The sequence below is a fragment of the Notechis scutatus genome, chromosome 5 (genome assembly GCF_049901735.1).
Source record: "Notechis scutatus isolate UNSWTSFEM ecotype Mainland chromosome 5, rNotScu1.2, whole genome shotgun sequence".
Taxonomy (NCBI): domain Eukaryota; kingdom Metazoa; phylum Chordata; class Lepidosauria; order Squamata; family Elapidae; genus Notechis; species Notechis scutatus.
This window is the reverse complement of record NC_142013.1, coordinates 109,538,616-109,610,704: the sequence shown is the minus strand read 5'-3', so window position 1 is coordinate 109,610,704 and position 72,089 is coordinate 109,538,616.

Genomic DNA, 72,089 nt, shown 5'->3' with positions numbered 1-72,089 from the left:
TGTCTGCACAGTCTAATTTTTTTTTTATAACAACACCTTCTGGTGTTACTTGCTTCCAGAATTGTGCAAAGGAAATCCTAGCAGCTGTTAATATATGTAGCATAATATATTTATCTTTTTATTATATTTTCTACTTTCATTTTACATGCTTTCAAACTGCTAGTTGACAGAAGCTGGGCCAAGTAACGGGAGCTCACTCCGTTATGCGGTGCTAGGGATTCGAACTGCCGACCTTTCTGATTGGCAAGCTCAGCGTCTTGGCCACTGAACCACCCTTTATTTGAGGTAGGAAAGGGTAATGCTTTATTATTTAGCATATGGCATACAATGTCAGAGATATTTACAAATATTAGACACAATGCAGTCCTGACAGCCTAAATTGTTAGTTCATTCTCTTCGGAACTAACTCTTCATTAGTTCATTCTCTTCGGATCCTTGGTGCACCAGAGCAGGTGAGTTAACTTACACAACTGACCAGCAGCACTTGGGCTGCTAGCTCTTCCAGAGTCCTCCGTTGGTGTCGCCTTGCTTCACCCCATGTTGTGTTACCTCGCATCCAGCCATGTCCAGCACCAACTTCCACTCTGCACATATATGATCACAACTAGGAGTAGTGCTTATCTATATGTTTATAAATTACTGGCAAATGTGTCAAGTAACATAAAGCTTCCGAAAGCTACACTTAGGCCAAAGAGAAGCAGAAGAGAGAAAACCTGAGTAAGATTTACTCTACAGAGAAGATTTCCCTTTGAGTACAACTGTGAAGCGATATTGGAAAAGCAACGTTGCTCTTAAATTAACCTGATACACAACAGTCTAAAGGGAGCGTTCAGCAGGTATGAAATAAAGCTTTAGAAGAGGCATGTATCACCTTGCCAAGAGCTGTTTCCCCCCCCTCCCAATTCACATGGCAGAGGCATGCACGAAGAACTAATCAATAGCTTATTAACAAGAGAGAGAAAACATTGCTGTAGTTAGGGGTTCTGAGTTTTGCATTTTAATGGGAGATGCTAACTAGAATAAACAAAAATAAGCAGAGTTCACAATACGTAAGTGAGATTGAAATTCACCCAACTGCTTTCTGCTTTATGTTTTAAAAGGATTCAAATAAGTTGAAACAGGTTCAGAAAAGGGCAACAAACATGGTACCAGGATTTAAAAGCTACAGGTAACAGAATAACAGAGTTGGAAGAGGTTTTGGAGGTCTTCTAGTTTAACAACACAAGAGCAAACAATAGATACAAACTCAAGGTTAATCGCACCAAACTTGATTGCAGGAAATACGACTTCAGCAACAGAGTGGTCAATGTCTGGAATACTCTACCTGACTCTGTGGTTTTTTCCCCAAACCCCAAAAACTTTAACCTTAGACTGTCTACTATTGAGCTCACCCCTTTCCTAAAAGGTCTGTAGGGGGCGTGCATAAGCGCACCAATGTGCCTACCGTCCCTGTCCTATTGTTTCTTTTATTTTTCTTATATGTATCCGTGTATTCATAAATATGTTTTTACTTATGCCTATTATCTTGTAAGCAATTGACAAATAAAAATAAATAAATAAATAAATAAAATAAACCCCCTGCTCAACCAAGAAACCCTATAACCATGATGGCGATGTGTGCTAGAGGTGGCATGCATAGCCCTCTCTTTCGGCATGTGAGCCATTGTCCCAGCTCAGCTGTGTCACACATGCGTGCATGCCTCCCGCCAGCCAGCTGGTCTTCAGGTCTCTACTGTGCATGGGCGGGGGGCTGGGCACATGTGCATGGAATGTGTGTGCATGCACATGGCACATGCACGGGGCATGCAAGCACATGCATGGGGTGCGGGTGCATGTCCAGGAGGCAGGGCGCATGCACAGGAAACATATGTGTAATGCGTCTTGGGGATAGACCTGCACACACTTGCTTTGGGCACTCGGTACCAAAAAGGTTAGCCATCACTGCCCTATACCATTTCAGATAAATGGTTGTCCAATCTCTTCCTAAAAACCTCCAGTAGTAGAGCAACTACAACTTCTGGGGGCAAGTCATTCCACTGATTAATTGTTCTCACTGTCAGAAATTTACTCCTTGGTCCTTGATTAATTTCCATCCATTAGGTGCTTTGGAGAATAGCTTGACTCCCCACCTAAGGAATGGAAGGCCTTATGGGCGTGCAAAGACCTCCATGAAACCAACGAGGGTTCCTTCTATCTGACCAATAGGAAAGCACAAAAAACTCTTTATAATTTGTCCCCTACCCAGAGCAGAATTGAACTTGTCCTTTTGAACTCTATGATCTTGTGATGTTCAAAGAAAACCTCTTGATGGGAGTCTAGCCACCATTGGTGTCACTGTTTTTTGGCTATTATAGAACACTAGAGAAGAGTCAACATACCTAATACACTAATGTCTATGGAGATTCTCAGTCATCCATGGTTGTCCCAAAGATGCTTTTTTCAAGAGGCAACTGGACTTTTTGATTTTTCTTTGAAGACGTTTCACTTTTCATCTGAGAATCTTCTTCAGTTTTGAAGAAGCTTTTTGGATAGAAGCAAAACGTCTTCAAAGAAAAACTAGAAAGTCCAGTTGCTTCTTGAAAAAAATCACCTTTGGAACTAACTGCTGTTCACCTCCTTTATTGGTTCCTTGGTTCTCCCAGCTTTTTGAATTTTTGTTAAACAATTGTTTGACTTCCTTAAAAAAAAACCCAACTATTGGGTATCATTTTTATTTACTTTGTTTTTATTTACTTTAATGACACAGAGTTTCCAAATATATGTCTTAGAAAATAAAAAGGTTGGCTGGTTAAATTAGATTCTTGAAATGATCTTGGAGCTGGACTTGTTGCTTAACTAATGCCTTCCACCTATAAAGTTTCATAATTTAGCCTTTTAAACCAAAGTTCTACCATTTGTAGCTTTGGTGCTCCAAAGCAGAAAGCTTAGCGCATTGTTGAACGCATATTGTGGACATATATCAGGGAAACCCTACGGACTTTCTGTATGCAACTCCATCATGTATTGACTATATAAACACTCTACCTTTGAATTTGTAACTAAAGTAATTGTTTCGTATTTGTTCATTGAGAATGTAATTGTGCTGTGCTTTTTAACATTTCTGCCATATGCTAAGTAAAACCAAACGAATCTACCATTTTTAATCCATCTGTCCAGGCCCAACTGGACTATTAACAAACCCACTTCGGTTGGGAAAATAAAACAGTGATGTTATTGTTGTTATAATGTGCATTCCATATTTCACGTTCTCAAGAACAAGGCTCAGCTAAAGCAGTAGAGCTATTTCTACACTGGCTCACAATCTAGTCTTCAGTAGCCACGTGTTATGATACATTTTACATTAAAATGATCAGAGGTGATAATGTGGAGTACCCTTGTGCTTAAATCTTATGCGCAAAGACAATTATTTCCTTCTAAAAATTATTAGGTCTACAACTACAACCTAAATGCTTATAAGGTCAATGGAAAAATAAATATCTTCCACTGATCTACTTAGAACAATTTACAGGTGTAGATGACTAAGTCTGTTTTCAGCCATGACATACTTCTAGTTCTTCACACCAACAATCAGACAACTGAAGTTTCTAAATAAGTAGCTGTTCTACGGAGAAGAATATATTATGTTTCTTGCCTCAAACATGTATAAGTGAATTTTAATGGTATGCAGAATGACTGATTAACAAAACAATAGAGTTGGAATGGAGCTTGGAGGTCTTCTAGTTCAAGCAGGAAGTCCTATACTATTTCAGGTAGATGGCTGTCCAATCTCTTCTTAAAACTCTTGGAGTAACCACAACTTCTGGAGGCAAGCCATTCCACTTAATAATTGTTCTTTTTTAAAAAAAAAAATTTATTGGTTTTTAAAAACAAACATAAACAAAGAAAACATAAAAACATCAAGCCATCTTCCATATATGTACATACAGTGTGCCGGTTGGTTTACAAATTGTTTTGTGCTTCCATTTTGTAGTCTTCAATTACAATTACATTGCATATAATCTCATATTGTCAATCAAAAATTAAACACCTTAGTATCATTATTAATCAATCATTTGACTATACTTTTATTCATTCATGTTTTACAAGATAATCATAATTTACTTAGTTTATTTTATAACAGTTCATATTATCATCCCAAATCTATCCTAAAATCATTTTGTAGATATAATAAGAAAGAAGTACATCTTGATATATTTATTATTTTCTAAAAGTCTACATATTTCATTACTGTATTTTATTGTCTAACCATTGATAGAAAAGATCCCAAATTTTATAAAATTGTTTATCCTCTTGTTCTCTAATTTCAAATGTCAATCTACTCATTTCAGCACATTCCAATATTTTCTTAATGATTTCCTCCTGTGATGATATTTTCTCATTTTTCTAGTTTTTAGCAAATACAATCCTAGCCGCTTTTAATACATTTACAATCAGGTATTACAAGTCTTTACTATATATTTCAGGTAAAATTCCCAATAAAAATATCTCTGGTTTCAAATCTATATGTTTTTTTGTCATTTTTTCCAACCACGTGTGGATTTTAGTCCAGTATTTTTTAGCATCCGCACAAGTCCACCACATATGATAATATGAGCCAGGTGTCTGATGACATTTCCAACATTTTTCGGATTTATTCTTGAACATTCTTGCTATTCTTGTCAGGGAAAAATGCCACCTGTAAAACATCTTATACAAATTTTCTTTATATGCTGTTGACATTGTCATTTTATAATTTTGAGACCACAATTTTTGCCATTTCTCTAAATCGATCCCATATCCAAAATTCTTCACCCAAGCAATCATAGTTTCTTTAACTTGTTCTTCTTCTAGTTTAATTTCTAATAAATATCCATACAATTTTTAATCACCTTTTCATCAGTACCTGTCAAAATCTTATCTAAGTCAGTCAGTTTATCATAGAAACCTTCTATTTTAGAATCTTTATCATACCTTGAGTGTATTTGTGCATATGAAAACCAATTCATCTTTATACCTTGTTCCTCTAGTTTTTGCATAGATTTAAGTTCACCCTTCTCATTCAATATTTCACCATATCTAACTGTTTGTTCCTTTTTGTATATTATAGGATAAGAAAATGCTTCAATAGTCGATAACCAGACTGGAATTTTCAAATAACATTGTCTTTTAATCTTCTCCCAGTTTAACCACAGAGACTCCCGTATATAATGTCTTCTAAAACAGTGATCCCCAACCTTTTGACGCCGCGGCCCAGTACCGGCATCAGCTGGGCACCGCGTCCGGCACCGCATCACTGGGCGCCGCCATCTTTTTGACGAAAAAGTGCTTCCGGTGACCTCACCGGAAGCACTTTTCGTCAAAAAGATGGCGGCGCCAGCGCTCCGGTGAGCTTTTTCGGTAGAAATGGCTTTCTACGCGGAAAAGCTCACCGAACTGCTGGCACCACCATCTTTTTTTGATGAAAAAGTGCTTCCGGTGAGCTTTCTACCCGAAAAGCTCACCGAAGCACTTTTACCAAAAGATGGCGGCGCCCAGCAACCAGCGGCCCGGTAAGACTTGTTCCGTGGACCGGTACCAGTCCGCGGACTGGCGGTTGGGGACCCTGTTCTAAAATACCCTGTGTTTTAGTTCCTTTTATACCATAAAAAAGCATGCCACCCCAACAACAAATCATGTCCTTCTAATGTCAACAATCTAGTATTTCTTAGTGTTATCCATTCCTTAACCCACATCAGATTTGTAGCTTTTAATAATTGTTCTAATGTCAGAAAATTTCATGGGAATGTATTTCAGGAAATGCATGGGAATTTTCCCACCCCACCCCCCAAAAAATATATATGTATCTATCTTCATCATATCCCTGACATGATCGAGACAGGGGTATCAAACTCATGCCATCCCAGCTGCATCATGTGACATATTTGTACTTCCCCCCTTCGCTAAACCAGATGTGGGCGTGGCCAGCACATGGCGCATCCATCCCGTGGGCCAGGAGTTTGACAGCCCTGATCTAGACTAAAACTGGATTCATGATTGAAAAGCAATTGGCATGCAGACGCCACATTCAATGTTTATGGATCTATTTCATGCTTTGGGCTACTCAAATGATATTTCTTCATTTGCATAAACTGCCTGCCACTAAGGCCAACCAAAGCTTTCCACGGTGTTCAAAGGCGCATTGATTCATATAGCTTCACTGCGGATTGCGCTGGAAGCACCGTTGCAATTAAAAGATTTACCATTGACTTTCGCACATTGATTGAATTCTACTCTAGGGCCAGGTGTGGTTGAAAACATAAGTGTAGGTATCTGTTAGCCGCGTTCCACATTGTCTCCAACAGCTTGTAAAGATCTTTTAAAGATTGGATGCTATACAGGAGTCCTCAGCAGGAACTGTAATTGAGGACAGAACTATAAATTAAAATTCCCTCTTTGAGCTTGTTTTTAATGATGGAGAAAAAAAGGAGCCAGGGAAATTAATGTGTGACAAAAATTGTAGAACTTCCTGATAAAGGGCTTTTCAAGCATATAGGCATGTGATGAAAAAGGATAAGGTTTGAAAGCAAAATCCTTAATCATATTACACTTAGTCTCCATACCAAACTGTCATCATTTTTGAAATATCTTACTGCCGTATGAAGAATATTGATTTATTTTAATCAGTGTAATTAAGTAGAATAGAACTTACATAAGAAGTTTTTATCAATTGTTTTTATCTATAAGCCTAAGGCACAAACAATCCAACTGCAAATAAACTTTGCAAAGGTGCTGACAACATTTCTGGCTCCCAGAACTGAACTTAAAATTCCAGGTGCCCATTAACAACAAAGTGTTGATTTAATTGCTACTTGTCAGTTGTCTGAAATTTTGGACTAAGTAATCTAGCTCTGGACCTTTTGCCCATGTTACAGAAAAGTCTTCCTCCACACACGTCTTAGGCCATATTCTAGATATTTTCACTCTTTCAGTCCAATGCAAGGAAATTATTTCTCACACAGTGGAAAAACGGAATGTATTCATTATTTAAAATACTTATATGGCCACCCATCTTATAAAAACTTCTGGGTAGCTGCCAATCGAAACTTGCTATCGGAATTTGTTATTAAATGGCCGCATGATGATTTTACAAGGGGCATGGCTGGCTTTCTGGAAGATCAGGGTAGCAGCAAGCTACAAAATTATGTACTCTCCTAAATTGCAAGCAGATGCCTCACATATTGGATGCTGAGATACAACTCTTGACTCCCATTTTTCGGAGTTTCTAAAAAAGTATTTATTATCTACTAGATTTATGTATATGCTAGTTTCCCTTAGGATACAGGGTAGTAGATAAAGATTTTTTTAAAAAGCAAGAGAACACCATAAAATCCAAGAGAATACCATATTTTAAAGCATTTTTTTTTTACCATTCAAATACCCAAAGTGTGAGAGAATATCTGATGAGCTGATAAGTCTGATGAGTCTGATCCAGCTGGGGGCTTCTTATGTTCTCGCCATGTTCCAGATTGTCACTTATCAGTCTTAAGCACATGCATAGCACAGCTTTCTTTTTCCTCCCCTTGACTATGTGTTTTGACAGCTAGTGGCACAATTTTAGTCCCCAAATTCCATTTTGCTATCTGTTATGTTATCCTTTTTTCAATCTGAATTTTTTATTAGATAATCAATCTAATTTCTATTTTGACATTGTTTCTGGATTTTGTACTTGTAATGATTTTTTTTTTGTTAACCACTATGCCCTGAAAATAAGACCCTGTCTTATATTTTTTTCCCACCAAAAAAGGCACCAGGTCTTATTTTGGGGGAATACCATCTACTGACTAACTACACTTGTGCATGTTGACCCCTGGCTCCTTTTTTGCTGTCAGAGGCCTTCAGGAACTTCTTCTTCTGTGGCTGACAAGGCTTTCCGGAAGGCCTCTGTGGCCAATAACAGAGCTCTGGATCGATCCTGAGCTTTGTTCTCAGCTCCAGAGGCCTTCAGGAAAGCCTTGCCAGCCTTGCCGGCTACAGAAGAAATGGGCCGGCAAGGCAGGTGTCGGGGTGTGCGAGGCCTGGCTACAACTGTCCAAAGGTAAGTAGTAGGGCAGCTCCATTCCCTCATCCCCACCCTAGCTTAATTTTTACCCATCCACCCTGGAGTGGGCAGGATCTTAATTAGGGCTTATTTTTGGGAGGTAGGGCTTATATTGGGCACATGTGTAAAAATCAAGCTAGGACTTACTTCCCAGGTAGGTCATATTTTTGGGAAAATGCAGTAGGCTTATTGTTATAGAAAGGGCTTGTTGTGTAAAAGCAAAAAGTTGTGGTTGTATTGTTATCTTCTACTGTGCTAAAGAGTGTCAGAAGTTTTCTCCCTTTACACTATATATTTTTTCTTTTCTCTTCCTAATATTTTTCCACTATTTTTTTTCTTTGTGTTTTATACTTTATTAAACATTGATATTATCCTTTTTCTCTCTTTGCAAGATTCTGTTTCTAGGTATCTAGAACAGAGGGCCCCCAACATTGTGGGCACCAGGGACCGGTTATGTGGAGAGAGGTTTTTCCATGGACTGGATGTGGTTTTGCATACTTCCTGCATCCCATGAATGGGGCTTTCCTTGTTTCCACGGTCTGGTTTCTGGCATGCCACGGCCTCTCCATGGACCAGAAATTGGGGATCTTTGGTCTAAGATGTCTTTTAGGGCAAATCATTTAGCAAGTTCTGAAATATTATTTCCTTTCCTTTCCTCATTTTCCTCAGTGTCACAAGAACCCAATGAATCATTTTGACCAAAGCTAGTTTGATGTCTTTCCTTAGTAGTCAACAAAGAGACACTAGAATCAATACCAGATTCTTCTGCCTCTCAGCTTTACTAAAACATTTAGAAGAATTTACTTCAGTGGATCTGCAGGAATTACGACATACGCAGTCATACTATTTGAACAACGATGAAAAATCATAAACCCATTCAATCAGTCTACTCCCTCCAAAAATACACAGCAGCGGCAACAACAAAAGCAACAATAACAACAGCAGCTTTTATCTGTTCTACACTACACTATTCTATTCTGTTTTATTTTCATCAGCCCGAGCTCTTGAAATCTTTGAAAAACCTCCTCCGAATGTTAAACTCTCCATTTAATATAGTCGATATCACATGTTCCTTTTCTTCTGCTTTCTACTTTTTCTAGCATGCATTTTAATCTTTATTCTATATGAACTAATTAACTACATAGAAGAAATTAATTGCTAACTTCCCCCCAAAGAAACCATTAGAGTTTGTTTGCTTGCTAATCTTCCCCCAAAGAGATAATTCCAACCCTTTAATTTCTGTGTGCTTTTATTCAGATAGCTTAATGAATTTCTTGTTTGTTTTTGAAATGACTCCGGTTATGTCTACGGAGCAAATTCACAGAGATGCACAGCGGTTCAGGTTAAAGTTCCTATGCATCAAAACATAGTCTGAGTTTGAATCACGCTTCTAGTATCTGCTAGAGAGGGATGACTGGATAATAATCTACTAAAATCCAAAGAATTGTTTATGCTTCCTTCTGAAGCTCCTGGGTAACCAAGGAGATATTTTTAAAAATGGGAAGCAATATGCACCTATTTCAAAGAAATAATCCCATTATATTGTTTACTTCTCTACAATACAAAAGAATGCATATATAATCTGTGATAAAATATACAACAGTTCTGGAAACTCCTTGGATTTATCTAATGGGGAAGCTTATGCAGATGATGTTTTAAACCTACCAGTTCCAGCTTGGACTAAAATAGTTTGTTCTCACGTCAAAAGGGACTGGAGTCTCAAGTTTTTAATGGTTGTGGAGGAAGGGAATCACAGCCAATATTATATATTTTGAAACCTTTTGAAATTCCCTTTATTATACCACTATTGTAGGTGCAAAACCCATATCTTGGCCACATTGGCAGCAATATGCACACCTTGATGTATGGACAGATGCCCAAAGTCATTTTGTTATGAGATAGGCAACAAACAAACAAATAAACAGACTTTGGATGGGGAATTCTGAAACAAGGATTTATGTCTTATACAGGTAATCCCCGGGTTACAAGTGTTCCCTTAGCAAATGTTCGAAGTGCAGGTCCATTACATCCATAACTCAAGGACTACCTGTCAAGGTAGTCCTTGACTTACAGCCACAACTGAGCCCAGAATTCATGTTGCTAAGTGAGACATTTGTGAAAGGGAGGTATTCCCCAAGTTACCACCTTTCTTGCCACACCTGTTAAGTGAATCACTGAAGATGTTCAATTAGTAACCTGGTGGTTAAGTGAATTTGGCTTCCTCGTTGCCTTTGCTTGTCAGAAGGTTGCCAAAAGGGGATCATATGACCCCAGGACATTCCAATTGTCATAAGTATGAATCACTTGCCAAGCGTCTGAATTTTCATCATGTGACCATAAGGATGCTAAAATGGTTGTAAGTGTGAAAAGTGGTCATGTCGCTTTTTCAGTGAAATTGTAACTTCAAATGGCCACTATGTGAACTTGTTGTTAAGGATAACCTGTGTTTTCAAGACTAGATTTTTATTTTGCATCTTTTATTGTACATACCAAAACAGTAACAACCACAAAATTGCTTCTAATAAGTATTTACTGTTTACAAGCCTCTAGAGAGAGAGAAAAAAAATCTCAGAGAACTAAGACTTGATTATTAACAAATGAATCTTAATGCAGAACTGTGCCTGTAGTTACTAGAAAAAAAATTCAAGTCCCTGAGAAAAATATCTCCACAGAAATTCTCTATAGTGTTTAGACAGTTCTGTCCAACTCTCTGAAATGAGTTTTAGTTCTGTTCAACTGGCCGTGTTCACTTAAATAATTGTCTATTATAAAAATAAAATAATAGGATGCATAACTTGAGTATTGAAGAATGTTTCTTATAGGAATGTCTGTTATTTCATCCACAACTTTCTTGAGAGCTGTGAAGTGTCGCATAGTGAATTTGATTTTGAGGATATCCTGAAAATTGAATGCCTTTGATATCAAATTAGGTACCTTCACTTCTCTCTGGAATCTTGTGGTTTGTAACCACAAGTTATCATTCACTATTATGATACCCATAACTCCATTAAAAAATGGCAACTGAATGAATAAAATTTGATATTATGATTACACACTAATATCTCTTTGCTAGAATTTGTTGATATAGTAGTCATCATCAGTCAATCAAGGACATATAAATTTCTGTCAGCTCTATGCCTTGATGTTTGTATCCATGGCTTCTCACAGATTTTGTAGACATCAGTTTATTCTTTCAGGAACAGCTGAGTTGTCCAACTGAGTGATGCCCAGGATAAAAATAGTTGTATTCTTCTTTGATTGCTATCAATAAGCAATAATTTTAAAATTGGGTCCCCAAGTATGATTAAATATTCAACCAACAATCAGAATTGAGCAAGCATCTTTAAAAATTGGTGTAAGGGTTAACTTGGCCTGCCATTCTGTTTCTAATGTTTAAAACTAAACCTGGAAAAAAGAGTATCATGTCCCAGCATATAATTTGTATATATACTGTTGTTGTTCTTTGGCCCCACCTAGTGGTTTGGGCAAATACCAATCTGGATTGTTTGGAAGTTGACCCGGCCCTTTAAGGTCACCTGCTCATTAACCCTCATTCCAAAAAAACAAGTGCATCCTGGGAGGCCAGATTCCATTTCCTTTAGTATTTGGAGGAAGCAGAGGTACCAGGAAGAATCCAGCCTAATCCATGGCACAGGTTCATCTGAGGACAAAAACCCACATCTCATACACACAGTATCACTGGTGAGATTTAAATTTATTTGTATTTATTAATTGTTATGCTCATCAACAACTCAACACTGCTTATTTTGCATGTGGGGTTCCTTTTGTATGTATTTCTATTTTTCCCAGTTTCACCTCCTGTTCTTTTAATAAAGCATCCAGATCTACGCACATGGTCTGTTTTATTGGAGGATAGGTGGGTTTAGCTGCATGTCAAGTTACACACAGAGTAACAGGTAGCAAGGACAGAACACAGAGGAAGAAGCTGCAACATATCTAATATTTCTGGACTTTTTGTGCATGATTATCAGCCTCAACATATGGGCTCGACTTTGGAAATAATAATGTATGAGTCATTTTAATAACTCTATCTTTCATGAAGATTTTTGACCCACCCCTAGAACCATCAGAACTAATGGTCATTATGTAACCCATAATAGATGTTTCACACATATTTTATAAGTTGAGTTCTATCCATTATAATTCTATTAATTTGAGGTTATCCTGGCATTGATTGGGACCAGCAGGCTGTCTTCGGGTTTTATGATAAATTCAAGCAATTCTTAATTTTCTTAAACTAAACATTTGCTAATATTACAAATCAGGGAAATGCTTGGCTGTCACTGAAATGAAGAAAATAACTTAAAAGAGATTTCTTTTTATGCCTTGGGTGATACTACTAAATTCGCTTTTAGATGACTTTGAATTTTTGGAGCTTTCTTTTCATTCCATACTATTCTCAATGACAAAAGAAGAAGAAATGAGAAGAGAGAAAAGGAAGGAAAGAGGAGGGAGGGAGGGAGGGAGGAAGGAAGGAAGGAAGGAGGGAGGGAAGGAAGGAAGGAAGGAGGGAGGGAGGGAGGGAGGGAGGGAGAGAAGGAAGGAAGGAAGGAAGGAAGGAAGGAAGGAAGGAAGGAAAGAAAGAAAGAAAGAAAGAAAGAAAGAAAGAAAGAAAGAAAGAAAGAAAGAAAGAAAGAAAGAAAGAAAGAAAGAAAGAAAGAAAGAAAAATACAATAGCACATTTCTTCCACATTTTTCCAGAATATCCATTTTCTTGAATCTATCAATTTTTGGTTCAACTACCATGTCCATTTCCTTTTTAAAAAATTAACTTCAAACTTTAAAATGAGGGAACTGGCCTAAAACCATGTTTACATCAAAAGGTGACTAAAACCAATTTCTCTCCCAGCCTTAGATATGGCTGCCAACATGGTGAAATAGCAATTTTTTATTAGATATAAATCTAAGCATCATCGCTGTAGCTCAGTGACCAAACAGACTGTTAGAAACACTTTTAAATTTATCTTCATAGCTATTAAAGCAAAGCTCTTGCCTTTTAAAAAAAACACCAAGGTGAATATTTGCAGAAAATGTCTTTGTAAGTTGTATGTGTGTTTCTCTCTGGCAGAATCCCAATATTCATATACAGACTGATAGTAATTATGATGATGTCCTGTTATGAAGTAAGAATCGTATTTCTACACTGTAGAAGTTTGCAAGAAGCTTAACCGTTATAAATCAATTGAATGCTCTTGCTTTTATTTTAAATAGATTTGGAATAAATCAATTGTGATTTAAGTTTACAAGCGCTTATCTCAGTCTTGCAATCATTCTGATCTATGTATGTTTTCTTGTTCCAGCTTCACTCTGAATTTCTGGTCCAAATCAATCAAAAAAAAAAAAAAAAAAACTCCAAGCAAAACTCACTCAAAATGACCTTCCTTAAATTGCTTCCACCTGAAACTGTAAATCTGCCAATGTTGCTTCAAAGATAGCCCTGTACTAGTTGACAAATTCACAAATTTCAGCTTATCTTTTGAGAAGCTTCTCCTATTTGCTAAGTCTCAAGGCCTCTAATGTTCTCACCTTACCTTCTCTGACCTCAAGTCCTTTGTGATATGCAGGATGGTGAAAATCCATACTTTCCTAGCCAAATATCAATATTTGAGAGTCTATTGATAATTACATGAAGCTCGAACAGTTTCAGTTATACACCTGTCAATCTCTCAGATTTAGCATCCTGCAAAAAGCTAGAAACTAAACTTGATCATCTCTGTAGTCATTTCTAATTCAATGAACATTAGTAGTTCTAAATATGTCCCTGGATATGACCCAGCCACATTAAACTGAGACAAGAAGGGTAGTTTTGCAGTGGGAACATACAAGTAAATCCATCTGATTTGTGGAGCTGTCACTTAAGAATGCAATATTGCAAACACTGATGCAGAAAATGTCAACCAAAATGGTCAGGATATCTTACTGTTGATCCTTCAAGGTAGACAAGAGCAAGGAACAAATAGAATAAGGACTCTAGGATTGTTGATGAATGTTGTTGGGTGTAATAACAGAGTCATGAAAGCCTATCAGAATTTCTCTCTACTCAATGTTTTCTGAAAGGGGTATCTTTACAGATTTAACAGAGTTGGAAGGGACTTGTAAGTCATCTAGTCCAACACCATGCCCAAGCTGGAAACCCTACACCATTTCTGATAGATGGCAGTCCAGTCTCTCCTTGAAAGCCTCCAGTAATGAAGCTCCCACAACTTCTGAAGACAACTTCTGTTCCACTGGTTGATTGCTTTCACTGTCAGAAAATTCTTCCTTATGTCCAGGTTGAATCTCTCCTTGTTCAGTTTCCATCCATTATTCCTTGCCTGGCCTTCAGGTGCCTTGGAAAAATATCTTCATAATTTACTCATTCCGTTCTCATTCCTTAGTCTAAGTCTACCTTCCATCATACCTATGAGGAAAGAGTAGAATTTTTGGAACTCTTTGCTTAATAAAAAGACGACTGAAAGGAGAATGTGAATTAAGGATATGAAAGAAAGCAAATGAAAGAAATGGACAGCAAAATATTATTCTCCCTCTCTCAAAACGCTAGGTTCACCCAATGACTGTCCACAGAAGTCTTCTCCAACACCAAAGTTCAAAGTTAATACTCCTTCTATGAGGTTTCTTCAAAGTCCAACTTTTCCTTCCATAGGATGTCACAGAAAGTACCACTGCTTTCGGTATTTAGATCTTTGTTGATTTACACACATCTTGGCATCTGAATATCTTTTCCAAGCCTCTTGTGGTTGTTCTATCAAGTGCTAATCTGTAGCATGTTTTTTGACTGCTTCTTCGTTTGCTTGGTTGATCTTCAAAGGCAAACCCTGTCCACCATTTCGGTTTCTTTATTGTCCATTCTAAGGTTGGCTGTCATCAGGGGTGGGATGCAAATATTTTTGCTATCGGTTCTGTGGGAGTGGCTAGGTGGGCATGGCCCTGTGACTGGGTGGGTGTGGCTTCTTTTTTGTGCAGCACCCACCTCTCCATCCCTGTGCTCCATTTTTTTTTATTTTTTTTTTGCCTCCTGGGCCTAACGGAAGCCTCTTGGGCAAAGCATTAAAACAGTGAGGGGAATCCTAGCAGAGCTGATCGTGAGAACAGCTGATTGTTGGGAGGAGGAAAAAAAAAGAAATATTGGTTCTGCTGGTAGATGTTTTTTTACTACCAGTTAGGCCAGTCTGTAGCATTTTTTACTACTGGTTCACGTGAACCGGGACGAACCAGTAGAATACCAACACTGGTTATCATGCTTGTTATCATAAGCTTGGTGTTTTATATATTTAATTTTAGTACCATTTTTTTTCATCATGCTCCTTGAGTTTTATTTTTGGCTATCAGGGTAGTTGTCATCAGCATAGCACCAGTTATTAATGTTTGTTCTTCCAGTTTTAAACCCACTCTCATCTTCTTCCAATCCGGCTTCTTTTAATATATATTCACATGTAAATAGAATAAATAAGAAGACAGTATATAGCCTTTTTGCACCCATTTGTCAACCTGAAGCCATTGTGTTTCACCATGTGCTATTTGTGAAGTTTGTACATCCTCAAGCTAAAATGAATACGGCCTCAGTTTGCCGCAGCAGTAAAACTTGCTACTGCAAGTCTCTTTCAATCATTTCTCTTGCAATGAAGCAAGGTATGATAAAGGAGACAACTCAGTCACGTAGTCCTTGTCTGAGAAAGAACTTATATTCATTGGTTATGTTCAATTATTCATTCAATTTGTACTGTATAACTAACTGCCCGTCTCACATATTTGACTCTGGGAGACTCACAATAATTAATGATATGCTTGCATAAAGACTAGTCTCTGCTTTAGAAGATTAAGCTGGGTGAGGGGCTGAGTTGGAAAAGAGGATTGTGGAAACACCAATTCACCCCTTACACAACTGTACATGGAAATAAAACAAACCTACAGTCATTCTGATTCAATTGTTTTACAGGAATATCCCAAATCTTTCCATCTATACGTCTTTTGTTCTATTGTTATCTCACTAATTTCTCAAGCATGGCACAATCAAGAAAAAAAAATATCTACCAATGAAGAATCCTATATCCCAAGAAGCAACATCTGTGTAATATCATACTGTCTTTATGTCTGGAACAACAGCAACAATAGTGGTGTCCTATCAGATCCTTAAACTTTCCAGCAATTCTGCTGGAAAGAGTGACTAAACCGTAGGGTAGGGTAGTGTAGGGTAGGAAAAGTTAAGGGAAGGAGAAGAAAGGAAGGGAAGGGAAGGGAAGGGAGGAAAAAGTAAGGAGAAGGAAAGGGTATGGAAGGAAAAGGTAAGGAAAGGACAAGAAGGAAAGAGAAATGAAGGAGTAGGGAAGGGAAGGAGAAAGGAAGGGCAGGGGGAAAAGGGAAGGGAAAGATACAAAAAGGGGAGGGAAAGGAAGAGGCAGAGAAGGGAAGGGAAGAGAGGAAAAGGAAAGGAAAAGGGAAGGGTAGGGAGGGGAAAGGACAGGGAAGGGAAGGATAAGAAGGGAAGGGAAGGGAATGGAAAGGAAGGGAAGGAGAAGAGAAGGGAAGGGAAGGAGAAGGAAAAGAGAAGGGAAGGAGAAAGGAAAGGCAGGGAATCAAAAGGGAAGGGAAGGATAAGGGAAGGGAAGGGAAAGGAAGGTGCAGAGAAGGGAAGGGAAAGAGAAGGGAAAGGAGGGAAGGAGAAGGGAAGGGCAGGGAACAAAAAGAGCAGGGCAGGGTGGGAAATTATACTTTTTTAATTTAAAAAAAATCTAGGGTATCAGTTTTTATGGATCCAAAAGTAAAGAGTAAAGACTGATGAACTTACTGGAATCTTAAAAATATTTACATAGAGACAGGTCTCTATATTTCAATGGGATGCATGTTTTAGCTTCAGATAGTTGAATTTACCTATGTAAAGAGATTTAATTATTACATTTCAGCATTGGCTGAAATTATACGAGAGTCTGCTGTGGAGAAAACAAGAAGGAAAAACTGTCTGCCTGGAGGGAACATTTTTTATCTGCGTTACTGGGAACATTAAAAAAAAGATGAATGTGAGAGATGACAAGTCAAAAATCCTTCCAATAATTGTTCTCTCTTCCCTGAACAATATATAATGTTCTGAAATATGACATCTTTGCTTTTTTGGTGATAAGGTCAAGAAATCTGCTATTGATTGTGATTAAGGATGTTTTGGCAGTATAAACCTGGCCCCGGGAATTGGGAAGGGATGAGGAAATCATTAAGAGAGAAGGAGGTTCAGAAAATATTATTCACTCCCAGAAATTGTCTTTTTTTTTCTTTTTCTTACTTCCTTTTTCTTTCTTTCTATCTTTCTTTCTATCTATCTACACACACACACACACACACACACACACACACACACGTATTCCTTCCCCTCCCTTCCTCTCTTCCTCTTTCTTCCTTCCATCCTCCCTCCCTACCTCTCTCCCTCCCTTTTTCTTCCTTCCTTCCTTCTTTCCTCCCTCCCTCCCTCCTTCCTTCCTCTTTCCTTCCTTCCTTCCTCTTCCTTCCTTCCTTCCTTTTCTTTCCTATAGTGTGTAGTAGAATATTGAAAGTCTGCCATTGTAGTTTCTGTCTGTTATTATACCCCACAACAATAAACAGCATTCTTAAAAACCAGTGGTGGACTGTTTTTTATATGTTTAAGAACTGGCTTTGCCATGTCTACTGACATCATCACACTGCTAGCTATAGAACAGCTGATCGGTGTGCTAGAAATTGTGGCTCAGCTCTGCCCTCAACTGGCTCACAAAATCTCCCCCCCAAAATATTAAGTAACAATCATCTCTCAGAAACTCATGCAAGCCAGCTCCAACACACCACATCTCACAATTCATGTGATTCCTGTTTCCTGATCTTACTCACTTCTAAGAGCTGACAGTAGGGAGAGAAATCAAAGGGACATTCAGGGGAAAAAAATTAATCATACCCATCTTATAGCTGCTGAATGAAATGTGTGCCAGTGATAACAAGTAACTTTTTTCCCTAAAATTGCCAAAATCCACTTCTTACAAAATACATTTTATGTAAATACTCTTCTTCTGGTTTGTCTGTTATGAATACCTCAAGACAAACATGGATCCTTGAAAGGAAAACAAACAAGCTCTTTCAGTTCAACTTTTAGAATCACAGTTACTTCTATAATAATTTAATTCAGAAGAGTGGTGTTTGAGTCACCTAAGATGTCCTCACCAAATCGACTTTTCTGTGGGCTTGGATTTTTACAGCAGATTTTATCTAAATAACAGAGAAAATCCTGGTTGACCACTCCACAGAAAGATTGGAATGGCCTTAGACCAAATGAAAAAATAGAAAAGGGAGATAAATAATATGCTTTAGCACTGAGTAGAAAATAACCTTCATAAAACAAGGATAAAATGCCATGCAATCTAATTAACCCTCACATAAAATACAAAATAAGCTTCAGCATGTAATAAAACTTGAGTATTTTTATTGCTGACATAATCCTAACTAATCATCCTTACATTTCTCTAAAGAGTGTCTCAATAAGTCTTCACAAAACCAAGTATGGTCAGCTTCTCTCTGGTTTGTTTTGCTTCCTCTGTTTATTAAAGATTTCAGACTTCTGCATTTAAATGAAACTAAGTAGAATCCAGTCCTAGGGATGGGTGGAGGCTAGGCTAAGGGCAATACTAATAAACCTACTGAGCAGAAGCTGCCATAAGATGTCTTTCAACAGGACACAGGTGAAGAACCCCAACTGTCTTGAATGGCTTTATATTTTCCTGGTCTGTCTGGAAATCTAATAAACAATAGAATACAGATATAACAACAACAACAACAACAACAACAACAACAACAACAACAATAATAATAATAATAATAATAATAATAATAATAATAATAATAATAATAATAATAATAGATATAGAACATAGAATAATAGGGCTTTACAGGTTAGCAGAGATGGAAGGGACTTTGTAGGTCATCTAGTCCAACCCCCCACCGAAGCAGGAGATCCTACACCATTTCTGACAAATAGCAGTCCAATCTCTTCTTGAAAGCTTCCAGTGATGAAGCTCCCACAACTTCTGAAGGCAACTTCTCTTCCACTGGTTGATTGTTCTCACTGTCAGAAAATTTCTCCTTATTTCTAGGTTGAACCTCTCCTTGATCAGTTTCCATCCACTGTTCCTTTTCTAGCCTTCAGGTACCTTGGAACATAGCTTGACCCCTTCCTCTGTGTGGCAGCCCCTCAAATATTGGAAGACTGCTATCATGTCTCCCCTGGTCCTTCTCTTTACTAGACTAGCCATGCCCAGTTCCTGCAATCATTCATCATATGTTTTAGTCTTCAGTCCCCTAATCATCCTGGTTGCTCTTCTCTGCACTTTTTCTAAAGTCTCAACATCTTTTTTATAGTGTGGTGACAAAAACTGGATGCAGTATTCTAGGGTTGGAAGGAATCTTGGAGGTCTTCCATTTCAACTCCCTTTCCATGGCAGGAGATCTTATACCCTTCCAGACAAATGTCCATAGTCTCTCCTTGAATACCTCCAGTGATAGAGCACCCAGAATTTTTGGAGGTAAGCCATTACATTGAGTCATTGTCCTCTCCATCCAGACATTTCTCCTTAGTTCTAGCTTGGATCTCTCTTTAATGATCTTCCACCCATTACTTCTTCTCTTGCCCTCAGGTGCTTTTGATAATATGTTGGCCCCTCAAATCGGTGTTCTTTGCCTGGAGCCACATCTGAAATTGTGTTTCTCACATCTTTTACACTGTCATGGAGGGTACAAACAGTGTCTCCCTATTTCTGCCCTAACAGAATCAAAAGTCCCTTGGCTTGCATGAAAAAGAAAGTTGTGTGATAAGGGCCCTTGCTTTAAGGAGACTTCCTACCACAAGGGTGACAAACTCAATATCATTGAGGGCCGCATCAGGGTTGTATTTGACCTCAGGGGGTGGGCATGGGTGTGGCCAGGGTAGGCATGGCCATCTAGATGTCACTCATGCCAGGGGCACCTGTGGTGGCCCGAGCACTCTGCCAGTGAAAATGGGTTCCTGAGCTCCATTTTTGTCTGTGAAAGCCTCCTGGAACCCTCTGCCAGTAAAAACAGAGCTTCACCACAAGCCAGTCCTTCACTGTTTCCAGGACAGCCTCATGGGCCAGATCTAAGCTCCTTGTGGGCCCCCAGGCCTTGAGTTTGACACCCCTGACCTACAGTGATGATGGTGATGGTGATGGTGGTGGTGGTGGTGGAGGTGGAAGAGGAGGAGGAGGAGGAGGAGGAGGAGGAGGAGGAGGAGGAGGAGGAGGAGGAGGAGGAGGGAGGAGGAAGGAGAAGGAGAAGGAGAAGGAGAAGGAGAAGGAGGAGGAGGAGGAGGAGGAGGAGGAGGAGGAGGAGGAGGAGAAGGAGAAGGAAGGAAGGAGAAGGAGAAGGAGAAGGAGAAGGAGAAGGAGAAGAAGAAGAAGAAGAAGAAGAAGAAGAAGAAGAAGAAGAAGAAGAAGAAGAAGAAGAAGAAGAAGAAGAAGAAGAAGAAGAAGAAGAAGAAGAAGAAGAAGAAGAAGAAGAAGAAGAAGAAGAAGAAGAAGAAGAAGAAGAAGAAGAAGAAGAAGAAGGAGAAGAAGAAGAAGAAGAAGAAGATTTTATGGGCTATGTCTCTCCACATCTTATGATCTCACACTACTTCTTTGAGTTGTTCAGTGCCCTGGCTGGTGTTAGCTTTGATGGTGTCCAGCCACAGCCTCTCTTTCTGGGTGAAGCTATGTCTTCAGAAACACTCAGTTGAAGAGCACCTATAGAGATAGGCAGCAATAATTCATCACTGTTAAGTATGACAACCTCATTTTGTACACACCTGCAAACTTACAAATCTGGCTTGTTTCTAAACTCCATCAACTATCCTCCCAGCCTTAACTACATCACTGTAAACAGGTGATGGCATCAGCTGTCAGGTGAGGTGAAAATCTTTGCCCCAGCAGAAGTTCCCTGCCATTTATAGCTTTTGGGATATGGATAAATATATTGTCATTTAGTTTCTGTTTAGAATGAATGTAGTTTAAATATGAAGATAGGCTGAAAACAATAAACAATACTATATAGACCAAAACATAGATGCCCTTGTTAATGGTTTCATCCTTTACTCTTTCTTTTTTTCTTTTTTCTTTTTTTTTGCAATTTAAACCTTAGCAAGTTGATGAGGCCATATATTTCCTGATTACCACTTTGGGATAAATGGTTCAGAACAGAGTGGAATTTTGTATATTTTTGCATTTTAAAAATGTTATCCCTTCAGACAGATACGATCAGGTTATTGCTTCCTTATATTATGCATCATTAGATTGAGTAGATGTTTTCACAGCAGTTCCTTTTATTGGGAGACGATTGGAATTAAGAACAGAATTATGATTATTATTACTATGACTACAACTATTATGCTGGCTATTTCACCATTTTTGGCTTGCAAGCTTCTTTATTCAGCTCAGAAATGTGCACATCACAGAACATTTAAAAAAAAAAAAAGAAATAACCATGTGTTATTTTGGGAGACAGTTGCTCCCAAATTGGATTGAAAAATTCAGTTGTAGTTTGTGAAATTGAGCTTACCAAGTCCCTTCATTTATCCTGTGAATTTTACTCTGATTTGAGACAAAGTTGTCTCCCTTTCATTAAAAAAAAGACTCTGGGACTTCAGATGGATTTTATATAAATTATCTGGCAGATGATGGAGATCCTAAAGTCCCTGGCCAGGTTGTAACTTTTGTGTGCTATCTACAAAGCTGTGGTCTAGGAAGGTGAGCCCTGTGGGATGAGTCCACCTAATTTTGATGTACATGGACCAAATTCTATGAATGTCTGTCACTGTAGGTATAGAATAGAGTAGAGTAGAGTAGAGTAGAGTAGAGTAGAGTAGAATAGAATAGAATAGAATAGAATAGAATAGAATAGAATAGAATAGAATAGAATAGAATAGAATAGAATAGAATAGAATAGAATAGAATACTTTTATTGGCCAAGTGTGATTGGACACACAAGGAATTTGTCTTGGTGTAAATACTCTCAGTATACATAAAAAAAAAGATACATTCATCAGGAGTCGAGAATCATAAGGTATGACACTTAATGATAGTCATAGGGTACAATAAGCAATCAATCATACTAGGAAACAGTCAATATAAATCGTAAGGATACAACCAACAAAGTTACAGTCATACAGTCACAAGTGGGAGGGGATGGGTGATGAGTGATGACAAGATTTAACAGTAATAGTAATGCAGACCTTGTAATAATTGAACAGGGTTGAGGGAATTATTTGTTTAGCAGAGTGATGGCTTTCGGGGGAAAACTGTTCTTGTGTCTAGTTGTTCTAGTGTGCAGTGCTCTATAACATCGTTTTGAGGGAAGGAGTTGAAACAGTTTATGTCCGGGATGTGAGGGGTCTGTAAATATTTTCAGAGGCCTCTTTTTGACTTGTGCAGTACACAGGTCCTCAATTGAAGGCAAGTTGTTCTGGTCTACAACCATAACACAGGCGGTTCTCAATTCACAATGAGATCAGAATATTAACTGTTAAGTGGTACAGTCGTGATCACATGAACCCACCTGATTTCCAACCTGTTTTTGCCCACAGTCATTGAGACATCATGTGACCCTGACTTGCAATTTCCTGCTGGCTTCCCCATTGACTTTGCTTTGTCAGAAGCCAGGTGAGATGGTTGCAAATGGTAAAAATATGACTCTGAGATTCTGTAAACTTCTCAAGTACTCCCTTGCCAAATGCACAAACTGCAGTCAAGGATGCTGCAAGGGTCATAAGAGTGAGGACCAATTTTAAATTATTTATTGTAACTTTGAGTGGACACTAGAGAAGAGAAGAGAAGAGAAGAGAAGAGAAGAGTTGGAAGGGACTTTGGAGGTCTTCTAGTCCAACCCCTGCTTAGGCAGGAAACCCTATACCATTTCAGACAAATGGTTATCCAATCTCCTCTTAAAAACTTCCAGTGTTGGAGCATTTACACCTTCTGGAGGCAAGTTGTTCCACTGATTAATTCTTCTAACTGTCTGGAATTTTCTCCTTAGTTCTAGGTTGCTTCTCTCCTTGATTAGTTTCCACCTTTGTTCTGTCTTTAGGGGCTTTGGAGAATAGCTTGACCTCCCTCTTCTTTGTGGCAGCCCTTGAGAACTACCTGTTGAGCTGGTAATTATAATTTCAATTCAATTCTTTATTACAGTTACAGACCAGCACACACAAAAATTTAAAACAAAGCAAAACTGAACAAAATGAAACAGAACATAGGCATAGTGATATAGCAGTAGCAATTGATGGTGAAATCAACCCTCCCCCCAAAATCTGCCTAATTTTACAGACAAGTGTAACAAAACTTAGCTACATTCAGAAAAACTGAATCATACAGATCTGACAATTTACATAAAAATAATCAGAGTTCCTGGGATATTAAATTGTTACGAATATGTGAGTCCCTATAGAGGGGGCAGGGAAATTATAACTGAACAGCATTACTGCGATAAAGCCACTGGTTTCAAGGGACGTAATCCTCTCCTTTTCCAGTTCATGTGAAGGTTTTGTAAAAAAGGCAAACCTATTAATTTAGTCATATATTATATTCATCAAACCCTGAATGGGGCTTCAATTCCTTTTTGCATGTCAGCAGAACCTATAGGACTTGACAAGGATCATATGGAGAAAAATGTACAGCCACTCTCCTATAAAACCTTCTCAAATCCAACATAAGTAACCAAATTTTAAAATGCATGTAATTATATGCCAGGGTATCCTAAATGTTTGACGGCTGAAGTTCAGCTCTGGTGGGCTTAAAACAGAAGCCTGGATTTGTCTAACCCAGAGCCCTAGTCAGATGTCACGCTACCTACGGCTTTTAGTTAAACATAACTAAGCATGTGTGGTATGACTTTTCTCAGTCAGCCTACATGGTTTGACACTCAACCACTACCCCTTGCTTCTTTCACAGCTATTGTGTCATCTTCTATGCAATTTCCACGCACAGGGAACAGAGAAACAAGCTTAAGTATAATGATTTATGTGCAAAGAATCAATGTGAGCTTCCTCCAGGGTGAATAAATCCATCTTTCCAGGACCATAAATAGCTAATCGAAGGAAAACAAATTCCATGGAGGTTAACCTAAGTTGATCCAAGTGAATTCCCTGCATGTGATTGTTGGAAGTTAAAACCCACCCCTCCCCTAGGAAAATGACATATTTTAGGATATACTAAAAAGGCAGAATATTTCCCCTAAAAAGAGAAGTAGAAACTCAGAAGCAGAAACTCACCTCAGAAGCAGAAGCTCACCCCACACACACACACCTTTGTTAATGGGTGGGCCATTAAAGCCTGGACCAGAGTATTCTACATAACAAAGCTCTCTACCCATCTCACCACATCACCTGGGAAGATTGCATTAGCCAGCACCCAGGTGAAGCCATGGGGTCCAGTCAAAGCCTACAAAGTTTATTTATTTATTTATTTATTTATTTGATTTGCCAATTGTTTACAAGATAATAAGTATAAATGTATACATAGTTGTGAATACATGAAATGGGTACATATAAGAAAAATAAAAGAATAAGAGAAACAATAGGACAGGGACGGTAGGCACGTTGGTGCGCTTATGCACGCCCCTACAGACCTCTTAGGAAAGGGGTGAGGTCAATAGTAGACAGTCTAAGGTTAAAGTTTTTGGGGTTTGGGGAAGAAACTACAGAGTCGGGTAGAGTATTCCAGACATTGACCACTCTATTGCTGAAGTCGTATTTCCTGCAATCAAGTTTGGTGCGGTTTACTTTGAGTTTGTATCTATTGTGTGCTCTTGTGTTGTTATGGTTGAAGCTGAAGTATTCATTGACAGGTAGGACATTGCAATGTATGATTTTATATACCATGCTTAAGTCAGACCGAAGACGGCGTAATTCAAGGTTTTCTAGTTCTAGAATTTCAAGTCTGGTGGCATAAGGTATTCTACAACGAGTAGAGGAGTGGAGAACTCTTCTTGTGAAATATTTCTGGACTTTCTCAATTGTGCTAATATCAGATACGTAGTGTGGGTTCCAGACTGATGAACTGTATTCGAGTATTGGTCTAGCAAATGTTTTGTATGCTCTGGTTAGTAGTGTGATATTACCAGAGAAAAAGCTACGTAGGATTAGGTTAACAACTCTTAATGCCTTTTTGGCTATGTAGTTGCAGTGGGCTCTAGCACTTAGATCATTAGAGGTGAGTATTCCAAGGTCCTTTACAGAGCTTGAGTCATCAACAAGATCTTGACTATTCAGCTTGTATTTTATTTTCTGATTTTTTTGCCAATATGTAAGACAGAGCATTTATTTGTTGAGATTTGAAGTTGCCATTTGTTTGACCACTCTGATACATAGTCAAGATCTTTTGTAGGGTAGCAGTATTGTCTGTGGTATTGAACAGCTTTACATCATCAGCGAAGAGAACGCAATTGCTCTTAATATGATCACAGAGGTCGTTTATGTAGAGTATGAAGAGAGTTGGTCCTAGAACACTGCCTTGGGGAACACCACTATTGACAGGTACTGGATTTGATAGTACGCTCCCGATTTTGACCATTTGTTGTCTGTTTGACAGGAATGCTTCTATCCAGTTATTCAGTTGTCCAGAGATACCATAGGATTTTATTTTTAGGAGTAGTTTGTTGTGTACCACTGAATCAAAGGCTTTACAGAAGTCTATGTAGATTGCGTCTATCGCTTTGCCCTGGTCGAGTTGTGTCGTCCATATGTTTTTGCAGTGTAAGAGTTGCAGATTACAGGATAGTTTTTTTCTGAAACCAAATTGTTTATTGGAGAGTAGGTTGTTTGTCTCTAAGTGGAGGATGATGGATTGGTTAATAATTGATTCCATGACTTTACAGGTGACGCAGCATAAGGAGATTGGCCTGTAATTTTCAACTAGGCTTGGGTCTCCTTTTTGAAGATGGGGATGACTGTGGCTTGTGACCATAGGTTAGGCAATAGTTAGCTAAGACCCCGCCCCCTGGGAGCCTGACAGCCAATGGGATACATTTCTTACACAGGAACAGGAAACACTAAGGTGGGGTCCAACAGAGGGTATAAAACTAAGAGTCTCTCAGCATCTTTCCCCCTTCTTTTCCTTCACCCAACATCTTGAAGCTCGTAATCGTTCTTTTCACTTTGGAGCTCCAAGCCATGGGGTCCTGTCCACCATTAAACCATCTTTCCAAACAGCCTCCATGTTTCCAGTGTCTTTTTCCCCACTTGGAACAGAACCCTGAAGGGTAATTCTTCCAACGCGATTTAGGAATATCTGATTTCCTCTGCTGTAGGCCCCCGCCCTGTGATTACTAAGGAACTACCTTCTTTTTTAAGAAATGATAAGGGCGTGGATTTTTGCTTTTTGAAAATCTGCTACACAGATCTTTTTTTGTTTCAAGTAGCATAAGGATAAACTGTCAGCTGAAAGACTTTCTGTGTTTTTCTCACCATTAGCCTCTTTATTTATTTATTTTTAATGACAGAATTGCAATTACTCTGCAAATGGCGAAGGAAGAGATTGTCTCTAATGAAGATCCAGATTTCCGTGGTTATGAGTTGCTGATTATTATTGGTGATTCTTCTTCATAATTATAGATTCCTCACTTAGGAAATTCTGGAATATCTAATATTTGATTTTTTAAAATAAATAAATAAGTAACTAAAAGCAGAAATAATTCCCCTATGAAACACTTTTTGTGATGCAAACACATGCCAAGTATCCATAAAGAGAAGGCCGAGGTGGTAGGGCATTAATGCAAGCAATTCTATTGTGGTTATGAAAAACCAGCAGTATTTCTGTCTCCTGTTTCCTAATAGTGCAAATGTGTTGTGAAATTTGAAGGGTCAAACAAATTAACCTTTTTGGAAAGGCATTTCAATAAATCTGGGCATCGCAACAGCTTCTTTTATTTGAATAAACCTTCTTCACATCTTTGCATTTTCTGCGTGGCTTCATTTGGATGAAATAATATTCAAAATAGAAACATTAAAAAAAAGAAATATGCGGTTCTTGATGTAAAGGGCCAAACAATGGAGAAGGCAGAAGACAATGAGAATCTGCTGATAGAATATCAGGATGGATGGAACAAATTTCTACCATTGTCATTTTTGCATTATCTTATTCATAATTCATCCTGTTTTCCCATGGAATTACATTCTGTGTGTGGGTATGTCAACATAGTGGTTAAAATGTTGGACTAGGATTAGGGAAACAGATATTCTAGTTACAGAAACTCACCGAGTGACCTTGGATCAGTTCCCCTATTTTAGCTAATCTACTTCACCAGATTGTTGGGTTGGTGAAATGGAGACAAATCAGTGGTGGGATTCAAAAAAATTACTACTGGTTCTGTGGCTTGGTGGGCTTGGTGTGGCTTGGTGGGCGTGGCTCGGTGGGCATGGCAGGGGAAGGATACTGCAAAATCTCCATTCCCTCCCCACTCCTGGGGAAGGTTACTGCAAAATCTCCATTCCTCCCCACCCCACTAACCTGCTTTCCAGCTCCGTTCTCCTGTGCAGGGCAACCAAAGAAGACCCAGCTGATCAGCTGGGACTCAATGGGAGGCAGAGAAGAGATGTGGGAGGGGCCAGTCAGAGGTGGCATTTGCCAGTTCTCTGAACTACTCAAAATTCCCACTACTGGTCAAAACTTTCTGAATAACCACCCCTGAGACACATCTTCATGGAAGCTGCCTTGAGGTCACGGCTGGAAGATAAGGCAGAATAGACATCTGACAAATATGTAAACAACTGAGTCAACTGATGAGCAAATTCTCATTTTATATAAGCATGGAGTTTGTATTTCAAGGCCCAGTGTGTGTATATTTATCTTTTCTTGTAAAATAAACACTTCTGATTTTTCCCCCCCTATCTTAAAATGAAGAATCGGACCTGTTGTAATCATAAATGAGAATTATATCACAACTGCTCAGACATGTTTTCTGATTGGGGCAGCTTCTCAGCCCTAACAAATCAATAAATCATTTGGAAATGTCTGAGACTGGATGGCAGAGTTATGTTCCCAATGTGGTCGAATGGATTTTGCCTCAACGCAGTTCAAAGCCCATAAGAACCTTGATGATCTGGGAGGAGGGATAGTATAAAACCTGCCAGACAAACTTATTCTTCCAATAACTTCCTAGTAAAAGATATTTATGACAGGCTGCCAACGGTCAAAGCAAACCTTCTGACCTTACCTGTCTAGCAAAGGAATTCTTACCAAGGACCGGTTTTCTCCCTTTAGTCCAGGAAAAAAGGGGAGAGGGGGGAAAAAAGAGAATTTTTAGAGAGGGGGGAAAAATTTATCTGGATTCTCCTATCTATCTGGCTACAAGAGCGGCCTAAAGTGAAAATAATTATCTCTTCTAAGCATGAAGCCAATAGAATTAGCAAGCTTTAGACAGATGGAAGTAGGGAAATTAAAAATCAAATAAGAGATTAGTATATAGGTATGTTGCAGGCTTCCAGCAAGCAAACTTTTTTGAGAGCTAAATTGTGCCTGTGGTGGGGACTTTCTGAATCTTTTTGCCCCAGCTTTTTCATATAATCATGTCAGGTTCTAGGAGACTGGCATGCTTGGGAAACAAAAGCAACTTGGATTTATGGGAAGATAATCACAGTGATTTATGGAAAGATAACAGTGATGGCTCAGTGGTTAAAGACGAGATCTGTCAGCCTAGGTTCGAGACCCGAGCTCTGTGCAAACAGGGTGAGCTCCTGTTCCTTGCTCCAGCTCCAGCCTACCTAGTGCTTTGAAAGCATGCAAATGCGAGTAGATTAATATTCTATGGACATTCTCAGTCATCCAGGTCTCGATTGTCCCAAAGGTGTCAAGAGGAAACTGGACTTCCTGGTTTTTCTTTGAAGACATTTTACTTCTCATCCAAGAAGCTGAAGAAGCTTCTTGGATGAGAAGCAAAATGTCTTCAAAAAAACAACAACAACAGAACATCCCATTGCTTCTTGAAAAAGCACCTTTGGGACAAGTAGATTAATGCGTACCACTTTTTATTTTTTATTTTTTTTATTTATTTGATTTGCCAATTGTTTACAAGATAATAAGTATAAGTGTATACATAGTTGTGAATACATGAAATGGGTACATATAAGAAAAATAAAAGAAGAATAAGAGAAACAATAGGACAGGGACGGTAGGCACGTTGGTGCGCTTATACACGCCCCTACAGACCTCTTAGGAAAGGTGTGAGGTCAATAGTAGACAGTCTAAGGTTAAAGTTTTTGGGGTTTGGGGAAGAAACTACAGAGTCGGGTAGAGTATTCCAGACATTGACCACTCTATTGCTGAAGTCGTATTTCCTGCAATCAAGTTTGGTGCGGTTAACTTTGAGTTTGTATCTATTGTGTGCTCTTGTGTTGTTATGGTTGAAGCTGAAGTATTCATTGACATGTAGGACATTGCAATGTATGATTTTATATACCATGCTTAAATCAGACCGAAGACGGCGTAATTCAAGGTTTTCTAGTTCTAGAATTTCAAGTCTGGTGGCATAAGGTATTCTACAACGAGTAGAGGAGTGGAGAACTCTTCTTGTGAAATATTTCTGGACTTTCTCAATTGTGCTAATATCAGATATGTAATGTGGGTTCCAGACTGATGAACTGTATTCGAGTATTGGTCTAGCAAATGTTTTGTATGCTCTGGTTAGTAGTGTGATATTACCAGAGAAAAAGCTACGTAGGATTAGGTTAACAACTCTTAATGCCTTTTTGGCTATGTAGTTGCAGTGGGCTCTAGCACTTAGATCATTAGAGGTGAGTATTCCAAGGTCCTTTACAGAGCTTGGGTCATCAACAAGATCTTAGGTGGGAAGGTAACAGTGTAACTGTGTAACATATAGCCGTGCTGGCCACACGACCACGGAAGTTGTCTTTGGACAATGCTGGCTCCTTCAGCCAAGAAATTGAATTTTTTTGTTTTGCTAACTAAGGCATTCAAAACCTTTGCTAGACCAATACTCGAATTCAGCCCTGCTATCTGGAATCCGCACCGTATATCTGACATAAATACAATTGAGTCCAGAAGTATCTTCCAAGAAGAGCACTACATTCCTCTGTTCGCAACAGAATACCCTACAGCACCAGATTTGAGATTCTTGGCTTAGACATTTCTTGTATTTAAACTTATGTTTATTCTTGTTTCTGTTCTATTGTAAGCTTTTGACAAATAAAATAAATAAATAAATAAAAGATGAGCACCGTGTCCTAGAATCGGACAGGGAAACCTTTATCTATTTATCCTTATTGCTAGTCAAGTGATTTAATAGAGCACAAGTGTCAAACTCGATTTCATTGAGGGCTGCATCAGGGTTGTTTTTGACCTGGGGGGGCTGGGGGTGTGTGGCCAGGGTGGGTGTAGACAGCTTGACATCATCATTATTGGGGGCGCCAGTGGCAGCCCGAGCACTCTGCCAGCAAAAATGGGCTCCCGAGCTCCGTTTTCAGGTGTGATGGCCTCCTGCAACCCTCTGCCAGCAAAAACAGAGCTCGGGAGGGCCACATGCAGCCCTCCCAAATTCCATTTTCACCAGCAGAGGCATTGCAGTCAATCCTTCGCCATCTCCAGGATGACCCTGCAGGCCAGACCTAAATACCCAACAGTCTGGATCTGGTCCTCCAGGCCTTGAGTTTGATGCCCCTGTAAATAGAGTCTTGAAAATCTCCCAAAATAATTATCCCATATTATTATTTATTTTACTAATGGTAATATGGCCATGATCCCAGAAGACACTAGGCAGCTAAGGTATGCCTAGTATAATTACTCAAGAATCAGCTCCTTGGCCTCAGCGAGCCTTATGCCTTATGTGAACATGGACAAAGAAGGAAGGCTCACTATGAAAACAGGTAACAGGATTTTCAGATACTAAATGGATATTTTTTTAGTTATAAACAGGTGTTTGCATTTTTATAGCTACATGTAGTCCTCAAAGGACGGTGGCAAATAAACCCAAAACTTTCATTGTTAAACAATACAATCGAGTGAGTCCAGAAGTATTTCACGAGAAGAGTCCTCCACTCCTCTGCTCGCAACAGAATACCCTACATCACCAGGCTTGAGATTTTGGGATTGGACAACCTTGAACTATGCCGCCTATGGTTGGACTTAAGCGTAGCACACAAAATTATCTGCTACAATGTCCTACCATCAATGACTACTTCAGCTTCATCCGCAACAATACAAGAGCACACAACAGATACAAACTCAATGTAAACTGCTCCAAACTTGATTGCAGAAAGTACGACTTCAGCAACAGAGTGGTCAATGCCTGGAATGCACTACCTGACTCTGTTGTTACATCCTCTAACCCCCACTCCTTTAACCTCAAACTATCCACTATTGACCTCCCCCCATTCCCAAGAGGTCTGTAAGGGGCATGATAAGTGCACCATCGTGCCTACTGTCCATGTCCTATTGTCCCCATTTATTCATACCTATTTCCTGAATTCTTACTCATGTTTACACTTATATTTATTATCTTAAAAGCGAATGACAAATCAAATAAATAAAATAAAAATAAATAAGAAGACATTTGTTAAGAGAATTTTGCTCCATTTTCTTGCCACTGTTGTTAAGTGAATCACTTCAATCGTTAAGACAGTAATATGGTTGTTCAGTGAATCCGCTTCCCCATTGACATTGCTTGACAGAAGGTCACAAAAGGGGATCATGTGACCCCCGGGGACACCACGACCGTCATAAATATGAACCAATTGTTAAGTGTCTGAATTTTGATCACGTGACCACAGGGATGCTATAACACTTGTAAATGTGAACAGTTGCCATAAGTCACTTTTTTCAATGCCATTGTAACTTCGGTCACCAAATGAATGGTTGTAAGTTGAGGATTACTTGTATAGAATTCCTAACATTGGAGAATTTTATTCTTTTCCAAACCTGCCAGATCACTTGGCCTAGCCCAGGGGTGTCAAACTCAAGGCCTGCAGGCCAAATTTACATCTAGGCCTGCAGGGTCACCCTGGAAACAGAGAAGGACTGGCCGGCGGTGCCTCTGCCAGCAAAAACAAAGCTTGTTCCAGCGTGGTATTCAGCAGGTTCTGACCAGTTCTGGAGAACCGTTTGCAGAAATTTTGAGTAGTTCAGAGAACCGGAAGACACAACCTCTGACTGGTCCCAACCCACCTATTCTCCGCCTCCCGAGTCCAAGCTAATCAGCTAGGTCTTCTTTTGTTGCCCTGCACAGGAGAATGGAGCTGGAAAGCAGGCTAGTGGGGTGGGGGAGGGAATGGGGATTTTGCAGTTACCTTCCCCTTGTCACACCCACAAAGCTACACCCACAAAGCCACACCCATAGAACCAGTAGTAAAAAAAATTGAATCCCACCACTGTCTTGTACCCTCACGAGCTCAGTTTTTGCTGGCAGAGTGCTAGCAAAACAAACTACTAGCAAAAGTGACGTCGAGCTGGCCACGCCCACCCCAGCCCCCTGAAGTCAAACACAAACATGATACGTTCCTCAATGAAATCAAGTTTGATACCCCTGGCCGAGCCAGTATTACAATTACAATTAGAATTAGAATTATTTTTATTGGCCAAGTGTGATTGGACACACAAGGAATTTGTCTTGGTGCAAATGCTCTCAGTGTGTATAAAAGAAAAGATACATTCGTCAAGAGTTAAAAATAATAAGGTACAACACTTAATGATAGTCATAGGGTACAATAAGCAATCAAATCATACTAGGAAACAGTCAATATAAATCGTAAGGATACAACCAACAGAGTTACCATTATACAGTCCCAAGTGGGAGGGGATGGGTGATAAGGAGTGATGAGAAGATTAACAGTAATAGTAATGCAGACTTTGTAATAGTTGAACAGGGTTGAGGGAATTATTTGTTTAGAAGAGTGATGGCTTTCGAGAAAAAAACTGTCCTTGTGTCTAGTTGTTCTTGTGTGCAGTGCTCTATAGCGTCGTTTTATTTATTTATTTATTTATTTATTTATTTATTTGATTTGCCAATTGTTTACAAGATAATAAGTATAAGTGTATACATAGTTGTGAATACATGAAATGCGTACATATAAGAAAATAAAAGAATAAGAGAAACAATAGGACAGGGACGGTAGGCACGATGGTGCGCTTGCATGCACGCCTACAGACCTCTTAGGAAAGGGGTGAGGTCAATAGTAGACAGTCTAAGGTTAAAGTTTTTGGGGTTTGGGGAAGAAACTACAGAGTCGGGTAGAGTATTCCAGACATTGACCACTCTATTGCTGAAGTCGTATTTCCTGCAATCAAGTTTGGTGCGGTTTACTTTGAGTTTGTATCTATTGTGTGCTCTTGTGTTGTTATGGTTGAAGCTGAAGTATTCATTGACAGGTAGGACATTGCAATGTATGATTTTATATACCATGCTTAAGTCAGACCAAGACGGCGTAATTCAAGGTTTTCTAGTTTTAGAATTTCAAGTCTGGTGGCATAAGGTATTCTACAACGAGTAGAAGAGTGGAGAACTCTTCTTTTGAGGGAAGGAGTTGAAACAGTTTATATCCGGGATGTGAGGGGTTCTGTAAATATTTTCACAGCCAAAGTTTTTTACAAGACAAAGTTTTCCCGTGACGTTATTTCTATCTTTTGTTCCAATTTAGGTCTATTGGTTACTGCTGGCTGCCATATCTAACGCAGAAGCTGCCCTCTACCAGGGCTAATGAAAATTTCTTTTTGCTAATTTAATGGATTTTGGTCTCCAGACTATTTGTGTGCTTAGTCCAAAATAACACACACATGTTGTCAACATTGATTTATACAAGGAGCTAATATAGGAGGTGCAGAACATTCAGATACACACCCCACAGACCCACATTAAGGGTGCAGCAGCCCTGCTATTTGTATTTCTGTCCCGTTTATTCCCTTGTGGTTGGGTAATCTAATAAACTCTTAGGCTGAAATTACCCCAGAGAACACGAAATGTGGGCTCTAGCTTGCAATGCGGATAAACAAACAACAGGTGCAAAACTAGTTTTGTTATCCAAGACTTGTTTTCATTACAAACTCAAGAATCCTCAGCCTGAAACTCTTACTCCATGTATTGAATAATGAACATTTTCCCCCAAGTTTGTGTCTTATTTTTTCACCAATTGTCAAACCAGGAAGATGGGTAGTTTATTCAGGTACAACCTAAGAAATTGATTGCTTTCACTCTGCTGTAGTTTCAGTGAAAAAAACCATTCTTATTTTGCAGTACCTACATTTTTGTCCTTTTTTAAAAGAGGTAAAGCTGAGACTTGATTTGATTTTTTTTTTCCCCTCCCAATCTAGATTTATTGTCTTGACATTCCCATCTAATGATTAACCAAGCCCTGGCCCAACTTTACTTCAGAATACAGAAAAAGGTCATCCGGATATTTCTGTCTGGTAAGACCATGAGAAAGAGCTTCCAAACACCCCTGTTTGTAGGTTCATTCTTTTTGTCTAAGGAAGTTTGATTTCTGGTGACTTCAATAAAGCTTCACTAGATATGAAGAATGCAACTTACAGAGTGGTGGGATTCAATTTTTTTTACTATCAGTTCTGTGGGCGTGGCTAGGTAGGCGTGGCTAGGTGGGGCATGGCTAGGTGGGCATGGCCAAATGGTCATGCGACTGGGGGAGGTCAAAAGTCTTTTTTTTTTTTTTTTTCTTTCTTTCCCAGTACCTCCCCTCCCTGTTTCTGACCTAGTGGGCCTTAGGGAAGGGCAATGAAAAAAGAAGCATTTTGAAGCCTTCTGAGGTATGTACAACAGTAGGGGGGGGGAGGATCAGCTGTGCCGCATGATTTAGATAAGCTAGAAAGCAAGAAATCTGACGGTTTCCTGCTTTCTAGCTAATCTGAATCGCACAGCACAGTTGATCATCACTCAGCTGATCATCAGAAATACCACTTCAGCCAAATGGGTAGCATTTTTTACGACCGGTTCACTCGAACCCTTAGCATTTTTTTACGACCGGTTTGGGTGAACTGGGCCAAACTGGCAGCATTTCACCTCTGAACTTACAGTAGGGGGATTTGGAAGGTTCCATCTCATGGTGGTCTTACCAGATGGAAATATCTAGATCACCTTCTCTGTATTCAGAAGTAAAGTGGAGACAGGCTTGATTAATCATTAGATAGGAATGCCCGGAATGTAATCTAAATGGGAAGAAAACGCTCATGGCTATATTCATTCTTTTTTTTTTTTCTGTTGTCCATTCCCTTCCTTTGGTATGGTGTTTGGAATTCCCAAGCTGCCTTACAATTGTGGGGTTTCCTGGTTATCTCTCATTCATGTAGTAATTAGACTGAACCTATTTAGCTCCAGGACTATCAATGGAAGCTTGCCATGTTCACTAATCAGGTTTAGGAGATTTTTTCCCCCACTATTGCCAGAGGAGAGAAGATAGATAGGAAGAAAACTCTTCCAGTTGGGTGTCCCCTAGAGCAGGGGTCCCCAACCACCGGGCCCCGGACCGTGCCGTCCGTGGAACATTTTCTACCGGGCCCCGGTTTGCTGGGCGCCGCCATCTTGTTTTGATGAGAAAGTGCTTCGGTGAGCTTTTCCGGTTGGAAAGTGGTGTTTGGGTCCTGAAGGAATCCTCGCGCCTTAGTTTCATCGAAGGGGGGGGTGGCGGCTTCAAACAAAACTAAGGTGTGAGGATTCTTTCAGCACCCAAGGCAAGGCGAGCTGAGCGACCGTCCCGAAGCCGTCCCGAAGCCCATCGACAAAGGTACAAAGGAGGAGTTGAAGGTGGCAGGGAGAAGCAGGAGACGGCTGGCTGGCCGGTCGCTCAGCTTGCCTTGCCATGTGTGCTGATGCCGGTACCGGGCCACGGATCATTTTGTGATGCCGGTACCGGGCCGTGGCACAAAAAAGGTTGGAGGCCACTGCCCTAGAGAGTCTATGACAATCACTGTGGACAACTCACCACAGTCAACTCACCATTGCCAATTCGTTACAGCCAACTCACCACAGCCAACTCATTATGGCTAACTCACCATGGCCAGGCCAACTCACTATGGCCAACTCACTATGGCCAACTCACTATGGCCAACTCGCTGCAGCCAACTCACTGTGGGACAAGAGTTACACTAATATCAAAGAAATGGTGGGATAGACTCATTAAAGAAAGGATACAAAAGGAGGGATAAACTGCAATCTGAATGACAAAAATTAAAATATTTTTATTTATTTTAAATAAATTGAATTATTAATTTGTCCTGCAGTGAGTTGTCCCATAGTCCAATTGATGAGGTGGCCACAATGACTTGGCTGATGCAAGTTGTCCCGTTCCATTCTCTAGATGTTTGGAATGTATGGAACGATCCATAAATAATTTGGGGATTCTGAGAGTTCAAAGGGCTAAAGTTTAGAAGACCTGGAAACCACCAAAATAGAAAATAACTTCTCTCTCAAGACACAGTATTTGCCATCAAGTCCTATAATAGAAAGACTTCCTGTAATGGCTACAGCTAAGTACACTTTTGCAGCCATGTTTCAGAGTTGCTCAATGCTCTGTTCAGTTGTGGCTGAATCAAAGTTAATTAGTTATGTCAACACACCTGCCAACATTGTTCATATTGCATTAATATTCTGCAAATGTCCACATACTCAGCACAGAGATCTGAAGGAGGTTGGCCATTGTACATCAGCAGATGTCATGGAACACTCATGGGTTGAGAATTTCTAGTACAGTGGTGATGATGGATGATAGGAGGAAGAAGAAAGGGAGAAGAAAAAGAGGAGGAGGAGGAGGAGGAGAGGAGGAGAAGGAGAAGGAGGAGGAGGAGGAGGAGGAGGAGGAGGAGGAGGAGGAGGAGGAGGAGGAGGAGAAGAAGAAGAAGAAGAAGAAGAAGAAGAAGAAGAAGAAGAAGAAGAAGAAGAAGAAGAAGAAGAAGAAGAAGAAGAAGAAGAAGAAGAAGAAGAAGAAGAAGAAGAAGAAGAAGAAGAAGAAGAAGAAGAAGAAGAAGAAGAAGAAGAAGAAGAAGAAGAAGAAGAAGAAGAAGAAGAAGAAGAAGAAGAAGAAGAAGAAGAAGAAGAAGATTTCTTGTACATACTTTTTGGTAGTTAATAAATACATGATAACATTTACTTAACAAGAATGCCCATATGTTCTATGTCCATGATGGTGAACCTATGGCATGCATGCCATTGCCCAAGCTCAGCTGTGCCATGCATGAGCGCATACCTCCCACCAGCCAGCTGGTCTTTGGATCTCTGCTGTGCATGGGCGGGGGGCTGGATGCATGTGCAGGGGATGTGTACGCATGCATATGGCACATGTGCAGGGCATGCAAGTACATGCACAGGAGGTAGGGCGCATGCACAGGGAACATGTGTATAATGCATCTTGGGGATGCATGTGCACACATGCGCGTTGGGCACTCGGTGCCGAAAAGGTTAGCCATCACTGTTCTATGTATTTCCTTGCTCTTATTAAGTCACTTTGAAAACTTGGCACCCCAATAGAAAATTGAGCAACTGTTTAAATTGAAGTTGACAGTTCAGATGCCTATAATTTGGAAACTTCATGGTGTTTCTAACATCTATCGCCAGTAAAATGCCTAAAATGAGCATGTGTGTCCAGAATATGTGTGTGTCAATTTGTTGACATCCTAATTGCCCATTTACAGATATTCAGACATTTGGGGAGCACCCAAAGGTTCTGGATCAGTTCCCAAGACTTCCTCTTGGAACTGCCAAAACGCACAATGTAAAGATGTGCTGGAAAGAGAGGGGGAAAGGAGGAGCATTACTGCCACAGATATGCCACCCTTGATGCTCTGCTGAAGACCAACTCTCTGGATGTTTCTATCACAATGTCCTATTTTTGGAAATTAACAGCTTCAGTATAACAATTTGTTTCAGGGTAAAACTGGTACAGCCTTTGTCCGGGAAAAACATTTCAGGGAAATAAAAGAGGACTCATTTGTGGACATTTTGTCTCTTCCCTTCCCTCTCTAGAGACCATAGGTGCATGTCAATGTCATCTAAGTAGATTTTTCTCCATCCTGAAAACTATTTAGCATCAGAATCTACCTGAAATATAATTCCAATAGTTACAGTCTCATATAATTAATTTCCGCTACACAGGAGCATAGTGTACTACAGTAGAAGGGATGTGGTGGCTCAGTGGCTAAGATGCTGAGCTTGTCGACCAGAAAGGTCAGCAGTTTGGCAGTTCGATTCCCTAGCAGTTTGAAACCATGTAATGGAGTGAGCTCCCGTTACTTGTCCCAGCTTCTGCCAACCTAGCAGTTCGAAAGCGTGTAAAAATGCAAGTAGGAAAATAGGGACCACTTTGGTGGGAAGGTAGCAGTGTTCCTTGCACCTTTGGCTTTTAGTCATGAGAGCTACATGACCACGATGATATCTTCGGACAGCTCTGGCTCTTTGGTTTTGTAACCAAGATGGGCACTGCCCCCTAGAGCCAGAAACGACTAGCATGTATGTGTGAGGGGAGCCTTTACCTTCACCTTATACCCATGATGGCGAACCTATGGCACATATGCCACAGGTGGCACGCAGAGCCATTTGTGTGGGTACGCGACCCCAGGCAAACTTAATGCCAAAAATACCGGAAGTGACATGACGGATCCAGTTTTTGGTCTGCAAAGGCTGCAAAGGCTTTCCTCTAGCCTCTGGGAGGCCTAAAAAGGGCAGAGAATCAACTTGGAGGCACAGTGCAGGTAAGTGGGGGGATTGCACGTACATGCGCAGAGGGGTGGGTGGGGGTGCACGTTGCCTTTTGGGTGCTGGCATGTGCTGGCACAGGAGCCCAAAAAGGTTAGCCACCACTGCCTTATAGAGTAGCAAGCAAATATTACACAGAAAGTGCCCCATTTTTCCTTCCTTCTTTCATTCTTTCCTTCCCTCCTCCCTCCCCACATCTAATTCCTTCCTTCCCTTCCTACATATCACTCCTTCCTTCCCTTCCCTCCCTAATATCCCTGCATCTAATTCCTTCCTTCCCTTCCCTTCCTATATCAAATCCTTTCCTTTTTCCCCTTCCCTTCCTCCCTACATTGCCTTCCCTTCCCTTCCCTTCCCCTTCCTTCCTTCCTTCCTTCCTTCCTTCCTTCCTTCCTTCCTTCCTTCCTTCCTTCCTTCCCTCCCATATTTTGCTTAGATTCATCTCAGGTATGACCACACATGTATGGATTAAGCACTATCTTCCTTAGCCACTTATAATCCCTTCAGATTCCTCTTTCTTGCTTACTGCTGTCACCACTCCAAGACAGTTGGTCCCTGATTTCCAGTAATCTCCTAATTTTTGAATCCATGTCAGAGCAAGAAATAAAGGAAAAATGTCATAGACTACGGTGGATCATAGCCAGAACAATTCTTTGATTGAAAGAAGGACATCTGAAAGTCACAGTAGACAGAAAAATAATGCACAATAGGCAATGCCGCGGTGTGTATGAGCAGAGCCAGGATTTTTAGCATTATTGCAAAGACATTTGATTTTTTGCATATTAAATCTATTTAAGGCCCTGATCTCTATGTGTTTGAGGCCTTGATCTTTATGCCTCTCTCAAATGGAGAAAACCTTAATATAAACTTTGAGTAGCATGGTCAAATAAGTTCATGGGGCCACATAAGGATCACTCAAAACCCTTTTTGTAATGGCTACTGGAATTGTAGATTACAAAACAGAAATAAGATTATTTATATTCATACAGGCAATTTTCTCAGAGAGCAGCATGCAAAGTTAGGTGACATATCAAGTTTCTCCTAAGCTTCAGCTATTCTGTTGAGCTTCCATTCCCAACAGTTTTCTTCCTCCTTAGACACAGCATGTGGGAGTAATTTTTTAGGGAATGTGAAGTCATTTCACATTCCCTTAGAGTTTCAGGCAATGCTATACCTCAGGCCGAGATAAGGAAATAATTATTTGGTTCACTTTATGATGAAACTTTATGTAATGTTTTGTATGTTCAAAGCAGAATTCTGTCATCCGCTGACTTTTTGAGAGCTATGAGTAAGTCCTTCTCTAGGTTTGCAAAATGGGTTGGATTATCTACTAATCAATACAGATTGAGTTTATAATACAGTCGGCCTCCCTCGCACCAGCTAATAAAGGTGAAAAATAAGCAAAGATCGTCTACTGTGCTTTAGTTTTTAACTAACCTGGTTGTGTTGGGCACAAGCCAAACAATGGGCATCAAATGTACATATACCAGAGAAGGTCAACCCAAATACCTACAATATATATTGCTTGCAAATAATGATAAGACACCAGTTCTTGGTTGTTTCGGCAGTCAGACTGTAGGACATCTGCAAATGTCATTCTTCAAATAAAACAGACTGGCCAAAAGTGATAAAGCCATGTCATTATTGAAATAAATAAAACAAATTGGCAAAGATTGGTATCTTATGCCAATTGATGCACCATGTTCGATGATCTAAATGCAACAGGAAGCTTTCTATTGCATCAACAGTCCACTACATAAGAAGTTCGCTAAATCAAGATTGCAATTAATGTCTGTTATTAGGAGAAAAAGAGGCATCCGGAAGTTCAAAAAAGAACTGATACCAAATGGAAGGAACCCAACTCATTTAAAAAAGGAAGGAAGACACATTGAAGACACATTCTCTATCTCTGCTTGTGTATCTAGTTCTCCAGATAATTTACATTGTAATATGGGCCTGTTCTGATTACCACGGGATTTTAATGGGAATATCACACTGAAAAAATTATAGGTATAGGTTCCATAAACTTCATTCAAATATATATTGTTTCAATTACAGCAACGAGCGGTAAACTGAAACTGTATTTCTCATGGTCCTCAACCCTCAAGTAGAGAGATCTTAATTCTACCAGGATCCCTTTCACAGAAGGAAAATAAATTAAATATTTTCTTCCCCAGGTACTAAACACACATGTTATCTTCTGTAAGGTTATCAGGATTAGAATCAACATTGGGGTAGGGGAGGAGGTTCTGTTGGTGCTAAGGGAACAGTTCTTCTCTTTAAAGTCCAGAATTGTAATGTTGGCAGTTAAAACCCACCCCTCTCCAAGAAAAATGAAATATTTTAGGATATAATAAAAAGGCAGACTATTTCCCCTAAAAGAGAAGTGGAAACTCAGAGAGGCAGAAACACAGCCCTCCCACCTTTGTTAATGGGCCATTAAGAACTGGGCCAGTTTACTCTACATAACAAAGAACTACCTCCTTCAGGCAGAGCCACTTAATTGCCCTTCATTGCACCACCCAGCAAGTTTCAACCAAACTTAGCACACAGACAACCTAGAAAGCTAGTTATGACCTCTGACAGCAACCAATCGGGATAGTCTTCCTGTGCCCCAGGAAGTTCAAAGCCAGAGAGGGTATAAAACCCAGGGACTCTCAGCATCTCTTCCCTTTTCTTCGCCCAAGAGCTCCAAGGCATGTGATCCTGTTCATCAATAAACCATCTTTCCAAACAGCCTCCATGTTTCCAGTGTCTTTTTCCCCACTTGAAACTGAACCCAGAAGGATATTTCTTCCAAACCCAGAAGGATGTTTCTTCCAACAATAACATCAAATTTTCTCACTGAAAATCAAACATAATAGCTCAGAAACCAATGTTGTTTTTTTGTTTCCCTAAAGTGGTACATTCTTCATGCTATGGAATAAACATTCCTTGAAAGCACTTATCAGGAAAAATGCATTTGAAAGAAAAAAATAATAATCTTTACCAAGCAATAAGAGAGCACCTGAAAAAGATCTCGTGGCTGAGAACCAGATACTTATTAAAGTTAATCTTCATCGGTATAATTCACTAGTGCCATTAGTGCAAGACTAACACAACTCTGATGACATATCAGATGAGAACTTTTTAATTCAACAGCTAGCAGAATCATTTTCTTTCCATTGTGCTAATAAAGAGACACATCTTAAGAAGAAAAAATACATGGGATGAAAACATTGTAGAAAGTTAGCACCCACCCCTCTCCTAGAAGAATGAAATATTTTGGCAAATAGTTTTTTTAAAAAAGGAGAAACATGCTCTTGGAAAGCAGCTCCCACCTTTCTTAGCAGGATTGAGGACTGAGCCAGCCTATCTACAAGACAAAACATGGGATTAAAACTTGGCCCTTCAGGACATAATAGGACCATTTAGCAAAAGACACAGAGCTCACTGCATTGCACCATCTGCTAAGGTCATTGCATCACCTAGCAAACTTCAACCAAACCTGGGAGCTCAGACCAACATGACCACATAGGAATCTGACAACAGCCAACAGAATGCATGTTCTTGCACAGGAACAGGAAGCTGAAGTTCAAAGCCCAAGAGAAGGTATAAAAGCCCCTCGCTCTCAACTCCATGTGGTCAACTGCCCGGGACCATCCATGGTTTCTGCTTCACCACTAAACCATTGTTCCAATCAGCCTCCATGTTTCCAGTGTCTTTTTCCCAGCTTGGAACTGAACCAGATGGATATATCTTCCAACAACACTCATATGATGAGCAAAGAACAACCAGTACACATGACTCTCTAAATATATGGATAGTTAGTCTTGTAAAGATTTGACCATGCCCCAGATGCTACATTCTATCCGTCTTGTTTCTTACTACTGGTTAAAAGTTTGCAAGATTAACCTTGAATGCTCCTTGGCCTCCTCTTTTAGTTGATTGAACACGGAGTTCTTTCCTTCCCCCCAGAAAAAGGGGAAAAAATCCAAACAAAACATTAAGATCAAATGTTTTCCAACACAGAAGCTTAAGAGGCTGGGATCAATCTACCAGCAGCCTTAAGTAACCACAATTTCCATGAAAGTGCTTCTGATTTCATATGTTCCTGACTGAAATAACAAGCAGGATTCTGACATTTTGGAAATAAGTAAATTAATTCCCTCATCAGGCAACCCAAAGTCAAGAGAAAGACAAAGTTCATTAAAAGTATCAGAAGAACAAGCAAAATCTCTATTTGTAATATACAAATGACCACTCACCAAAACAGTTGAAGGTTTTTCCAGGTGCTCCATAACAGATTGAAGCATACCTGAGTAGCAGGTTGAAGCTTACCCAGGTTAGCCCATTACTGATACATCAACTTTTGTCTCTCCCTAAATCAGAGAACAATAACACGTAATAGAATTTAATCTTATTTTAACTTAATGAAATTACAACTCTTATCATAACCGAGAGGGATACAACAGGAAAATACTGTGACAAAGTGCAGTCTGAAGTTAAATGCAGCTAAACCAGGGATGGAATTCAACTTTCTTAACAACTGGTTCTGTGGGTGTGGCCTAATTTGTGGGTGTGGCTTAGCGGTCATGTGACTGGCTGGACATGGCTTGTATGTAAGTATTATAAATATTTATGTAAATATTTAATTTTTTTATAAAAAAAGAGCAACTTTTACCCAAAATCAGGCAAAACAGGCAGGCAGATTGAGTTGCTCACAGAATCACAGATTCACTCAGAGATCTATCTTTTTGCAATCTGCTACCTGAGTCTGCACTGAAAAATAGAAGCTTCAGTCCTAAGGAAGTTTCAGCTCCGCTTTTAGATTAGCTAGAAAACAAGAAATCCAACAGTTTCCTGCTTTCTAGCTCATCTAAATCTCCTGGCACAGCAGAACAGCTGATGGTCGTGGGGGGGAAGGAAAAATAGCAACTTACCAAACTCAGGCAAGTTTGATGGCAGCATGCCAGGTAAGGAGTGAGTGGGCGGGGAGGGGAGGAGCCAGCCAGTGGCACGATTTGCTGGTTCTCCGAACTGCGCAGAATCGTAACAACCGGATCTATAGAACCAGTCCAACCAGTTAGAATCCCACCCCGAGCTAAACATGTCCTAGCTAATCTTTTGGGAGATATATTTAATGTCTTAAAATTACTGGTGTGAAAATATATTGGTTCAGAATGTACAGTAAGCCTTTGATTAATCAGGAAATGCTTTTGCTAAATTCAGAACACTGACAGTCTAGAAACCACTTGGTTCTTTTAAGGTTGTTTTGCTTTCAGTGTTTCACTCTTACAGGAAGGAATTTGTCAAAAATAACTGTGTGTGTGTGTGTGTGTGTGGACATATGTACGTGCATGTCCAGGTATCCATCCATCCATAATGCTATTCCCTTTCAAGATGTGGGGTTCAAATTAAAAGCACAGAAAGAGAATAAGGAATAGGAAGCCAAATAAATTTGAAATGTGAAGTACATTAATTTACAGATCCATACTGTGGATTGCATCATACAATCTGTCTAATATGCACTGCCGATCATTCAGGTTCTCCATCAACAAGACAACACATATGAAAGACCGTTGCAGAAATTGGGTATGTCTAGTCTAGTGAAAAGAAAGACTGATAGCAGTGTTTCAATATTTGAGGTGCAGCCATAAAGAAGTGGGGTTCAACCTATTTTCCAAAGCATCAGAAGGTAAGATGAGAAACAATGGATGGAAACTAATCAAGGAGAGAAGCAACTTAGAATCAAGGAGAAATTTCCAAACAGTGAGAACAATCAACCAGTGGAAGAAATTGCTTTTAGAAGTTGTGGATGCTCCATCACTGAAGGCTTTTAAGAAGCCAGACACTTATCTGGAATGGTCTAGGGCAGTGATCCCCAACCTTTTTGACGCCGCGGCCCGGTACCGGCATCAGCTGGGCGCCACGGCCCGGTACCGGCATCAGCTGGGCGCCGCCATCTTTTTTTGATGAAAAAGTGCTTCCGGTGACCTCACGGGCGCGTTTTCATAAAAAAGATGGTGGTGCCAGCGCTTCGATGAGCTTTTCCGGGTAGAAATGGCTTTCTACCGGAAAAGCTCACGAGCGCTGCGCGCCATCTTTTTATGAAAACGTGCTTCCGTGAGCTTTCTACCGGAAAAGCTCACCGGAAGCACTTTTTCATGAAAAAAGATGGCGGCGCCCAGCAAGCCGCGGCCCGGTAGGAGTTGTTCCGCGGACCGGTACCGGTCCTCGGACCGGTGGTTGGGGACCCCTGGTCTAGGGTCTCCTGCTTGAGCAGAGGGTTGGACTACAAGACCTCCAAGGTCCCTTCAATTCTGTTATTCAAGCCTCCAACCCAGACATACTTAATGTCATCATTAACATTCATTTTCCCTATAAATACATCAAGGAACCAAAGAGACATCGTCATCTGTGCTTTATTTTCTGCTCAGTGCTGAACCATCCACTAAGCATTTTCACTCGTTTTACTTCCTACATTTATCATTCTTACAAGTTTTGGCAATCTTTTTGTACAGTGCAGTTTGTATCAGATTAGAAACTCCTGATCAGACCACCTCTTACTGGAATTCAGCAGAATATGACATATCTACAATGTCTGTAGTTCTTGGCAAGTCCTCTGCAGCAAAAATATCACCCAAGAAAGTAAGAGAAACAGACAGAGAATAACGGCTCTCATTAACCAGAACTCAAGTAGAAGGTTTTCATTGACATAACAAATGACATTATTACTGAAGTATGCATTTGTTGTTACATCCTTTATCTCTGACAATCATACTCTACAGTTATTCTCAGGTAGCTTCAGCCATAAAAATAAATAAATAAATAAATAAACCTAGGATAGTTTTGCTGTACTACTTTAGACATTTTCTTACTGCTCAACTGAATAAAAAAAAACATGAATTGCATCAATGCTAGTGATGCTACGAATCCCCAAAGCTATACACCACAAACAGCGGATTTCCACAAGGATGTGATTCAGCAATAAAACTTATTAAGACAGTAGCCAGCATCTTTCTTTAGGAACAGTGGTGGGATTCAAAAAATTTTACTACTAGTACTGTGGGCATGGCTTGGTGGGCATGGCATGGCTTGGTAGGCATGGCTTGGTGGGTGTGGCTTGGTGGGCATGGCAGGGGAAGGTTACTGCAAAATCCCATTCTCTCACCACCCCACTAACCTGCTTTCCAGCTCCGTTCTCCTGTGCAGGGCAACAAAAGAAGACCCAGCCGATCAGCTGAGACTCAGGAGGCAAAGAATAGATGGGGGCAGGGCCAGTTAGAAGTGATATTTGCCAGTTCTCCAAACTTCTCAAAATTTCTGCTACCGGTTCTCCAGAACTGGTTAGATCCTGCTGAATACTACCTCTGACTGGAAGTATTTTGTGCAGTCAGTGTACCTATTATTTAAGGGTGCATCAATTGACTTCCAGAAACAAACTAAAACTGATTCGGTGAAATTTGAATCAATATTCCAAAAATCCAATCAAGTCAATTCAGGTAATTGAACTGAAGAAGAAAAATCATTATTTCAATACGATCAATTCAGTTTGATGATTTCACTCATCTCGTTTCAAACTATGACAAAGGCAGTTGTAGAATGCCCAGTATTTCCTAGTCGAACCACAGAAAACTACAATGATCTAATACAGATCGATTTTACAGAAGACAATGTTGAAAAAGCACTACACAAATCTAAAGCCATCTCTATCTATTGGACTGGACGGAATATGTGCCTACTTCTTTAAAAAGCTATCCACTGCCATAGTCAAACCTCTAAGCACAATCTTTGAAAAAATCTTTCAGGACCAGCTCCTTGCCAAAACTATGGTCACAAGCCATGGTATCCCCATCTTCAAAAAGGGAGACCCCAACCTAGTTGAAAATTACAGACCAATCTCTTTATGCTGCATCACCTGTAAAGTTATAGAATCAATTATTAACCAATCCATCATCCTCCACTTAGAAACAAACCAACTACTCTCTAATAAACAATTTGATTTCAGGAAAAAAACTATAATGTAATCTGCAACTCTTACACTGCAGAAGCATATAGACTACACAATTTGATCAGGGCAAAGCAATAGACACAATCTACATAGACTTCTGTAAAGCCTTTGATTCAGTGGTACACGACAAACTACTCCTAAAACTAAAATCTTACGGTATCTCTGGAAACGTGCATAACTGGATAGAAGCATTCCTGTCAAACAGACAACAAATGGTCAAAATTGGGAGCGTCCTATCAAATTCTGTACCTGTCAATAGTGGTGTCCCCCAAGGCAGTGTTCTAGGACCAACTTTTTTCATACTCTATATAAATGACCTCTGTGATCATATCAAGAGCAACTGCGTTCTCTTCGCTAATGATATAAAGCTATTCAACACCACAGACAATACTACTACCCTTGACCTTGACTATGTATCAGAATGGTCAAACAAATGGCAACTTCAAATCTCAACAAATAAATGCTCTGTCCTACATATTGGCAAAAAAAAATCAGAAAATAAAATACAGGCTGAATAGTCAAGACCTTGTTGATGATCCAAACTCTGTCAAGGAACTTGGAGTACTCATCTCTAATGATCTAAGTGCTAGAGCCCACTGTAACTACATAGCCAAAAAGGTGTTAAGAGTTGTTAACCTTAATTTTACATAGCTTTTTCTCTGATAATATTACACTAATAACTAGAGCATACAACACATTTGCTAGACCAATACTCGAATACAGCTCATCAGTCTGGAACCCGCATTACATATCTGATATTAACACAGTTGAGAAAGTCCATAAATATTTCACAAGAAGAGTTCTCCACTCCTCTACTCATTGCAGAATACCTTATGCCACCAGACTCGAAATTCTAGACCTAGAAAACTAGAACTACGCCACCTTCGGTCCGATCTAAGTATAGTATGTAAAATCATACATTGCAATGTCCTACCTGTCAATGAATACTTCAGCTTCAACCATAACAACACAAGAGCAAACAATAGATAAAAACTCAAGGTTAATCACACCAAACTTGATTGCAGGAAATACGACTTCAGCAACAGAGTGATCAATGTCTGGAATATTCTACCTGACTCTGTGGTTTCTTTCCCAAACCTCAAAAACTTTAACCTTAGACTGTCTACTATTGACCTCACCCCTTTCCTAAGAGGTCTGTAGGGGACGTGCATAAGTGCACCAACGTGCCTACCATCCCTGTCCTATTGTTTCTTTTATTTTTTTTATTCTTCTTATATGTATCCATGTATTCATAACTATGTTTTTACTTATACCTATTATCTTGTAAGCAATTGACAAAAATAAATAAATAAATGAAAATAAAATAAAGAATGGACCCCACTTGATCAAAAGCATCCACACAAGAGACTTAAAACAAGATGGATTATCAGCAAGTATTATGGGCCCAGTTGGGAAAAAATGGTCAGGATCATCCAGGTTGGAAACATGCACTTCATCCTGCAGTGGATAGACAATGGCTAAAATGGTGGTGATGGTGGTTTCAGACTGAATCAAAATTCTACACAGCTGCTCAACACAAGTCAGTTCAGAAAGCAGACACTGTGAGAATTACTAGAACTTTATTGTTGGAGTTATTGTTATATGTTGTGTTACTATGTTGTTATTTCTGTTGTATTATAACAGAACCTTGAAAATCTGCCAGTTTCCCCGTTCCCCTTCTTCAACCACACAGAATCAAGATGGAGTTATTTTGAGTCTCTTTCTCACAGTCTCTTCTTTCCTAATATCATTGTCATTTACATTCTCTTTTATCACCTGCTAATAATGTTTGCATATCTTCATTGACTTTATCTTTGCATTCATTTGTAGACTCCTGATTATATCTACCTAGAATGTATATCTATTTCCTTGGCAATATGCACACGAAACATGAGCATTATATTTAAATTACAAACTATGTTAAAAACCTGATCAGCACAAATTCTTACATAAGCTTTCGTAATGATACACATTAATCAGGCCAAAAGCAAAAACATCTATTAATTTCTGCCAATTCTGTGTGCTTATTTATGACTGCCCACAATCTCTAGATAGTCAAAAAAAGGGCCTACAGAATTTGCGTGTGTGTGTGTGTGTGTGTTACATTCTTCCAAGGCTAAAAAAATCAACAATGCAATTAATCAAAATTGGAATATTTGTTCTTGTTTTAATAAGCTGCCCTCTCAAATAAAGCAGTATGGTTTTATTTAGTCAATCCTAGTTTTTAATACTGATAGATTGCATGCCGTCAAATTGATGTCAATTGTTAGCAACCATATAGACCAGGGATATCAAACTGGCAACCCGCGGGCCTGATATGTCACAAGCAGGCCATGCCCACTCCATCTCCACAAATGGGAAAAATGTCACAAAATGTCATGTGATGGCAACGTGACATCAAGAGTTTGACACCTGTGATATAGATAGAACTTCTCCAGGGTGATATATCCCCAGTCTGGCCTTCGCACCATCTATTGATGCAACCAATACTGCTGTTCATGTCCCTTGCAGCTGTTCTCCTCTTCTCTTCCCTTCCATATTTCCAGAGGTGGGCTTGATTTCAAAAATGTTCTTATTGCGATGGGTTCTCTTGTCTGGATTGCTCTGAGGGTGTTAAGCCAGGGTTGGGAATGGCCTAAGATCAGCCTCTTGCACTTCCAGGGGCCATTTTCTCCTCCCCGCTCCATGGCCTGTTCTCATGTTACGAGCAACTGTTAATCCTACCTTCACGAGCCTCCTGATGTGGGCGAAAATGGCCCCCCTGGCTGCTCTGATGACAGGGCCCTCAGAGATCGGAAACTTCTGGAACTTCCAGGAGGCCCATTTTTCATCCTCCCCGAGACTCCATGTGGGCTCTGCATTTACCTCACATCCCAAACAGGCCATGTGGAGACTCCAGGGAGGGGAGGGGAGGGATAGGAGGGCCAGGGCAGGATGGGAGGGGTAGGATTTGGCAGTTCTCCAAATTGGCCATAACTTTAGCTACAGGTTCTTCTGAATCCAGGCAAACCCGTAGCAGACCACCCCTGTATATTTCCCATTATGGTTGTATTCAAGGAGCTAGATCTGCAGATAATGTGTCTAAAATATGATAATTTGACTCCGGTGAGAACTTTGGATTGACGTGTTGTATAATCCTTGTGATTATCTTATTGGCTATCCGTGGTGTTTTCAAGTCTTTTCTCCCACACACATGTTCAAAAGTATGGATACTCTTTCTATCCTGCTCCTTCCAAGTCCCAGTGGGCCATGCTACCAAGAATCAATAACATCTGACAGTGGGTGAAGTCTAAACTGTAGCCCTAAATTCTACCCAGGGAGCTGCTGATCCAGTTCTACGGAGGAATTATTGAGTCTGTCATCTGCACCTCTATAACTGTCTGGTTTGGTTCTGTAACCCAACAGGACAGACACAGACTTCAGAGGATAATTAGGACTGCAGAAAAAACAACTATTACCAACCTGCCTTCAATTGAGGACCTGCACAAGTCAAAAAGAGGGCTGTGAAAATATTTACACACCCCTCATATCCTGGACATAAACTGTTTCAACTCCTACCCTCAAATCACCGCTATAAAGTACTGCACACCAGAACAACTAGACACAAGAACAGTTCTTTCCCAAATGCCATCACTCTGCCCTAACAAATAATTCCCTCAACACTGTTCAACTATTACAAAGTCTGCACTACTATTACTGTTAATCTTCTCATCACTTCTTATCACCCATCCCCTCCCACTTGTGACTGTATGACTGTAACTTTGTCGCTTGTATCTTTATGATTTATATGGACTATTTTCTAGTGTGATTTGATTGCTTATTGTACCCTGTGACTTTCATTAAGTGTTGTACCTTATGATTCTTGACTCTTGATGAATGTATCTTTTCTTTTATGTATACTGAGAGCATTTGCATCAAGACAAATTCCTTGTGCATCCAACCACACTTGGCCAATAAAGAATTATATCTACCTACTCACTTAACAGCTCACCTCCAACTTTTCAATCTTTTCCAAACTTCTTCAAGAATTTCTACCCTTATTCAGTGAAATGTGGTTCAGCACCATTGTCAATTTTGCACTGAGTTTTAAAATGAGGCTAAAAGGAGAAACATCTATTTATGATTATGTGCTATGCAACATCTATATCATTGGAAAAGGCTTTGATGCCAAATCAATGATCCCAATCTACCTTTAAACCTTAGCACAACTTAGCTCTACAATGTCCAAATGCTGTGGATGAAGACATTAAAATTCTCTCCTTTCAGAGCTTTCTGGAGGAGTTTTCAGATGAAACAATGCACACACGAAAAGTGCATATTGAGAGAAAGCAATATGCAGAGACATTTTAATTAAGTGTGCAAACAGATTTATAAAGCTGGGAATAAAATGGTCTCAGAATATAGTAGTACTAGCAGTAGTGATAATACACAGAAGAAATATAAATCAAATGTTATGTGAATGCGAACAAATGTACAGACAGATAGGAAACCAGGATAAAATCAGTCTAATGATGGAAAACATCCCCAAACTATAATCTCTTCCTGTCTGCTTAGTGGTGTGTCAAACTCAAGGCCTGCGGGCCATATCCAGCCTGAAAGGTGGTTAGATCTGGCCCACAGGACCATCCTGGGAATAGCGAAGGACTGCCCCGCAGTGCCTCTGCCAAAGAAAACAGAGCTTGGAAGACTGCTTGTGGCCCTCCCAGGCTCCGTTTTCGGCCCTGACAGTCTCCTGCAGCCCTCCCAGGTTTTTACTGGCAGAGGGCTAGCAAAAGAAACTTTTTTTAAAAAAGCAAAAGGATAAATATTTCCCCTTTTGCATTTGAGCATCCAAGAAGGGACAGGAGAGCAGGAAAGAGGAAAGACAAAGAAAAAGATGGGAAGATGAGAAGAGAGCAAGGAAGGAAAAAAGAAGGAAAGAGGGGAAGGAAGAAGGAAGGAGAATGAAGAGGGAAGGAAAAAGAAGGGAAGGAAAGAAGGAAGGAAGGAAGGAAGGAAGGAAGGAAGGAAGGAAGGAAGGAAGGAAGGAAGGAAGGAAGGAAGGAAGGAAGGAAGGAAGGTAGGTATAATGAGAGGGTGGGAGAGCCTAAGGGAAGTCCTGCCTTAGCACTAGGCCACCACAGGTGCCCCCGACACGAGTGACATCGAGTTGGCCACATCCACCCTGGCCACACCTACTCTGCCCCCCCCCAGGTCAAACACAACACTGATGTGGCCCTCAATGAAATCAAGTTTGACACCCTGGCTTATAGCATTTAATCACAGAACTGCACTAATTCAATATTGTGCACTTATTCAATATTCTCTTTTCTACACTGGGCGAGCAAACAATAGCAAAAGATAGGAAATAAAGTGAGATTTCAGGCTTTCTGCTTCCATGCCTCAATCTGAAATTTCTTGACACTTCTTTTCTCAGAAACACAGTTTAGAAATATTTTTCAGACTGAACTTTCATCATAAGAATTTTATTGGGGCGGGAAACCCAATCTTTGCAGTTCTCTGTCTTTCTTCTAGTCTTAGGGGCATCCCTTTAAAAGTAGAAGAGCTGAAATCTTCAGCTGTTGCCTAGAGTTCCAGCCATCTCCATGGCTGGTTAAGGATAATTAAAATTGTATTTGGCAACAACTCGGTTTTCATTCTCTGTCATAAAGAATGAAGTGGTTCAGTTAGGGTTATCTTGATGCGTACGTAATGGTAAACAATATGAATACCATTTTAATGAAGAGTTTAAAATAATGTACCTTGAACTGGAAACGCCTCCCTTGAAACTCAACAAATTCCAGCCTTGTCTGACTTTATTTTTAGATTCCCTTTAATTAAAAACAATTAAATAGCCTATGCAAAAGCACTAGTTTCCAGAATAATTTGGGTTTTCAAGAATGCCTCTGGGCCTTGTGTAAAGCAATAGACGTTTTTAGAAAATCAATAGAAGAGTTGGTTGCCAGTTTAATGCTTTTTTTGAATAGAGCCCAACTGTCGGGGGGGAAAAATTTAAACTGGGAAGGAAGCTATTTGAAGACTTTCTGCATTTTTAATTGGATCCTGATATCTTAAATTCAACAGGCATCCTCAAAAGAAACAGTACTTTAGGTTCTAGGCTGAGTTTCTTCAAACTGGGTTCCATGTGGTTCTGCAAAGATTTCAAGAGGTTCTGTGAAAGTCTAAGGAAATACAACCAGCTATTTGATAATAGATAACAGATAATTAGAGTTGGAAGGGACTTTGTATGTCATCTAGTCCAACTCTCCATCCAAGCAGGAGACCCTACACCATTTCTGACAAATGGCAGTCCAATCTCTTCTTGAAAGTCTCAAGTGATGGCGCTCCCACAACTTCCGAGGGGAAGCTGTTCCATTGGTTGATTGTTCTCACTGTCAGAAAGTTCCTCCTTATTTCCAGGTTAAATATCTCCCTGTTCATTTTCCATCCATTATTCCTTGTTTGGCCTTCAGATGCTTTAGAAAATAGCTTGACCCCCTCCTCCTCTATGTGGCAGCCCCTCAAATATTGGAAGAATGCTCTCCTGCCTCCCCTGGTCCTTCTCTTCCCTAGACTAGCCATGCCCAGTTCCTGCAACTGTTCTTCGTATGTTTTAGCCTCCAGTCCCCTAATCATTCTGGTTGCTGTTCTCTGTACTTTTTCGAGAGTCTCATCTGCTCCTCTTGATGGCTTTAGGCAAGGGGTGGGATTCAGCTGATACGGACCAGTTCAGGTGAACCGGCAGTTCCAGCTATCAGTTGGCCCTATCACCCACCCACCCCTGCATTAGTCTGTCCTTTGTTTGAAGCCCAGCTGATAGGCTTGGCAGAGCAGATTGCCACGCCTCAGCTGTTTTGGTCACTGGGGCTGCAGCAGTGGGTAAGTTTTAGAGCTGTTTTCAAATGCACTATGTGTGCACTCACTGAACCAGTTGTTACACTGGTTGAATCCCTCCACTGGCTATATGTCCCCCAAATTTGTAAGCAATCCACACAGGAGAAGAATGACTTTCTTTGCCATATTCACACATACAAAAGTGATTCCTTCCTGCTCCCAACCAATAACATTTCCAACTCTGCAGGATCGATCATTTGAAACCCATCCGTCCTTCTTCACTTTCCCTCTTACAGAAGGTTTGTGTTAAATATGTCAACATTCACAGTGCATTGACTGAAAAATTCAAGAGCCAGGGACTTCCGAATGAATGAAGTTCTCACTTCTCCTTTCAGCCCATGAGATGGAAACACAGGCTTGAAAATATCACGACACAGTCTGACTTTCCAATAGAATATTTGTAACTCAAGGTTGAGTTGTGAGACCTTTGGTGCTTTCTGAGCTTGGGCTCTTTTGGGGGGCAGGAGGACAGACATTTCATTACCAAACTAGATAATATCATCAGTGCTATTTCACTAGCAGTGATGATGTTTTCTACTTTGGGTAATGAAAACCTTTCAATAAAAATAACCCAAGCTCAGAGAGCACCAAGAACCCCAAAGTCCAACTTCTGCACCCAAATATCAACTGTGTGCTAATCATTCTTTCTCAACCTGGACAGAAGGCAATAACAAGTTGTCAGCGTATAAGAAATTATGAGCTGGGATAGACATAACAACAAGTCAGCCAATGGGAACTGTTTGGTGACTAAGAAACAGCACCTGTTGTGAATCATGTCAGATGGCTCGGAGCCTGGGCATGGCTTAGTTTGACTGGGCTGTATATATAAGGGTTGGTGTGCTTCTGTGTGTATAGTTTCTGAATTCTGGTAGTTCTGATTGCTTCTGCTTCTTGTCCTTGTACTTGCTACCACATCACAAGAGCTGCATGGATATTGTATACATGCATCATGTTTTATATTATTGTATATAAACAAGTTTCTTCTATAAATGATTCCTGCTGAATTATTTGCTTGTGTGCTGGTTGGATTGCTGCATACTCTAACACAAGTCACTTCCAAAAATAATCTTGCCAAGAAAGTCCAAACCATTGCCAGAAGTAAAGCCTGACTAGAAAGTGCCCTTTGTATATAAATTCATGCATCTAAATTATTATGGTTGTCACAAGCAGCAATTTCTAGAACACCAACACTTCCTGCAGTGACGTGAGAAGGGCTTTGCATTTTAACAGCTAGAGCACAGTTTGCATTTTGAATAACCAAGGAAGAAAACTCTTTGCTTCACAAAAGGTTAGCATTGGGGTATTTCAAATGTTCAATGTCAACTCTGAAGTGAACCTGGCTGAGGCCATTTTTACAGCTTCAGGGTTGCCACAAGAGAGGGAAAGGCGGGGAATAGGTAGATGGGGTTTTGTAGTAAAAAAAATCCTGTGGGAACCAAGGACATTTCAACAGGTGGCGGAGAAGAAAAGTAGTAGAGCACAACCAGCCAGCACCTCTACTGGATAATGTGTAATGATCTGGAGTGTAACACAGATGTAAGAAAATCCAAAATGTAAATAAATGTCCTTTAATGCCTCCAACTTGGCCCCACTGTTCAATAATTCTCAGTTGGAGATAAAACTTATTCAAGAATAGTCTTCAAAAGAAAGCAATACAGTCTGAACTTAATGAGCAGATAAAGGTGAAATAAAAAACCAAAACAAGCTACAATGAAGGAAATTCCACAATGGATTAAGATTAGTAATTACCAACTTCAAGGAGATAAAAATGCACAGTCTGTTGAAAGGACGCCAACCAAGATAACTTCAGCCCAGAATAAAACACGCTTTGCTTCTGGCAATGCTGTGTTTTAACCATCTCTCTTATATACTATTCTCCCCAGCTGCAACCAATGAAGGGGATCATGGCCGCTTCCTCTCTCATAAGCCAAGTTGTTTTCTTTTCCATTCCTCCCTGCATGTCCTAGGTTGAAGAGAGGATGGGCCTGGTTCTTCCTCTGACTGCCCAGCCAGCCTCTGCCCTTCCCCAGCCTCCTCCACAACCTCCGGAGCCACACCTCCACTCCCTGTTGGCTATTCCTCCTCTCCTTCAGAGTCCAACTCTAACAAGGGCATGACACAATATGACTGATGCCTGGGGAGAGGGAAAGGGCGAACTTTCACTTTTTAATCAGGTGAAAATCATAGGAACTCCCAGAGTCGGTTTTCACCAGTTGTGCCAATATCCAATAAATTGTTCTTTGAGGAATCTACCTGCCTCGGAGTTCTGCTTTCAATGGGTGCATTACTTGGAATGCTGACATTCAATCTTAGACATTCTGGAATCCTGCCTCCCAGAGATGTTGAATGAGAAAGCATCCATCAGAGCACTCTGCACATACAAAGCTTGATTAGGAAGGTTAAAAATGAGATTCTCAAGCTTTTCTTATGCTTTGACCTATGATCCCTTTCCGCAGATGAGAAGGGATCCCATTCCAAAGAAGTGGATGACACTTCTAAATATTTGCAATATCTTGAAGAAGTGGAGTATGTTAACATGAATAAAGAGATGGCAGAACTTAGATGAATCTGTCTGGTCTTGAAAGGTAAGCTGTTTTGGACCTAATTAGTTGTTCAATGGAAAACTATCCAAGAAGACCAAAGTGGAAGAAGCTATAGAAAATAACAGAGTTGGAAAACACCTTGAAGGTCTTCTAGTCCAAGCTCACAGCCCAATACAATTTCAGACAAATGGTTATCCAATCTCTTTTTTAAAAACCTCCATTGATAAAGCACTCACAACTTCTTAAGGCAAGCCGTTCCACTCTAATTATCAGGAAATTTCTCCTTATTTCTAGGTTGCTTCTCTCCTTGATTACTTTCCACCCGTTGCTTCTTGTCCTGCCTTCAGGTGCTTTGGAGAATAGCTTGACTCCCTCTTCTTTGAGGTATCTCCTTAGATATTGCAACATTGCTATCATGTCACCCACTAGTCCTTGTTTTCATTACACTAGGCATACTCAATTCCTGCAACCATTCTTCATATGGTTTAGCCTCCAGTCCCCTAATCATCCTTCTCGCTCTCTTTCCATGGTCTCACCAAAGCATCATTTCCATACTACTGCCAAGCAAACTGTCCTGATATAATCACTAGGAATCAAACAACGGGGTTTTTAACCTTTTTTTTTTTTTAGGTTGATAAGATCTCTGTACAAACTTCAATGAACCTTGTAAATTTAGCCTGCTGGATGAAGACGGACACATCCGGACTTTGCAGGACCAAAATACAATTCAGCAAAATGCAAAATGTAATACATTTTCCTTTGAAGAGTTGCAGGGTTGATCTGAGTGATAATTGGTGTCAGTTTCTGTCAATAATAACAAAATCACTGCCTCTTACTGGCATTGGCTTTCAATACAAGCTGAAACAAAAGCAAGCAAAATTCATCTGCAGAGAAGTTAAAATTTCGGTTATAAGAGCAAAAGTTCAATGTGCAATATCCACAAGCTTCAAGACCATCCTAAACAATGCCATGAGTCTTGATAATTTGGAGAACTTGGAAGAAAGAAGCCCAAAGATCAACTCCGGAGGGTATCATGGTAAAGTTTACATTTTCTCACTGAAAGTGTAGACAGTCCTCGTTTTAGTCTGGCTTCATTTTTGCTTGCAATAAAGATTTTAATCTAGCTGAACCAGAGCTGAGAGTTTCCTGCCAAATCTTGAAATGTCAGGATATCTGATTTATTGCCAAGGCTAGGTTGCAAGGCCTCATGCTTGCTATCTACTTTTATTAAAACTCAAGACAACATCGGTACTGGTGTCTTTCAGGAAAAGAAGGGAAAAAGGTTGTATTTTCTCTTCCTCCCTGACAGAATTTCACTGCAAACCCTTCTGAAAAGCCGGAAATTAAGTAGTATACAATATTCAGGGGGAGCAGGGGTGGGATTCTTCTGGTTCAGACCAGTTCAGGTGAACCCCTAGCTTCGAAGATCAGCTAGTTCGCTCTGACAATCATATGAGCCCCTGCACTGTACTCCATATATCTGCTCAGCTGACTCATGTGCAGCACAGCGGATTGCTGCTCCTCAGCTCTGTTACTTCCCCGAAGTAACATTGAAGGTAAGTAATTTTGAAAGCTGTACATGCATCAGGCGCATGCACAATTAGCGAACCAGTTTGTGATGACCCAGGGCATAGCACAAAGGCAATACAATCAGATAATCAATAAGAGTCCCTTTATTAGCTCCAACTTTGCCCCCAATGTCCTGGTTACCTTCTGGCTGGAGAAAAGCTCTCCCAGGAACAACTTTTGGCTGCAGAGAATCAAGTCCAAAACATGGTCAATAAAAACTGTAACTATAAATCCAATCAAGCCAAACTGAGGTAATTAGTTTGGCAGGACAGGAACAAGAATTCCAGACATGCAGGCACGGCAAAACTCACACGGTTGGGAAGACACCAGGAACACAGATAAGCAAAGACAACACAGGATAAAGTCATGTTTGCTCCCAGCAGCTGCTGCAGTCAGCATTCAGTTCTTTTAAACTTTCATTTCCAGGTGTGGCTAATGAAGGGAATCAGGGCTCTTTCCTCCCCCATAAGCCATGCAATCCATGTTGCTCTCCTCTCCGTTCCTCCCCGTGTACCCTAGAATGAAGAGGGGGTGGACCTGGGTCTTCCTCTGAATTCCCTCTCTCTTGTTCTATCTCTCTCCTGCTCTGCCCAGCCAGACTTTTCCCTTCCCCAGTATCCTCCACAGCCAATGGAGCCACACTCCCACTCCCTGTCTGCTGTTTGTCTTCCTCCTCAGATTCAGACTCTGACAGGGGCATGAAACAGTTGTTACACCAGCAGCATCCCACCACTGAGGGGAGGCACATTAACATATACAGGTAGTCCTTGACTTTTGATGACAATTGAGCCCCAAATTTCTGTTGTTAAGTAAGACATTCGTTAAGTGAGTTTTGCCCGATTTTACAACCTTTCTTACCATAGTTGTTAAGTGAATCACTGTAGTTGATCAGTTAGTATCTTGGTCGTTAAGTGAATCTGGCTTCCCCATTGACTTTGCTTGTCAGAAGGTTGCAAAGGGGGATTGCATGACTTTGGGACACAGCATCCATCATAGGTATGAACCAGTTGCCAAGCATCTGAATGTTGATTACCTGATGGTGAGGATGCTACAATTATGAGGATTCATAATTGTGAAAAATGGTCACATTTTTCAGTGCCATTGTAGCAATAGCAATGGCGCATAGATTTATATACCACTTCAAAGTGCTTTACAGCCCTCTCTAAGCAGTTTACAGAGTCAGCATGAGTCCTCATTTTACCAACCTCAGAAGGGTGGAAGGCTGAGTCAATCTGGAGCCTGTCAGGATCGAACTGCCAACTTGCAGGCAGCCGGCAGTCATGAGAAGTAGCCTGCAATACTGCATTCTAATCACTGCGTCACCATGGCTCATAATTTTGAACAGTCACTAAACAAACTGTTGTAAGTCAAAGGCTACCTTTGGCTATTTTGGTCTCCCTTGGAAAAGTTCATCCTGTGTTTTGTCTTGATCTCCAGTCGATCTCCAGAATCCCAGTAAGTGAGGCTAGCAAATTGTCCTGATATCATTTTCATGTTGGAAGGATTGATATATTCCATCGTGGAATTTTGTGTGTGTCTGTGTCTATGCAAAAGCAAAATATATTTCATTGCACGCCCGCATCAAGCCCCAGGGAAATCAAGAGATCCACACAGTTCAAATTTGTATAAAGCAATATAAGGTGGGCTGGTTTTAGTTTTCCTGTGGATTTGAATGGATTCGTGACTGATGACGTATATGATCCCTCTTTCAGGTCCAGTCTGGTCATTTCTCACAGCTAGTTTCTATTAGTCAGGAGTCTCAAATAAAGGTCTAAGAGTTTTGGGTTATTTTTTTTAAGGCACAGAACAGATGGCAAAAGATGCACCCTTGTCTAACCATTGAGTTAGTTTTCTTGTGATTCTTCCTGCATTCCATTCCAGGATTCATTTCAGCTATTGCTTCAAAGGAGTTGCTAGAGAAGACGATTTTGATTTTTTTTAGCCTTCAGTTTAAAGGCAGAGTTTTGGAATGTATCCTAAGAAGCTGCTCCGTTCTTTAAGGAGTAACAGCTCGACTCTTGCAGACTTTGGCATTTGGTCTGTTCAACCGACTGTTAAACAAGTTGTTGATATACTGGTTGCTTAAAATCAGAACATTAGGCTGGCTCTTTCCCACCGTGCACAAATTATTTTAATAAACCAAGCATCACAAATTCTTGTTCACTGACACCTACAACTTAGCAACTGCCTTTGGACTATCTTTATAATGGCACAGAGAGTGTGAATTAAACAAAGGCTGCTCATAAAGGAGAGGAAAGATAATAGGAAAACAGAGAAATGACAATGTCTATGGAGATTCTCAGTCATCCAGGTCATGGTTGTCCCAAAGGTGCTTTTTCAAGAGGCAACTGGACTTTCTGGTCCTTCAACCATCTCTCAACATCATCTATCTCTCTACAACATCATCTATCTCCAGTGTACAAACACAAGTTCTTTCAACAGTTCCAAGAAGGCTCCACGCCCACTTGCACCACTCAGGTGATTTTTTATGATATCTATAAACCTCCAGGTGACCTTAACAAGTCACTATAAGAATGAAAATGACCAGCTGTCTGCAAGAAGTATAAATCCTTCCATTCCCCACCATCTAGTCAGAGCTGAAGGAGGGTGAGAGAAGTGAAACATCTTCAAAGAAAAAAAAAACAGAAAGTCCAGTTGCCTCTTGAAAAAATACCTTTGGGAGAGAAAGAAGTATCAGCATAGGTGCTAACAAAGGTTTTTTTTCCCCCTTAGCTAGGAATAGATTAGACATTGGGTTCCATTTTCAGAAAATGACTTTGGTGAAATAATTAAAATATGCACGTATCTGCACATCACTGTTTCTCTTGGCAGCTCATTCTACTTTGTTCTTTTGGCTATTGGTCATCATGAGACTGCAAATTATATAGAACCTATTTTGTGATTCTTACATCCCATATAGGGGACGCGGTGGCTCAGTGGCTAAGATGCTGAGCTTGTCGATCAGAAAGGTCGGCAGTTCAGCAGTTCGAATCCTTAGCACCACATAACAGACTGAGTTTCCATTACTTGTCCCAGCTTCTGCCAACCTAGCAGTTCGAAAGCACGTAAAAATGCAAGTAGAAAAATAGGGACCACTTTGGTGGAAAGGTAACAGTGTTCCGTGCACCTTTGGTGTTTAGTCATACTGGCCACATGACCACGGAGACATCTTCAGACAGCACTGGCTCTTCGGTTTTGAAACGGAGATGAGCACTGCCCCCTAGAGTCAGGAACGACTAACACATATGTGCGAGGGGAACCTTTACCATTACCTTTTACATCTTGCATAATGAGAATAATATTTAAGAATTGGCCCAACTGGGGAATGCTGCATTATGCTTTCTCCCTTCTATAGCTATCAACTAATACTTTCTATTACTTCAAAGGGGGAAGATATTGATACCAAAACCGCTCTGTTTTTATAAGTTTCCTTAACAGTTCAGGGAACCTGACCTCTTTCACATTGTGCAGGAAGCTTACCTGAATGGCAGTTGTTGCTGTTATTACCATCTCAATTTATATCCAACCTGTGGCAGGGGAAAGTGCTGAAGCCCAGAGTCTATTGCCGGTGGAAAAAGAACTACTGAAGCAGGTTGAAGGTTATTTGCAAATTCTCCTGCATTTGTTCAAGGGAAAAAAGCCCAGAGGAAGTAAAGGCTTGCAAAGGAAAAATCAGCTTTCCAAGAAAGTGAAGAAGAATCCGAAGCTACAAAGGAGAGGAGACAAAACAAACAACTGAAGACATTCAAGTAGAAGATTTGAACCAACTGTAAGATAAATCGCTTAGAGATAAATTAAGCTTTATGTTACGGAAGGTGGGATAGGAAGGGTTGGGATAAATTGTCCTAAAGGTGGCTGAGGTTATTATTATTTTTCCCTGCATGCCCAAAGCAGATTCATTGTTACCTAGACACAAAGAAGCTTTGTGCTCAACTTAAACATCCTGATATAGCTACCTCTGCCTTGCAAGTAAATACGTATAAAAGGGCAGAAGAGTTAACTTCAACAGGAGAAGAGATTGTTGAACACTGTTGTAATTGTTTTTGTATGGTGTGGCCTGGAATGTATCCAGGAGTAAACAGAACCCTCAGGTAGAGAGTCCTCAGAAGCAAGTAAGATCCAACGGACAGACCTGTAGGAGCAGAATGGTTGGTAGAAAGAGATAGACAGCTGTGGGAGCATCTCAGTGAAGACAGTCTGACAGAGGTCCAAGTTTGAAAAATTGTAGAAAGAGTTATCAATAGCGAGAAAAACTGATGGCAGGTGGACCATCTGGTAGCAGTGCCTCAGTTAGAAAGTCCATACAGAGAGTGGTAAGGACAGCCAAGAAGATTATAGGAAGTTCACTTCCCATTATTCAGGATACTGCTAATAAGTGCTATGTGCTTAGAGCTCGAACCATTGTTAGAGACCTCACACACCCACTTCACAATCTGTTTCTGTCACTCCCCTCTGAGAGGAGATTTTGAAGTATTTCTAGCAGGACTACCAGATTCTGTAACAGCTTTGTTCCCTAGATCATCGGTCTGGCAAACTCGCAAGATTTGTTTTTCTTGCCGTGTACATATATACATCCAAACTAGACTGTTTTATATTATTTATTTACTTACTTACTTATTTATTCACTCATTCATTCATTCATTCATTCTGTCATGGTTATGTAATGTATAATGAGAGCTGTATGCTACGAAATTTCATTTTAATGTATGCCAATTAGTGTACATTTAAAGTGACAATAAAGTCTAAGTATTCTAAGCCTACCGAGGCAGTCATAGAATGGATCCCATTTGATCAAAAGTGTCCACAAAAGAATCCTAAAACAAGATGGATCAAGGACATCGGCAAGTATTGCAGGGCCAGTTGGCAAAAGGAAGACCGTATAGGTTGGAAACATGCAAACATGCAGAAGAGCCTTCATCCTGCCATGGATAGACAATAGCTAAGATGATGATGACGACGATGATATACGTCTAAGTGCTATTGCTACGGACTTGATTCTCCCTGGGAGATGAAAAGTATCAAACACAATTCTGGAATTGCAGCATTCCTTGGCCTGGAAGTGTCAGAGAAATGGATGTTCTTCTCCATGCATAGCCAGTAAGTTCTTGAACATTTCTACAAATCTCTGTCTGATCTTAATTGCAGGACAAGTTCAGGTCAGCAAATACTGAAACTAAAAGAAAAAGTTTCTGAATGCAGAAGTTTGTGTAAAGACATGGTGGACGTTGAGAAGAGTGATGGAGAAGGCAGAACAAGTAGACTCATCACCATTATTACTACCTTCTAATCTCAAAGACAATGAAGTGTTTTACTGTAGGCGTGTAAGTTGATTATTGTGGAGTATAAATAGAGAATCTGGAAAGCTTGTCAGCATTTTTCTCTGTCCACTCTTATACCAAATATAAATCAAGTGGGATTATTTTGACTGTGCTTCTCACACCTCTTCTTTTTAAGTTAAATGGCTCTTTTCTTTCTACTAACAGTCAACTAAGGGATTCTTGTCTGCCTTGTGTAAGATCATCTTTGTACTCTTCTACTTCAGTTACATCTTTATGGAGTAAGATTATTTGACTATGGTGCACGATCCAAGCAGATCTGTCTAAGTACGAATGCTTAAGTTTTTTAGGCTTTGTGTAGGCAAAGTGTTATTTTTACCCAAAATAACAAAAGGGATTCATTCTGCAGTTCAATCAATTCTAAACATGGTAGTTTTGGCTCAGCTCATGTGAAAACACCAGATTGTTATATGTGCAAAAGGAGATGGTTTGCCACTGCTACCAGCCCACACAACTCCCAGGGACTGTCAATTTGCAAAGAGCCATTATTTTTGTAAAGGCTGTGGGGCTCACAATGAGACACTAATGTGTCTGGTTGGAAACAGAAGCTTGGAAACTAGGATTGTTTAGCCAAACTGAATTAAAACAACATGATTGGATTCACCCAATCTCCATCTTAAAAATAATAATAATAATAGTAACGGTGCTACATGAGAAGGTGTTTCATGGTTGACTTACAATTGTGTTTAATTAGTTTAAATTAAACCTGGAGCAATGGCTACCAAGTAACAGCTTGTGTGGGTTTCGCTTCTTCCAAAGTACTATTGTAAAGATTCGGCCAAGATCAAGGATGCACTACAGTAGCATAAATGAGGACAACCAAATTTAGACTTTCTCTGTACGTACTTCTTGCTCCTGTACATCCGTATCTCCTTCTCCAATGATTATTTTGGGGGGAAAGAGAGACAGGAGAAATAAATGGAGATAAATGAAGAGTTGTGGCTGATGCTGTGGAGCAGTGAGATATGAAGCATTTCAAATCTAATGCAAAGAGAAAGTACCCAGTATGGATCCAAAGCATCCTGGTCAATTTTTGATTTAATAATAGCACAGTTCCAGTTGGGGAAAGAGGAGGAGGAGGAGGAGGAGGAGGAGGAGGGAGGAGGAGGAGGAGGAGGAGGAGGAGGAGGAGGAGGAGGAGGAGGAGGAGGAGGAGGAGGAGGAGGAGGAGGAGGAGGATAAGAAAGAAAGAAAGAAAGAAAGAAAGAAAGAAAGAAAGAAAGAAAAGAAAGAAAGAAAGAAAGAAAGAAAGAAAAGAAAGAAAGAAAGAAAGAAGCAAAAGAAAAAAAATCAGAATAGAGCTGGAAGGGACCTTGGAGGTCTTCTAGTCCAGCCTCCTGTCCAAGAAGGAGATCCTATACCATTTCAGACAAGTGACTGTCCAGTCTCTTCTTTTTAAAAAAAAGTCAATTTTGGATTTAATAATAGTACAGTTCCAGTTGGAGGAGGGAAAAGAGAGGAGGGAGGGGGAGGAGGAGAAGAAGAAGGAGAAGAAGGAGAAAGAAAGAAGAGGAAGAAAGAAAAATTCAGAATAGAGTTAGAAGGGACTTTGGACATCTTCTGGTTCAGACCCTACCCAGGCAGGAGATCCTATACAATTTCAGACAAGTGGCTGTCCAGTCTCTTCTTTTAAAGAAAGGAAAGGGAAAGAGAACCCACATTACGTATCTGATATTAGCACAATTGAGAAAGTCCAGAAATATTTCACAAGAAGAGTTCTCCACTCCTCTACTCGCTGTAGAATACCTTATGCCACCAGACTTGAAATTCTAGAACTAGAAAACCTTGAATTACGCCGTCTTCGATCCGATCTAAGTATAGTATATAAAATCATACATTGCAATGTCCTACCTGTCAATGAATACTTCAGCTTCAACCGTAACAACACAAGAGCACACAATAGATACAAACTCAAAGTTAACCGCACCAAACTTGATTGCAGGAAATACGACTTCAGCAATAGAGTGGTCAATGTCTGGAATACTCTACCCGACTCTGTAGTTTCTTCCCCAAACCCCAAAAACTTTAACCTTAGACTGTCTACTATTGACCTCACCCCTTTCCTAAGAGGTCTGTAGGGGGCGTGCATAAGCGCACCAACGTGCCTACTGTCCCTGTCCTATTGTTTCTCTTATTCTTCTTTTATTTTTCTTATATGTACCCATTTCATGTATTCACAACTATGTATACACTTATACTTATTATCTTGTAAACAATTGGCAAACAAACAAACAAACAAACAAACAAATAAATAAATAAATAAATAAATAAATAAATAAATAAATGGATGAAACTAAAAATCGAGGTTGGCAAAGTAAACAAAGGTCTGTCTGCATTCCTTATAAAGTTACTGGTTCTGAGGAAGTTCCCTATAGCTAGCATTCAAGAAGATAGGCTCAAGATCCAGATGGATCTTGACAGACGAGAACACTGGGACGTATCTAACAAAATGAAATTCAATGTAGAGAAAAGGAAAGTCCTTCACTTAGGCAAGAAAAACCACAAGGACACATATAGACTTGGTGAAACCAGGCTCAATAGCAGGAACTGGGAGAGCGATCTTGGAGTCTTAGTGGACAACCAGCTAAATATGAGCCAGCGGCGTGCAGCCAAAAAAAACTAATGCAATCCTAAGATGCATCAAGTACATCTAATACCACTCAAATACCACTCTATAAAGCCTTAGTAAGACCACACCTAGAATACTGCATCCAGTTTTGGTCACCACATTATAAAAAAGATGTTGAGACTCTAGGAAGAATGCAGAAAAGAGCAACCAGGATGATTAAAACATATGATGAATGGTTGCAGGAACTGGGCCTGGCTAGTCTAGTGAAGAGAAGGACCAGGGGAGACAGGATAGCAGTCTTCCAATATTTGAGGGGCTGCCACAGGGAGGAGGAAGGGGTCAAGCTATTTTCTAAAGCACCCGAAGGCCAGACAAGGAATAATAATGGATGGAAACTGAACAAGGAGAGATTTAACCTGGAAATAAGGAGAAACTTTCTGACAGTCAGAACAATCAACCAATGGAACAGAAGTTGCCCTTGGAAGTTGTGGGAGCGCCATCACTTGAGACCTTCAAGAAGAGATTGGACTGACATTTGTCAGAAATGGCTTGGGCAGAGGGTTGGACTAGATGACCTACAAGGTACCTTCCAACTCTGATTATCCATTAAATCTTTTAAACTGATTAACTTACAGCTCAAGTAATGCCTCACGGTACATTTTATCGTGGTGGATGATTCATAGGAAGAAGCTCCTGCCCCATAGCAGCCCATCCTCCCACATCTCCACTTTCCTGGCCGCCATTTCCCTCTAAATCTCTTTGAACACAGGGGCAACTCTTCTCACCTCCCAGGATTAATCGATTTGTATCGTTTGGTAGACCCTCTCAAGTTGTCTTGTTGGAAGGCCACCATCCCCTTGTTGGAAGTAATATCCTCCTGGGTTCAGTTCCAAGTGGGGAAAAAGACACTGGAGGCTGTTTGGAAAGGTGGTTTAATGGAGGACAGCAGGACCACATGGCTTGAAGCTCCAAAGTGAAAAGGATGGATGATCACATGCTTCCAGGTGAGAAGAGAAGGTCAAGAAGAGATCAAGAAAAGAAGGCTGAGGTGCTGAGAGTGCCTGGGTTTTATAACCTTTGTTGGGATTTGAATTGGAGCTTGTATTCTGATTGGTTGTCAGACTCCCATGGGGCCATGCAGGGGCAACTCTGTAGGCTGTCCTGAGTTCCAGGATTGGTTGAGCCTTCCTGGATGATGATGCACTGAAAAGGGCTTCTGGCAATTGCTATAGCTTTACCTGGAGATCTTTGTTATGTAAAGCATTCTGGTCCAGGCCTTAATGGCCCACCCATTAACAAAGGTGAGGGTGAACTTCTACTTCTGAGGTGAGTTTCTGCTTCTGAGTTTCTACTCTTTTTAGGGGAAATATTCTGCCTTTTTAATATTTCCTAGGATATTTCAATTTTCTAGGAGAGGGGTGGGTACTAACTTCCTACACGCTAATTCCTCCCTTGCTCTAAAGGCAGTGCTATATTCTGTATTTTTCTCTCTTTGCCGCCAGTGCTAAACAATCAATGTCAGGCTATAAATGATCTGTTTTCCTTTCTGAAAATATCCACCTCCATGCCTTCCAGGTACGTTCACTGAGTCAAATTGTTGGAAGTTAAAACCCACCCCTCTCCTAGGAAAATGAAATATTTTAGGATATAATCAACAGGCAGAATATTTCCCCTAAAAAGAAAAGTAGAAACTCAGAGAGGCAGAAACTCAGTCCCTCCCATCTTTGTTAATGGGCCATTACTCTGGCCTGGGCCAGTCTATTTTACATAATAAAGATCTACTCCAGGTAATTTCATTACAGCATCATCCAACAAGGCTCAACCAAGCCTGGGACTCAGGACAGCCTACAGAGTTACCCCTGCATGGCCGCATGGGAGTCTGACAACCAATCAGTATACAAACTCAAATTCAAATCCCAACAGAGGGTATAAAACCAAGGGACTCTCGGCATCTTTGCCCTTTTCACCCAAGATCTCCAAGCTGTGTGGTCCTGTCCACCATTAAACCATCTTTCCAAGCAGTCACCATGTTTCCAGTGTCTTTCTTGGAACTGAACCCAGAAAGATATTTCTTCCAACAAAGTTTTAACTCCAAGAATTCTGTGGATGAATGTGGCATTTTTAACATTTAGCAATAATGCCTACCTCATTTTAACGACATTACAATGATCTTTTTGACCTTGTCTATCCATTGCCTGTCCTCCAATTTCACTCAATTTTCTTCAACTGGGCCAACCATAGTTGTTGTTTTGCCCATCATCTACTCACAGTGCCTGCCCAAATAAATTTCTGCTTGCTGATCCTTGCTTCCAAGGAGCATTCAGTCTTTATTTTTATTTAGTCCGGGACTAGTTGATTGATGCAGTCCACAATTCTCCCAACCCATAATCTGAAATGCCTAGTAAGAAACGAGAGGAGAAAACTATACGAAATGGGGGGAAAGACCAGTCGAAAGCTAGCACCCACCCCTCTCCTAGAAGAATGAAATATTTTGAGAAATATTTAAAAAGGCAGAATATTATATTTCCCTGGATGATAAAAGAAGAAACATGTTTTGAAGGCAGAGAGGCAGCTCCCTGCCCCCAGCAGATATTTGGTGCCCATTAAGAAAGACTGGGCCTGCTTATGTAGAATAGTAGAATAGAATAGAGTAGAATGGAATGGAACAAAACGGAATGGAACAGAACAGAACGGAATAGAATAAGAAATGCATGGAATGGAATGGAATGGAATGGAATAGAATAGAATAGAATAGAATAGAATAGAATAGAATAGAATAGAATAGAATAGAATAGAATAGAATAGAATAGAATAGAATAGAATAGAATAGAAGTGGAATAGAGTGGAGTGGTATGTAGAATGGAATGGAATGGAATGGAATGGAATGGAATGGAATAGAATAGAATAGAATAGAATAGAATAGAATAGAATAGAATAGAATAGAATAGAATAGAATAGAATAGAATGTATTGGAATGAAGAATAGAATAGAAAAAATAGAATAGAATAGAATAGAATAGAATAGAATAGAATAGAATAGAATAGAATAGAATAGAATAGAATAGAATGGAATGGAATGGAATGGAATGGAATGGAATGGAATGGAATGGAATGGAATTCTTTAATGGCCAAGTGTGAGTGGACATACAAGGAATTTATTTTGGTGCAAATGCTCTCAGTGTTCATAAAAAGAAAAAAAATATATTCATCAAGAATCATAGGTATAACACTTAATAGTAGTCAAGGGTACAAATAAGCAACCAAATCGTACTAGGAAACATAATAATAAGCGGTCAAATCAAATTACACAAGTAAACAGTCAATTTAAAAAATCATAAGGATACAAGCAACAAAGTTACCTTCATGCAGTCATAAGTGGGAGGAGATGGGTGAAAGGAAGGAGGTCTGTAGGGGGCATGCATAAACACACCAACGTGCCTACCATCCCTGTCCTATTGTTTCTTTTATTTTTCTTATATGTATCCATGTATTCATAACTATGTGTTTACTTATACCTATTATCTTGTAAGCAATTGACAAACCAAATAAATAAATAAAATAAAATAAAATAAACACGTTCTTGCACAGGAACAGGAAGTTCAAGTGCAAAGGCCAAGAGAGGGTATAAATACCTTTCTCTCTCCACTCCAGGTGACCAGCTGCACCAGAATCACATGTGCATGATGGTTCTGCTTCATTAAACCAACTTTCCAATCAGCCTCCATGTTTCCAGAATCTTTTTTGCTTGGAATCGAACCAGATGGATATTTCTCCCAACAAACCCTATTAAAAGATTCCGTCCAGAAGAGGCAGAACTCAGGAATATATAATAAGGTTCTTTGAAGACAACATTAAGGGAAAAATTAATGCTGAAAATTGGTTCCACCTCTTCCAGTCCAGATTTATATCTGAACTACATTCTTCATAAAAAAATAATAATCCATAACTATATACATATTGCTGGTAGAATATAAGATTAGAACGGTACAAGGTATGATTAAAAAAGAAAAAACTGGGAACACACTATCATTATTATTCCATATTAATAATATTATGCTGTAATAAACATTATTAATTTTGCTGAGATTTTATACAAAATCCAGACAATGACATTGCCTGTATAATGTATGTTCATTTTTGTACTTATAGTTGCAATTGTTTTTATTTTAGTGCAATATTGTTTGCTGCTCAGGTACTTATTGAGGTGAGCTGCTCTAAAAATTACATTTTGAATTTGCATATTTTTTTACCGACACAATAATTCGGTTGCTTCTGTGCCTCATAAAGATGGGAGGATTCCTGAATTGTCCTTAGTACATTCCTGCTATAGTGCTATTGCTCAATTGAATTTGTTTAGTTTTGAGGAGAGAGGAGGCACAATTATGCCAATCGAAAGATAAATAAAAGAGAATGACCAATTATTCTTGCAGCAGAAGAGAGAAGGAGCAATATATTCAAAATACTCACAGAACAGGAACTCCAAGCAAATTTGGATTTCTATAGTCCTGGTTAGAAAAGAGAAAATAACAAAAAGCCACGAGGATTCTACTTTCAAAAGACAGCTGAAAAAAGGGAACAAATCCTCGATTGGAAGGCATTGATTCCTATGTAAACATGTAGTTCGATCAAGGATCTTCAAACTTGGCAAGTTTAAGACTTGTGGACTTCAACTCCCAGAATTCCTGAGCTAACATGACTGGAGGAGGACTTGAAATCCGGAAGTCTTAAAGCTGTCAAGTTTGAAGACCCCTGAGTTAGATATTGCTTGTGGGAATGAACATACTCCGATTTTGATCAGAAGAACAACAGCAATAGCAATGAGCCACGGTGACACAGTGGTTAGAGTGTAGTACTGCAGGCAGGCTACTTCTGCTGCCTGCCAGCTGCCTACAATTTGGCAGTTCAAATCTCACCAGGCTCAAGATTGACTCAGCCTTCCATCCTTCCAAGATGGGTAAAATGAGGACCCAGATTGTTGGGGGCAAGACTCTATAAATTGCTTAGAGATGGCTATAAAGCACTGTAAAGCGATATATAAATATATATAATATCTCAGTGAAAACATTCAATACGTCCAATAATTGAACTTGTTTAAATTTATTTATTTAATTAATTAATTTATCTGCCACCCATCTCACTACTGCAGAAGATAATAAACATGCATTGTGAAAGGAATAGGAGACGGTTCCACAACATAGTTTAATTTGCATTTTTTTTCCTCACCATACTGAATGGGACAGAATCACACTGGGCCTAGTGTACCACTATGTTACTCATGGGAGCTTCGAAGACATTCAAGGGAAGGGAAATTGCTTCGGTTAAAAAAGACAGCTAAATATTATTTGAGTCTTATTTAAATTGAGAACAAAAAGGGAGAAGGTCGTATAACCTGGGGCAAGGGTGGGATTCAGCCAGCTTGGGCCAGTCCAGGCGAACTGGGTGTTAAATTTATATCTGGTTCACTGAACCTATAGTTGAACCAACCGGCCGGCCCCTCCCCTCCCAGGAGTCTCCACGTGGCCCATGTTGGATGAAGATAAGCGCAGAGCCCGTGTGGAGGTTCTGGAAAGGTGAAAAATGGCCGACCCAGAAGTTCCGGAAGTCTGGAAATGGGCCTCTTTCCAGCTTCCAGAAGGGCTCCGGAGCCCAGGGGAGACCATTTTTGCCCTCCCAGAGGCCCAAGGGAAGCCTCCGGACGCTGGGGAAGGCAAAAATGGCCCACCCTCTATACCCACCATGGCCCAGCAACTGACCAGAGAACCGGTTGCTGGGATTTTTGAATCCCACCCCTGACCTGCGGGTATGGTTTTGAAAGTGAGAAGGTATACGGCATTTAGAATAATAAACGTATCTGGTTAGGCTAACAGCCCGGTGCGATTTCAGCTGATGCTTTTTCCTCCTATCATTTTTCAAGACTTTTTAAACTAAGAATTATGTAATTCTTCCACTCTGCTGAGTGAGGATGAATGATCAGCAACCTGTGAGCTTTTAAATATGAGGAAAGGGCAGAAGGGTCTCAACTGCTGTGACCAGAAAGCCCAGTTTCTCCTGAAGACAGAAGGTGTGGTGTTGTGTTGGTCACCTGTTACTGGAATTGCATGTAGAAATGCCTTCTGGGCAGAAGACCATCAGACGCCTGGGAAATGGCTGGTTTAATGAAGCTCAACTGTGAAGTTGCTTTGTTTGACAGAAATAACTAAGAGGGACACTTTGATCATGCCTTTGACAGAAGTGAAACAACCCTTTGAGGTCACATTCAACATCTCTTCCCCTGCTTGCAAAGGGATTCTCCCTCTTTATCTGGTAGAGATTTCCACTGGCTGTAATTTCGTCTCTACCTGAGAAGCCGATGACAGCAGGAGTAGACAACTTCCAATAAGAGCTCAAGATGGGCAGAACAAGACCTGTCTTATTTTAGCAGTGAACTGGATGCTTTAAGC